At 44.3% G+C, this 72,089-nt stretch overlaps 2 long non-coding RNA genes across 2 annotated transcripts; both read right to left on the bottom strand.

The window, feature by feature from the left end:
* Window positions 1–50,342: 50,342 nt before the first annotated feature.
* On the bottom strand, window positions 50,343–53,237 carry LOC127301004 (uncharacterized). Its single transcript, XR_007851790.2, has 3 exons — window positions 52,930–53,237; window positions 52,621–52,843; window positions 50,343–51,713 (listed from the first exon to the last, which is right to left on the bottom strand). It is a non-coding gene; the product is annotated as an uncharacterized lncRNA (long non-coding RNA).
* Window positions 53,238–55,044: 1,807 nt separating this feature from the next.
* On the bottom strand, window positions 55,045–57,900 carry LOC139829965 (uncharacterized). Its single transcript, XR_007851789.2, has 4 exons — window positions 57,661–57,900; window positions 57,352–57,574; window positions 56,384–56,443; window positions 55,045–55,254 (listed from the first exon to the last, which is right to left on the bottom strand). It is a non-coding gene; the product is annotated as an uncharacterized lncRNA (long non-coding RNA).
* Between the last annotated feature and the right edge of the window lie 14,189 nt (window positions 57,901–72,089).

Below are 72,089 nucleotides of genomic sequence, written 5' to 3'. Positions count from 1 at the left end.
GGCAGGAGAGTGGGATCTTGCATCTCATATCCCGCCAGCGCTAGAGACTCCTGAAATACCTCTGCTATCGGTGGGATTACAAGCTATGGGTCTCTCAGATCAAGGACAGAATCAACAGAATAGAGAAGAAGAAAAGGAGGAGTTTACTCTGTTGCTGAAGGTTGCATGCTCAGGAGGAACACCGAAGATTCTATCTCTTGGTTCAGTTCAGCAAGCAATGATAAGGGCCTGGAGGAACAATTTCTACAAAGTTTCTCAGGTAAATCAGTTGATTTTCAGAGCGCACTTCTCTTCTTTCGAATCCATGATGTTCGTGTATACAAAGCAGCCATGGACAGTAGGATCTGATGTTATGCTGATAGAGTTTGAAAGTCCAGAAAAAGATATTGAGAAAGGAGACTACAAATTTGAATATGTGTATGCTACTATCAGAGCCTATGGGATTCCAAAAAAACACAGATCCTTCAAGATTCTCAAGGATATACTGAACCTTGTTGGTAACCAATCTGAGTTCCATGAACTGAGACAAGTAATGCTAGAATCAAGACCAGATTACATATGGGGAATTGCCAAGATCAAAGTAGGAATGTCTGTATATGATCGAGTGAAGCTTTTGTATTCAGTTAATGAAGCGGGAATCACTTATCTCAATTATGAGAAAATTGGAAGAATCTGTGTATTCTGTGGAGTAATGTTTCATACAGTGAGAAATTGCAATCTTAGACAAAGGATTGTTGCAGAGAAAATTCGGTCAGGCCAAGCAGACCAAGCACAACAGGTGCCGTTCCAGCGTTATGGTTCATGGATGGTGGAGCCTGCAGATATTCCAATAAATTTTGCTGTTCAAGGTGAAGGAAGCAATCCAATCTTCAGTACATATCAGAGCCCACACATTGGCAGATCCCAGAGAGCTATTGGAGAAGATCAGTTGAGGCAAAGAGCAGGTGAAGGGTCGAATGCAGGTATGACAAGAAGAAGACTGCAATTCGAAGAACATTCTTCAGCAAAGGAGCACGAACAGCAGTTGCAAGATAGTACTGTTCATACACCAAGAAGCATTGATGGCGGGAACCAAACTCAGAGCGGTGCTCGGAGGACAGCTATAGTGCATGAAAGACACGTTGGAGGGACAGTTGGTGCCGCCGCTAGTGCTGGAAAAAGTGTACTCGAGAATAACCCGGCTTCTCCTTTTCCTAATCCCCAACTCCCCTCGCTGGCCAAATCACCACCAAAGCGAGCGAGCACCTCGCTCGATCTCGTGTCCCAGCAGGCGGCGAAGCGAGCGGCGCCCGCGACGGGCCAAGATGGAGACGGAGGGGACGCCGATCTGCAGGCGATGCAGATGTGCCCGCCGGCTTTCGGAGCCGGCTCCCTTGGCGCACAGCTGGAGGAAGGAGGAGGTGCTCGAGCTCTCCCGAGTGCGGCTCAAGCCATCGCCGACTCGAGAGGCGGAGGAGGAATCCTTGGAGCAAGGCCAAGCTTCTCCAACAAACCAAGGTCAAATCCCAACCCCACTCTTTCCGCTGCAAGGAGCAGGAATCGACGTAGACCTTCAGGATGGGATGTTGAAGAGGTTGCCAATGCTGGAATTGGCCACAGAGTTGTTGGGATTACTCACCATAAACCTGGTGCTTCCACCTGGCGTCGTGTTCACCGGGCTCAAGAAGTGGCTGTGGGCAATGCTGGTGGCAGAGATGCTGGCCAGACTGTGGGGATATTTGGTATCCCCAATTCTGCTTCAAACTGTGCATCGCCGGCTCATAGCAGCTCGGCTCATCGAGCAGACCATGATCCCTGGCCGCTACACACGCCGTCGCCGTCTCACTCTATGGCTACGCAAGATTCTCAACAAGGAGGTTTCTCACCTCCTCCTTTGGCTCGCGAGCACTATGTGGGTATGGATGGCTGTTTTGGCAGTGATGCAACCGGAGGCCAGGCAAATGTTCAAGGCCAAATTCAACTGGGCACCTCTAGCAATGATGCTACACAAGCTGTGTGTGACAACTCTGGGAGAACAAGCATGGACATGGATCTCGAGGCAGCGGCGCCAGCCCTTAAGGCGCCACGGGCGCCATGAGAGCCTTAGGATGGAACTGCCAAGGTATGGGCAGGACCCTTGGCAGTAACAAGATGGTGTATCTTGCCCGGATGATAGCCTCTACTAAACCTCAGGTAACATTTGTCTCTGAGATCAAATCTTCTAAATTCACTTGTGATGATTTAAATGCTAGGTTTAATATGTCCAATAGCTTTGTAGTGCCCTCTCGAAGACGCTCGGGCGGGCTCTGGTTGATGTGGAATGACGAGCTTCAAGTGACTGTGAATAGTTCTAGTACCCATGTTATCCTAGCTACTGTAGTTTATAGCACTAGAAATCTTAAATTTGGCTTAGTGTGTATATATGGTGATCCGTATCATCGACAAACTACTGCTATCTGGGAAGAAGTTGCTGCTTTTGTGCATGATAACTCAACTCTTCCAATGCTATGTATGGGAGATATGAATGAGCTTTTGTATGATATGGACAAGATTTCCACTAATATAAATCGTAGTCGCTTGTATGCTTTCAGATCCTTGGTTAAAAATTGTGGTTTCTTTGATCTTGGTTTTAGTGGCCCGGCTTACACTTGGACTAATAAGCGATTTTCTTCCAAACCCACTTATGAGAGATTGGATAGATGTCTTGCTAATGCTGATTGGTGTGATGTTTTTCCCATTTCCAATGTTTATAATATGCCTATTATTCACACCCTTAGTGACCATGCTGCCATCTTGCTCTCTACGGAGGGCCAAGTTAGAAAGATAAAAAAGACCTTCAAATTTGAAAATTGGTGGCTTAAAGAAGATGATTTTAATGATTATGCAAAAAAGGCGTGGCATACTTCTAGAAACAAATCTTTTTCGCAGAGAACTAATCATCTTGCAGGACAATTAAAAGTATGGTGCAAAAAGAAGAAACCATTACAACAGGAGCTGTCTACTTTGGAGGATCAAATCAAAGAAATTCAAATGAAGCCAGAACAACAGCAAGATCATATGAAAGAGGCTTCCCTAAGCATAAGGTATGAGCAAACCTTGACAAAATTAACCGATTCCTATATGCAAAGAGCTAAGAAGCATTGGGTTAGAGATGGAGATAGAAATACAGCCTTTTTCCATAGAGCCATTGTTAAGCGTAGAAGAAAGAATACTATTGTTTCGGTTAAAGATGAAAATAACATTTTGCATTATATGCCGAACCAAATCAGTAATACTTTTGTAAACTACTTCCGATCTATATTTGCTTCCTCTCAAGCTAACAATGGCAGGCCATTCATACACACTCAGCTACCTCAGGGCCTAGATGATTACACTTACACTATCCCCGATGAAAAAGAAATTTTAGATACTCTAAAAGATATGAAGAGGAACGCTTCTCCCGGACCAGATGGATTCAATGTGGAGTTCTACATAGCTACATGGAGCTGGATTGGGCAAGATGTAATTCAACTTGTCAGGACTTTCTTCCAAACAGGTATCATGCCCAGCCACATAAATGACACTCACATTGCGCTTATTCCAAAAAAGCTTGTTCCTCTTGTTCCTGCGGATTACAGGCCGATTAGTCTTTGCAATGTAATTTACAAAATTATAGCCAAATGTATCGCCAATAGACTTAAGCCTCATTTGCCTGATTACATCCATCCATCTCAACAAGCTTTTATTGAAGGTAGAAGAATTAGCAACAATATTATCATTGCTCAAGAAATTTCTCATTCTTTTGTTGTTAGCTCCTGGAAACACAAAGCTTTCATGCTAAAAATAGATCTAGCCAAAGCTTTTGATAGATTAGAATGGAACTTCATTGTCGAAGCTCTCACACGTAAAGGGTTGCATGGTCATTTCATAAATCTCATTCACGCTTGTGTCTCGTCTCCTACCTTTTCGGTTGTCATTAATGGACAGGCTTTTGCTAAATTCAAAGGGGACAGAGGCATACGACAAGGATGTCCGTTATCGCCGTACTTATTTGTCCTTGCCATAAATGAACTATCTATTGCTCTGCAGGAAGCTATGGCTGCTAATAACTTTGCAGGTATTAAATTGGGGCCAAACTGTCCGCCTATCCATTCTCTACTTTTTGCGGATGATCTTCTGATGTGTGGACAAGCTACGGAACAAGAAGCGACAAAAATGAAACAGGTGCTCCAGGACTTTTGCAATAGATCAGGGCAAACTCCAAATTGGACGAAATCGGGAATTATCTTCAGTAAGCATGTAGACAGCCACATAGTTCAATTGATCTGCAACATTTTCCCTGTCCCAATTATAGATTCAAATTTTATACATCTTGGACATCCTCTTATTATTCCAGGGAAAAACAGAAATGATGCTTATAATTTTGTTGTAGATAAATTCAAAACCAAACTTTCAACTTATAAGGCAGACCAACTTTCTCATGCAGCTAGACTAGAACTTATAAAATCTGTCTTCTCATCCATCCCTGTCTACTACATGTCAAATATTCTTTTCTCGAAAAAATTCATTGCAAAGCTCACCTCTATTATTAGGAACTTTTGGTGGACAGGTATCAGGAAAGACTCAAACTCCAGAAGCTTATGCCTAAGGGCTTGGAAAGACATTTGTATGCCAAAAAAAGAAGGAGGCCTAGGTATTAGAAATTTGCAAGCTATCAATCAGGGTCTCATTCTCATGGCTGCATGGAGACTTGCAGAACAGCCAAACAATTTTCTCCACCAGGTTCTAAAATCAAAATATTTTCCCGATTCCTCTCTCTGGCGCCCAAATTCAAATGTTCCCAAATCGGCCTTTTGGGCCTCCATCCTTAAAGTGCTACCTATTCTCAAAACCCATACTTTCTACCAGCTTACTTTGGGCCAGATTTCTATTTGGAGCACGCCTTGGTGTGAAGGATGGGCTCAAATATATGATTCTCTGATAATTCAACCTGGAAACTACTCCTATCCAAGCCAAGTTAAAGACCTTTGGATACCCGGGCAAAAACTTTGGAATGAACAGCTAATTGACACCTTATTTCAGGGGCAGATGGCTGGAATAATCAAGAATACTCCGATTATCAATACACAGGATGAAGACTGCCTTTGTTGGAAACTTACACCTACAGGTAAATGCAATTCCAGAAGTGCATATAGAGTATGTCTTGACAATCTATTTGAGCAGGGAGAACCAAGACCAAGACAGGTTAGTGCAAATACCAAACTCCTTCTCCAATCCATATGGACAAATAAGAACATAATTCCCAGGATAAAAACTTTTGGTTGGAGGATCATAAGGAAGGCTATTTCTTCAGGAGCGAGAGCAGGTAAGTATAGTAAACACATTAGTAAATACTGCTGTAGATGTGATGTGGAAGAAACAGACCAACATCTCCTGTTCCTATGTCCTTTTGCTAGAGCAGCTTGGTACATGCATCCCTGGTTTTTGAAAATTGATCAAGTAGCTTCTCCCTCTGAATCTATAACCCAAATCATTAATAGACTCCTCACTATGAATCATCCTAACGGTAGTATTGAGAATATTCTTACTTTCATGTGGTGTTTATGGAAAACCAGGAATGATTCTCTGTTCAATAAAAAAGATAACACTCCTTTACAGGTTCATCATATGACTAATGCTATTAAACAAAATCTAGAATTATTTGATGTAGCACAGGTTGAAGTGAACAAGCCACAATCAAGAACAGAGGTACAAGAGGAGATGCTATGTTCAGGGAACACAATTAGCACAGATTTGAGAATACAAGGGAGCAAGATCTTCTCAGATGCGACATGGCGGAAAAACAACACAACAGGTGCTCAAGAATTACAGAAAACAGGGATAGGAATATTCTGCCAATTCCTAAGGCAAGGCAGAGAAGAAACTATCATGATTCAGGCATCAACAATCCAGCCTTCTTCTCCTATTCTTGCTGAAGCTGCTGCCCTTCTTCTTGCATCAAAAATTGCAGCGCAGGTCCAAGAACAAGGTGTCACTTTCCTCACTGACAACCTCGCTTTGGCGAAAGCTGCAGCAGCCCGCTCTGTCACAGATAAACAAGTGCCCTGGGAGCTTAGAGAACAAATTGCAGATTACAAGAAAGCATCGGAACCCCTTCTTCCGAAGATATATCATATAAAAAGAAATCTAAATAGAGTAGCTCACGACTGTGCAAAACAGGCACTTCGACGCTCTGAGTCGTTGCCTATCTTCTCCTGTCTTAATTCAGCTCACAGGAACATAGGAGTCTGTCCCATTGCTAGCTCTTTACAGAATTTTCATCTACAGGGATTTGTACTTCATGATGTACTTTGTTTATGAGCTGAATGCAATATAAGCGCCTCTGGCGCCTGCTTTGTTCAAAAAAAAAAAAAAAAAAGTTGAGGCTTTGAATGCTGGTGGCAGTAAGTGGGATCCCACTTCGCTGCACGCTGGCGGCCCACCGGCGCGTGGGGCCGACGTGACCTGGTTGGTATGGGGAGAGAGTATGGGGAGCAGCGGCTCTGGGTGCGGGCGTGCGGCTGGTCCATGAGTGAGCTGGCATGGGAGCGTGTGACTCTTGGCAGTTGCCACAATGTACTACGAATTTCACTAGAGGGCAACGGGTGTACGTTGTGTCCACACGGACGCGCTCTTCACCATTGTGATCCAGTCAGGGTAGATGTCATCAGCAAAATAATATGGCTTCTCATATTTATTTTTATTGACCTTGTAGCTCACCCGGGTAGGTTTGCCTTACATAAGCATGCTGAAAACCGGTGATCGGTGCAACACACTGATGTTATTGTTGGAACCGGTCATGCTAAAGAATGAATGCCAAATGAATAAAGGAACGTTGTTGGGCAGCGTCGCACTGGCAGGACAATGAATGCGAGATGGCATCCGAGCCTCTTAAAGGAACGTTGTCCCATTTCCCTGACCACACCATTGCCAGAGTCCACCTTATCCACCCGACCGACGCCGTGGGGAAGAAATGCTGGCCGTTCTGCAAGACCAAGAATGATCACGAGGCTAGCGGCTCACGGTTCGGCAAGAAGCCGCGGGTCGGGCGGTATGTCCGCATCGAGTTCGCGCACCGCCTCTCGGAGGAAAACCGGTCGGTGGCATGGCCGGACACAAACCTGCTCGGGGGAGGCTGGTACCTCAACTCTAGGCACGTGCCTGTCCCCCCCCCCACCCCCCGTGCCACGCGGGGGCCGAGAGGGCCGTGACGAGGTGCGCCGCCGCCAAGCGATCTTGCCGGCCGATCTCCGATAAGATCCGGCGTACGCGCTCAACTCCTACAACTGGATCTCCTTCAGGACGTGGGAGTTCGACGCGCGCCGCTGAGCTGCATACCTCGGCGACATCGACTACTTCGACCGTGAGATCACCGCGGAAGAAGAGGAGAACAACGACGAGGACGCGAACGAGGACGAGGACGAGGAGGCGGAGCGTGATGCGTGCAGTTGACACGTCCGTTGGGAACCCCAAGAGGAAGGTGTGATGCGCATAGCGGCAAGTTTCCCTCAGTAAGAAACCAAGGTTTAATCGAACCAGTAGGAGTCAAGAAGCACGTTGAAGGTTGATGGCGGCGGGATGTAGTGCGGCGCAACACCAGAGATTCCGGCGCCAACGTGGAACCTGCACAACACAACCAAAGTACTTTGCCCCAACGAAACAGTGAGGTTGTCAATCTCATCGGCTTGCTGTAACAAAGGATTAGATGTATAGTGTGGATGATGATTGTTTGCAGAAAACAGTAGAACAGTAGATTGTATTTCAGTATAGAGAATTGGACCGGGGTCCACAGTTCACTAGAGGTGTCTCTCCCATAAGATAAACAGCATGTTGGGTGAACAAATTACAGTTGGGCAATTGACAAATAAAGAGGGCATGACCATGCACATACATATTATGATGAGTATTGTGAGATTTAATTGGGCATTACGACAAAGTACATAGACCGCCATCCAGCATGCATCTATGCCTAAAAAGTCCACCTTCAGGTTATCATCCGAACCCCCTCCAGTATTAAGTTGCTAACAACAGACAATTGCATTAAGTATTGCGCGTAATGTAATCAGTAACTATATCCTTGAACATAGCACTAATGTTTTATCCCTAGTGGCAACAGCACATCCATAATCTTAGAGATTTCTGTCACTTCCCCAGATTCACGGAGACATGAACCCACTATCGAGCATAAATACTCCCTCTTGGAGTTACAAGCATCTACTTGGCCAGAGCATCTACTAGTAACGGAGAGCATGCAAGATCATAAACAACACATAGACATAACTTTGATAATCAACATAACAAGTATTCTCTATTCATCGGATCCCAACAAACGCAACATATGGAATTACAGATAGATGATCTTGATCATGTTATGCAGCTCACAAGATCCGACAATGAAGCACAATGGGGAGAAGACAACCATCTAGCTACTGCTATGGACCCATAGTCCAGGGGTAGACTACTCACACATCACTCCGGAGGCGACCATGGCGGCGTAGAGTCCTCCGGGAGATGAATCCCCTCTCCGGCAGGGTGCCGGAGGCGATCTCCTGAATCCCCCGAGATGGGATTGGCGGCGGCGGCGTCTCAGTAAGGTTTTCCGTATCGTGGCTCTCGGTACTGGGGGTTTCGCGACGGAGGCTTTAAGTAGACGGAAGGGCAGGTCAGGAGGCGGCACGAGGGGCCCACACCATAGGGCCGCGCGGCCAGGGGCCAGGCCGCGCCGCCCTAGGGTTTGGCTGCCTCGTGGCCCCACTTCGTCTCCTCTTCGATCTTCTGGAAGCTTCGTGGCAAAATAGGACCCTGGGCGTTGATTTCGTCCAATTCCGAGAATATTTCGTTACTAGGATTTCTGAAACCAAAAACAGCAGAAACAAAGAATCGGCACTTCGGCATCTTGTTAATCGGTTAGTTCCAGAAAATGCACGAATATGACATAAAGTGTGCATAAAACATGTAGATAACATCAATAATGTGGCATGGAACATAAGAAATTATCGATACGTTGGAGACGTATCAGCATCCCCAAGCTTAGTTCTGCTCGTCCCGAGCAGGTAAAACGATAACAAAGATAATTTCTGGAGTGACATGCCATCATAACCTTGATCATACTATTTGTAAAGCATATGTAGCGAATGGAGCGATCAAAACAATGTATATGACATGAGTAAACAAGTGAATCATAAAGCAAAGACTTTTCATGAATAGTACTTCAAGACAAGCATCAATAAGTCTTGCATAAGAGTTAACTCATAAAGCAATAATTCAAAGTAAAGGCATTGAAGCAACACAAAGGAAGATTAAGTTTCAGCGGTTGCTTTCAACTTATAACATGTATATCTCATGGATATTGTCAACATAGAGTAATATAATAAGTGCAATATGCAAGTATGTAGGAATCAATGCACAGTTCACACAAGTGTTTGCTTCTTGAGGTGGAGAGAAATAGGTGAACTGACTCAACAATGAAAGTAAAAGAATGGTCCTTCATAGAGGAAAAGCATCGATTGCTATATTTGTGCTAGAGCTTTTATTTTGAAAACATGAAACAATTTTGTCAACGGTAGTAATAAAGCATATGTATCATGTAAATTATATCTTACAAGTTGCAAGCCTCATGCATAGTATACTAATAGTGCCCGCACCTTGTCCTAATTAGCTTGGACTACCGGATCATCGCAATGCACATGTTTTAACCAAGTGTCACAAAGGGGTACCTCTATGCCGCCTGTACAAAGGTCTAAGGAGAAAGCTCGCATTGGATTTCTCGCTATTGATTATTCTCAACTTAGACATCCATACCGGGACAACATAGACAACAGATAATGGACTCCTCTTTTATGCATAAGCATGTAACAACAATTAATTTTCTCATTTGAGATTGAGGATTTTGTCCAAAACTGAAACTTCCACCATGGATCATGGCTTTAGTTAGCGGCCCAATGTTCTTCTCTAACAATATGCATGCTTAACCATAAGGTGGTAGATCTCTCTTACTTCAGACAAGACGGACATGCATAGCAACTCACATGATATTCAACAAAGAGTAGTTGATGGCGTCCCCAGAAACATGGTTATCGCACAACAAGCAACTTAATAAGAGATAAAGTGCATAAGTACATATTCAATACCACAATAGTTTTTAAGCTATTTGTCCCATGAGCTATATATTGCAAAGGTGAATGATGGAATTTTAAAGGTAGCACTCAAGCAATTTACTTTGGAATGGCGAAGAAATACCATGTAGTAGGTAGGTATGGTGGACACAAATGGCATAGTGGTTGGCTCAAGTATTTTGGATGCATGAGAAGTATTCCCTCTCGATACAAGGTTTAGGCTAGCAAGGCTATTTGAAACAAACACAAGGATGAAGCGGTGCAGCAAAACTCACATAAAAGACATATTGAAAACATTATAAGACTCCACACCGTCTTCCTTGTTGTTCAAACTCAATACTAGAAATTATCTAGACCTTAGAGAGACCAAATATGCAAACCAAATTTTAGCATGCTCTATGTATTTCTTCATTAATGGGTGCAAAGTATATGATGCAAGAGCTTAAACATGAGCACAACAATTGCCAAGTATCACATTATCCAAGACATTTATAGCAATTACTACATGTATCATTTTCCAATTCCAACCATATAACAATTTAACGAAGAAGAAACTTCGCCATGAATACTATAAGTAGAAACTAAGGACATACTTGTCCATATGCTACAGCGGAGCGTGTCTCTCTCCCATAAAGTGAATGCTAGGATCCATTTTATTCAAACAAAACAAAAATAAAAACAAACCGACGCTCCAAGAAAAGCACATAAGATGTGATGGAATAAAAATATAGTTTCAGGGGAGGAACCTGATAATGTTGTCGATGAAGAAGGGGATGCCTTGGGCATCCCCAAGCTTAGACGCTTGAGTCTTCTTGATATATGCAGGGGTGAACCACCGGGGCATCCCCAAGCTTAGAGCTTTCACTCTCCTTGATCATGTTGCATCATACTCCTCTCTTGATCCTTGAAAACTTCCTCCACACCAAACTTAGGACAACTCATTAGAGGGTTAGTGCACAATAAAAATTAACATGTTCAGAGGTGACATAATCATTCTTAACACTTCTGAACATTGCATAAAGCTACTGGGCATTAATGGATCAAAGAAATTTATCCAACATAGCAAAAGAGGCAATGCGAAATAAAAGGCAGAATCTGTCAAAACAGAACAGTTCGTATTGACGAATTATAAAATGGCACCAGACTTGCTCAAATGAAAATGCTCAAATTGAATGAAAGTTGCGTACATATCTGAGGATCACTCACGTAAATTGGCATAATTTTCTGAGTTACCTACAGAGAATTTTGCCCAGATTCGTGACAGCAAAGAAATCTGAAACTGCGCAGTAATCCAAATCTAGTATGAACTTTACTATCAACGACTTTACTTGGCACAACAAAACACTAAACTAAGATAAGGAGAGGTTGCTACAGTAGTAAACAACTTCCAAGACACAAAATAAAAACAAAGTACTGTAGTAAAAACATGGGTTGTCTCCCATAAGCGCTTTTCTTTAACGCCTTTCAGCTAGGTGCAGAAAGTGTGTATCAAGTATTATCAAGAGACGAAGTGTCAACATCATAATTTGTTCTAATAATAGAATCAAAAGGTAATTTCATTCTCTTTCTAGGGAAGTGTTCCATACCTTTCTTGAGAGGATGATATTTTATATTACCTTCCTTCATGTCAATGATAGCACCAACAGTTCGAAGAAAAGGTCTTCCCAATATAATGGGACAAGATGCATTGCATTCAATATCCAAGACAACAAAATCAACGGGGACAAGGTTATTGTTAACCATAATATGAACATTATCAACTCTCCCCAAAGGTTTTTTTTTAGCATTATCAGCGAGATTAACATCCAAATAACAATTTTTCAATGGTGGCAAGTCAAGCATATCATAGACTTTCTTAGGCATAACAGAAATACTTACACCAAGATCACATAAAGCATTACAATCAAAATCATTGACCCTCATTTTAATGATGGGTTCCCAACCATCCTCTAGCTTTCTAGGAATAGAAGTTTCAAGTTTTAGTTTCTCTTCTCTTGCTTTTATGAGAGCATTTGTAATATGTTTTGTGAAAGCCAAGTTTACAGCGCTAGCGTTGGGACTCTTAGCAAGTTTTTGTATGAACTTTATAACTTCAGAGATGTGGCAATCATCAAAATCTAAATCATTATGAGCTACAGCAATGGGATCATCATCCCCAAGGTTGGAAAAAATTTCAGCAGTTTTATCACAGGCAGTTTCAGCAGTTTTAGCAATTTCAGGCAGTTTCTCGCGCTTTGCATTAGAAGTGGAAACATTGCTAACACCAATTCTTTTATTATTAATGGTAGGAGGTGCAGCAACATGTGTAGCATTAGCATTACTAGTGGTGGTAATAGTCCAAACTTTAGCTACATTCTTCTCTTTAGCTAGTTTTTCGTTTTCTTCTCTATCCCACCTAGCACGCAGTTCAGCCATTAATCTTATATTCTCATTAATTCTAACTTGGATGGCATTTGCTGTAGTAACAATTTTATTATGATGATTCTCATTAGGCATAACTTTCGATTTCAAAAGATCAACATCAGCAGCAAGACTATCGACTTTAGAAACAAGTATATCAATTTTCCCAAGCTTTTCTTCAACAGATTTGTTAAAAGCAGTTTGTGTACTAATAAATTCTTTAAGCATGGCTTCAAGTCCAGGGGGTGTGTTCCTATTATTATTGTAAGAATTCCCATAAGAATTACCATAGTCGTTGCCATTATTATAAGGATATGGCCTATAGTTGTTACTAGAATTGTTCCGGTAAGCATTGTTGTTGAAATTATTATTTTTAATGAAGTTTACATCAACATGTTCTTCTTGGGCAACCAATGAAGCTAATGGAACATTATTAGGATCAATATTAGTCCTATCATTCACAAGCATAGACATAATAACATCAATCTTATCACTCAAGGAAGAGGTTTCTTTGACAGAATTTACCTTCTTACCTTGTGGAGCTCTTTCCGTGTGCCATTCAGAGTAGTTGATCATCATATTATCAAGAAGCTTTGTTGCTTCACCAAGAGTGATGGACATAAAGGTACCTCCAGCAGCTAAATCCAATAAGTTCCGCGAAGAAAAATTTAGTCCTGCATAGAAGGTTTGGATGATCATCCAAGTAGTCAGTCCATGGGTTGGGCAATTTTTAACCAGAGATTTCATTCTTTCCCATGCTTGTGCAACATGCTCAGTATCTAATTGTTTAAAATTCATTATGCTACTCCTCAAAGATATTATTTTAGCAGGGGGATAATATCTACCAATAAAAGCATCCTTGCATTTAGTCCAGGAATCAATACTATTCTTAGGCAGAGATAGCAACCAGTCTTTAGCTCTTCCTCTTAATGAGAAAGGGAACAATTTTAATTTTATAATATCACCATCTACATCTTTATATTTTTGCATTTCACACAATTCAACAAAATTATTGAGATGGGCAGCAGCATCATCAGAACTAACACCAGAAAATTGCTCTCGCATAACAAGATTCAGTAAAGCAGGTTTAATTTCAAAGAATTCTGCTGTAGTAGCAGGTGGAGCAATAGGTGTGCATAAGAAATCATTATTATTTGTGGTTGTGAAGTCACACAACTTAGTATTTTCAGGGGTGGCCATTTTAGCAGTAGTAAATAAAGCAAACTAGATAAAGTAAATGCGAGTAACTAATTTTTTTGTGTTTTTGATATAGCAAACAAGATAGCAAATAAAGTAAAACTAGCAACTAATTTTTTTGTGTTTTGATTTAGTGCAGCAAACAAAGTAGTAAATAAAATAAAGCAAGACAAAAACAAAGTAAAGAGATTGGAAAGTGGAGACTCCCCTTGCAGCGTGTCTTGATCTCCCCGGCAACGGCGCCAGAAATTTGCTTGATGCGTGCAGTTGACACGTCTGTTGGGAACCCCAAGAGGAAGGTGTGATGCGCACAGCGGCAAGTTTCCCTCAGTAAGAAACCAAGGTTTAATCGAACCAGTAGGAGTCAAGAAGCACGTTGAAGGTTGATGGCGGCGGGATGTAGTGCGGCGCAACACCAGAGATTCCGGCGCCAACGTGGAACCTGCACAACACAACCAAAGTACTTTGCCCCATCGAAACAGTGAGGTTGTCAATCTCACCGGCTTGCTGTAACAAAGGATTAGATGTATAGTGTGGATGATGATTGTTTGCAGAAAACAGTAGAACAGTATTGCAGTAGATTGTATTTCAGTATAGAGAATTGGACCGGGGTCCACAGTTCACTAGAGGTGTCTCTCCCATAAGATAAACAGCATGTTGGGTGAACAAATTACAGTTGGGCAATTGACAAATAAAGAGGGCATGACCATGCACATACATATTATGATGAGTATTGTGAGATTTAATTGGGCATTACGACAAAGTACATAGACCGCCATCCAGCATGCATCTATGCCTAAAAAGTCCACCTTCAGGTTATCATCCGAACCCCCTCCAGTATTAAGTTGCTAACAACAGACAATTGCATTAAGTATTACGCGTAATGTAATCAGTAACTATATCCTTGAACATAGCACTAATGTTTTATCCCTAGTGGCAACAGCACATCCATAATCTTAGAGATTTCTGTCACTTCCCCAGATTCACGGAGACATGAACCCACTATCGAGCATAAATACTCCCTCTTGGAGTTACAAGCATCTACTTGGCCAGAGCATCTACTAGTAACGGAGAGCATGCAAGATCATAAACAACACATAGACATAACTTTGATAATCAACATAACAAGTATTCTCTATTCATCGGATCCCAACAAACGCAACATATGGAATTACAGATAGATGATCTTGATCATGTTATGCAGCTCACAAGATCCGACAATGAAGCACAATGGGGAGAAGACAACCATCTAGCTACTGCTATAGACCCATAGTCCAGGGGTAGACTACTCACACATCACTCCGGAGGCGACCATGGCGGCGTAGAGTCCTCCGGGAGATGAATCCCCTCTTCGGCAGGGTGCCGGAGGCGATCTCCTGAATCCCCCGAGATGGGATTGGCGGCGGCGGCGTCTCAGTAAGGTTTTCCGTATCGTGGCTCTCGGTACTGGGGGTTTCGCGACGGAGGCTTTAAGTAGGCGGAAGGGCAGGTCAGGAGGCGGCACGAGGGGCCCACACCATAGGGCCGCGCGGCCAGGGGCCAGGCCGCGCCGCCCTAGGGTTTGGCTGCCTCGGGGCCCCACTTCGTCTCCTCTTCGGTCTTCTGGAAGCTTCGTGGCAAAATAGGACCCTGGGCGTTGATTTCGTCCAATTCCGAGAATATTTCATTACTAGGATTTCTGAAACCAAAAACAGCAGAAAACAGCAACTGGCACTTCGGCATCTTGTTAATAGGTTAGTTCCAGAAAATGCACGAATAGACATAAAGTGTGCATAAAACATGTAGATAACATCAATAATGTGGCATGGAATATAAGAAATTATCGATACGTTGGAGACGTATCAGAGCGCGCAGACAACGACCACGACGACGGCGGGCCGGAGTGGGATCAGGAGACCCAGCAGCCGGACATTAGCGAGGAGGAGTCCATTGCCATGGCACTGGCCAATAGCGAGCTCGCTATGTGGGACGGGCTCGCAATCCAGCTCCGCGAGTCTGCGCTCGCGCAGGGGAGGCCGACAACTCCTCCGGCCACGCCGACACATTCCAACGACCGCGCGCCGGCTAATGCTCCGGCCTGGGATCAGTGGCCACCTTCACCATAGCCTCGGCGACGACCTGGCCGCAGTTGCCGCAGCCTGCCCTTTGTATTCCACTGCCGGAGTACCAGCTTACATGGCCGACGCCGGAGTTCATCGACCTCGTCATCGACGATGAGCAGTAGCCATTAGCTAGGATTTAGCAGGCCTTTATGGCATTTTTAAAGTCTTTTTATGTTTTTCTATTAATGTAAAATATGGCTTTTATCAATGGGAAAAAGTATGCGTCGTGCCGCTGGAGCCACCCTCCGAAGCAAACAGACGTACGGTCGATTTCGACCATTTCGGCCGGCGCAAACTGATGTGACCATCCGAAATGCGTCGCCCGGCTGGAGATGCCCTTAGCCGATGTGTTCACCTTGAGTATGCAATTTCTTGTTTTATAAAATTTGTTCTAGGTTCAGTCAAAGTAACCTTTATAGGGCGTGTTTGGTAGCCTGCTGAGGGCTTTTTGCATGGGCTGGGACGTGGAACGGACCGTTTAGTTGCCTGCAGGCCGCGACGTTGTTGCATGAGCTGGGTTTTAAAGCACCCCTGGGACTTTCCCTAGAGGAACGCACGGAATGGCAGTTTCTCTGGAGCCAGGCCTGTTGTGGCCAGAAGGCTGCACACGTGGGGAAAGGAGACGGAAACGCGGCGTCCCTTCGGGAACACGCGTCATAATTAGCCTCATCGCTCCCCTCTCCTTCCTCTCAATCCCCCCAAACTGTCACATCACCAGGCGGTTCCCCTCCTGCCGACCAATCTGTCGCACCACCGCACCGCCGCAAGGAGGAGGAGACGTTGGCGAGCAGCATCGCGACATCGATCGCAACCTGCTCCGCAGTCTTCATCGGCATCTCGAGTTCGGCCGCGAACTTGACCTCGTCCTCGACCGGAACAATGGCGGTAACGACCTCTTCTTCTCACCTTCTTATTCGTTGTGTCATAACATGCCATGCTCGGGCATTTGCGACGACATGCACATTATATCTTCTAGGGTTTCCATTAGGATAGGGTTCGGATAGATGTTTCCAAGGTGTTTGTCGCCATTGCTTGCTGTTCTTGTCCAGTTCTTGTTGTTCACGGTCTCGATTTGCTTAGATCTGTTACTCTAATCTCCAATCGCGGTAGATCCTTCATAGATCGGACTGTGGATTACTGAAACTGTCAGATTTTACTGTGCATGCAAAGAACGGAAGAGATTTTTGTGCTGAGGTTTAGCATGTTCTGATTGCTGTGCGGAAGATTAAGATGAGTCGCGCTAGTTTGTTCAGATGCAAGAGGAGTGGGAGGACTTGAATGTGTTCTAGATTGTGTTGTTTCTGATTGAACTAGGCCGATGATTATAACCGGGTATCATAGTATGAGGAGATGATTGATCAGAACCTATGACATGACTGAACATGACCATGCCACTGGTTCTGATCAAACATCTCATCCATATGTCATCATAGTATGAGGCCTATGCTACCTTGCTTCGCATGTTTGTAATTCTTCAATTCTGCATTGGCCAATGATTCAACTATGGCACAACGGAAGGCAGAATGCTGCCCTCAAACTAAGTCGTGTGTGCCATATGGCACACACGACTTAGTTTGTGGACAGTCCCTCTGCCTGCCGTGTGATGAATATATGAGGCCTCATTTTGGTATGTCTAGTGCATTTGCCAATGATAAAACAATGGCACAAACTTAGTCATGTATGCCATATTACTTGCACACTAGACTTAGTTTGCAGACAGTTGATGTCTACGTGTGCTTCTATTATTGTAGACAGTGTTGGGCCTCCAAGAGCAGAGGTTTGTAGAACAGCAGCAAGTTTCCCTTAAGTGGATCACCCAAGGTTTATCAAACTCAGGGAGGTAGAGGTCAAAGATATTCCTCTCAAGAAACCCTGCAATTAAGATACAAGAAGTCTCTTGTGTCCCCAACACACCTAATACACTTGTCAGATGTATAGGTGCACTAGTTCGGCGAAGAGATAGTGAAATACAAGTAATATGGATGATTGTAAGTAGCAATTGCAATCTGAAATAAAAATAGCAGCAAGCGAACATGTAGCAGAACTTGTTGGAAACGGTGTTTCAATGCTTAGAAACAAGGCGTAAGGATCATACTTTCACTAGTGGACACTCTCAACAATGATCACATAACTGAATAAATAAATGCTACTTTCTCACACTCACTTGTTGGATAACAAACACCATTCATTGTGTAGGGCTACAAAAGCACACCTCAAGCCGGAGTAAACAAGCCCCACAACATCCGGAGTTCATATTAAAGTAACCTCTAGAGTGCATAATAGACCGTTGCAATTTAGACCGAGTACTAACATAGCATACACACTGTCACCAATAGCTATGAAAGGGGGAATAGATCACATCAATACTATCATAGTAATAGTTAACTTCATAATCTACAAGAGATTACAATCATAACCTACGCCAAGTACTACATGATGCACACACTGTCAACTTTACATCATGGAGGAGGAATAGACTACTTTAATAACATCACTAGAGTAGCACATAGATAAATAGTGATACAAAGCTCATGATCACATAAAGATCACACCATGGGAGAGAGAGATGAACCACATAGCTACCGGTAGAGCCCTCAGCCTCGGGGGAGAACTACTCCCTCCTCATCATAGGAGACAGCAATGGCGATGAAGATGGCGGTGGTGTCGATGGAGATGACTCTGGGGGGCAATTCCCCGTCCCGGCGGCATGCCGGAACAGAGACTTCTGTCCCCCGAAACTTCGTTTCGCGATGGCGGCGGCTACGGAACTCTTCGTGGAATATGGCTTGACGATTTAGGGTTTTCGCGACGGAGAGAATATATAGGTGGAAGGGTGGCCTCGGAGGAGCCAGGGGGTGCCCACACCACATGGCGACGCGGCCAGGGGTGGGCCCGCGCCCCCTATGGTGTGGGTCCCCTACTGGCCGCCTCCGACTCTCCTTCGATGTTCTGGAACCCTCCGAGGAAAATAGGAAGTTTGGCTTTTGTTTCGTCCAATTCCGAGAATATTTCCTGTGTAAGATTTCTGAAACCAAAAACAGCAGAAAACAGGAACTGGCGCTTCGGCATCTTGTTAATAGGTTAGTTCCAGAAAATGCATAAAAATGATGTAAAGTGTGAACAAAACATGTAGGTATTGTCATAAAACTAGCATGGAACATCAGAAATTATAGATACGTTGGAGACGTATCAAGCATCCCCAAGCTTAGTTCCTACTCGCCCTCGAGTAGGTAAACGATAAAAAGAATAATTTCTGAAGTGACATGCTACCAACATAATCTTGATCAACACTATTGTAAAGCATATGAGGTGAATGAAGTGATTCAAAGCAATGGTAAAGATGATGATTAAACAACTGAATCATATAGCAAAGACTTTTCATGAATAGTACTTTCAAGACAAGCATCAACAAGTCTTGCATAAGAGTTAACTCATAAAGCAATAGATTCAAAGTAAAAAGGCTTTGAAGCAACACAAAGGATGATTAAGTTTCAGCAGTTGCTTTCAACTTGTAACATGTATATCTCATGGATAGTTGTCAACATAAAGTAATATAACAAGTGCAATAAGTAAACATGTAAGAATCAGTGCACACAATTGACACAAGTGTTTGCTTCTAAGATAGAAAGAAGTAGGTAAACTGACTCAACATAAAGTAAAAGAAAGGCCCTTCGCAGAGGGAAGCAGGGATTACTCATGTGCTAGAGCTTTTTATTTTGAAAACACGGAAACAATTTTGTCAACGGTAGTAATAATTCATATGTGTTATGCATAAAACCTCTTATAAGTTGCAAGCCTCATGCATCGAATACCAATAGTGCCCGCACCTTGTCCTAATTAGCTCGGACTTCCATGGATTATCATTGCATCACATATGTTTCAACCAAGTGTCACAAAGAGGTACCTCTATGCCGCCTGTACAAAGGTCCAAGGAGATAGATCGCATTCGATTTCTCAATTTTGATAGATCTCAACTTGAGGACATCCATACTGGGACAACATAGAAAACAGATAATGGACTCCTCTTTTTTAATGCTTTAAGCATTCAACAACAATAATATTCTCATAAGAGATTCTGAGGATTAATGTCCAAGCTGAAACTTCCACCATTATACATGGCTTTGGTTGGCGGCCCAATGTTCTTCTCTAACAATATGCATACTCAAACCATTTAATCATGAGAAATCTCCCTTACTTCAGACAAGACGAACATGCATAGCAACTCACATGATATTCAACAAAGTAAAAAAGTTGATGGCGTCCCCAGAAACATGGTTACCGCTCAACAAGCAACTTATAAGAACTAAGATACATAGTGATACGTCTCAAACGTATCTATAATTTCTTATGTTCCATGCTATTTTTATGACAATACTCACATGTTTTATACACACTTTATGTCATTATTATGCATTTTCTGGCACTAACCTATTAACAAGATGCCGAAGAGCCAGTTCTTTGTTTCTATTTGTTTTTGGTTTCAGAAATCCTACAAAGGAAATATTCTCGGAATTGGAAGAAATCAACGCCCGGGGTCTTATTTTTCCACGAAGCTTCCAGAAGACCGAAAGGGATACGAAGTGGGGCCACGAGGCGCCGCCACCATAGGGCCGCGCGGCCTAAGGGGGGCCCGCGCCGCCCTATGGGGTGGGCCCCTCGTCAGCCCTCCAACGCTGCCCTTCCGCCTACTTAAAGCCTTCGTCGCGAAACCCTCTGTACCGAGAGCCACGATACGGAAAACCTTACTGTGACGCCGCCGCCGCCAATCCCATCTCGGGGGATTCAGGAGATCGCCTCCGGCACCCCGCCGGAGAGGGGAATCATCTCCCGGAGGACTCTTCATCGCCATGATCGCCTCCGGATTGATGTGTGAGTAGTTCACCCTTGGACTATGGGTCCATAGCAGTAGCTAGATGGTTGTCTTCTCCTCATTGTGCTATCATGTTAGATCTTGTGAGCTGCCTATCATGATCAAGATCGTCTATTTGTAATGCTACATGTTGTGTTTGTTGGGATCCGATGAATATTGAATACTATGTCAAGTTGATTATCAATCTATCATATATGTGTTGTTTATGTTCTTGCATGCTCTCCGTTGCTAGTAGAGGCTCTGTCCAAGTTGATACTTGTAACTCCAAGAGGGAGTATTTATGCTCGATAGTGGGTTCATGCCTCCATTGAACCTGGGACAGTGACAGAAAGTTCTAAGGTTGTGGATGTGCTGTTGCCACTAGGGATAAAACATCGATGCTTTTGTCTAAGGATATTTGTGTTGATTACATTACGCACCATACTTAATGCAATTGTCTGTTGTTTGCAACTTAATACTGTAGGGGGTGCGGATGCTAACCTGAAGGTGGACTATTTAGGCATAGATGCATGCTGGATAGCGGTCTATGTACTTTGTCGTAATGCCCTGATTAAATCTCATAGTAATTATCATGATATACGTATGTGCATCTCTATTTGTCAATTGCCCAACTGTAATTTGTTCACCCAACATGCTAGTTATCTTATCGGAGAGACACCACTAGTGAACTGTGGACCCCAGTCCATTCTTTTACATCTGAAATACAATTTACTGCAATACTTGTTCTTTACTGTTCTTCGCAAACAAACATCATCTTCCACACTATACAGTTAATCCTTTGTTTTACAGCAAGCCGGTGAGATTGACAACCTCACTATTACGTTGGGGCAAAGTACTTTGATTGTGTTGTGCAGGTTCCACGTTGGTGCCGGAATCCCTGGTGTTGCGCCGCACTACACTCCTTCACCAACAACCTTCACGTGCTCCTTGACTCCTACTGGTTCGATAACCTTGGTTTCTTACTGAGGGAAAACTTGCTTCTATACGCATCACACCTTCCTCTTGGGGTTCCCAACGGACGTGTGTTAACTGCACGCATCAAGCTCTTTTTCTGGCGCTGTTGCCGGGGAGATCAAGACACGCTGCGAGGGGAGTCTCTCACATCCAATCTCTTTACTTTGTTTATTGTCTTGCTTTACTTTCTGTTTTGTTAGTTCTCTTATATCAAAAACACACAAAAATTAGTTACTAGCTTTACTTTATTTAGTTCTGTTCTGCTTAGTTTATTTTTATTACTGTTAAAATGAATACTCCTGAGAACACTAAGTTGTATGACTTCACTAGTTAGGTTTAATGGAAAACAACAAAAAAATTAGAGATCTTTATGAACTTTATATTGAATTAGGACATGATGTGTTTGAAGAGAGAATTAAAAACCCATGGAACTTTGTTTACAAAATAGTTGTAGCAATGTTTTTAGCATGAATTCTTTGAACATTATTATTTTTAATGCTACGGAAAAGTCTAAGCTTGGGGAAGCTGGTTGTGATATTTTTAGTCCCCCAAGCGTGGAGAAGAAAATTTATTTTGATGATACTTTGCCTCCCATTTATGATGATTACAATGATGAATATGATATTTTCAGTCCACCTACTATTGAGGAGAAAATTAATTATGATTACAATATGCCTCCTATATGTGATGATTATGGTGATGAGAATAATAAGGGTTGCTATTTTATTGAATTTGCTCCCACTACAATTAATAGTAATGACTATGCTTATGTGGAGAGTAATAATTTTATGCATGTGGCTCATGATAAGAATGTTTCATGTGATAGTTATATTGTTGAATATTTTCATGATGCTACTGAAAGTTATTATGAGAGAGGGAAACATGGTTATATGCATCTTAATAATATTAAGTTTCCCCTCTTTATGTTGAGAATATTGAAGTTGCGCTTGTGTTGCCTTTCTATTCTTGTTGCATTATGCTTACATGACTTGTTTATTTATAAGATTCTTTTTCATAGGAAGTGGGTTAGGCTTAAATGTGTTTTGAATTTGCTTCTTGATGCTCTCTTTTGCTTCAACTCTTATTTCTTGCGAGAGCATCATTAAAATTACTGAGCCCATCTTAATGGCTATAAAGAGAGCACTTCTTGGGAGATAACCCATATATGTTTTTACTACTGTTTTGTTGTGTCTTGGAAGTTGTTACTACTGTAGCAACCTCTCCTTATCTTTACTTTATTGTATTGTTGTGCCAAGTAAAGTCTTTGATAGTAGGGTTGATACTAGATTTGGATTACTGCGCAGAAACAGATTTCTTACTGTCACGAAATTGAGCAGCCCCGTCTGTATGTAACTCAGAAAATTCTGCCAATTTACGTGCGTGATCCTCAGATATGTACGCAACTTTCATTAAATTTGAGCTTTTTCATCTGAGCAAGTTAAGTGACCCATAAAAATTCGTCTTTACGGACTGTTCTGTTTTGATAGATTCTGCCTTTTATTTCGCATTGCCTCTTTTGCTATGTTTGATGGATTTCTTTGTTTCATTAACTTTCAGTAGCTTTGTGCAATGTCCAAAAGTGTTAAGAATGATTATGTCACCTCTGAATGTGTGAGTTTTTGATTATGCACTAACCCTCTAATGAGTTTGTTTTGAGTTTGGTGTGGAGGAAGTTTTCAAGGATCAAGAGAGGAGGATGATACAATATGATCAAGAAGAGTGAAAAGTCTAAGCTTGGGGATGCCCCCATGGTTCATTCCTGCATATTTCAAGAAGACTCAACATCTAAGCTTGGGGATGCCCAAGGCATCCCCTTTTTCATCGACAACTTATCAGGTCACCTCTAGTGAAACTATATTTTTATTCAGTCACATCTTATGCACTTTACTTGGAGCGTTTGTTTGCTTTTGTTTTTGTTTTTGTTTGAATAAAATCGGATCCTAGCATTCTTTGTATGGGAGAAAGACACGCTCCGTTGTTGCATATGAACACATGTGTTCTTAGTGTTACTCTTAATGTTCATGACGAAGGTTAAAACTGCTTCGTTCATTGTTATATGGTTGGAAACGGAAAATGTTGCATGTGGTAATTGGTATATTGTCTTGAATAATTTGATACTAGGTAATTGTTGTGCTCATATAGATCATGCTTAAGCTCTTGCATCATGTACTTTGCACCTATTAATGAAGAACTACATAGAGCTTGTTAAAATTTGGTTTGCATGATTGGTCTCTCTAAGGTCTAGATATTTTCTGGTTAAGGTGTTTGAACAACAAGGAAGACAGTGTAGAGTCTTATAATGCTTGCAATATGTTCTTATGTAAGTTTTGCTGTACCGGTTCATACTTGTGTTTGCTTCAAACAACCTTGCTAGCCAAAGCCTTGTACTGAGAGGAAATACTTCTCGTGCATCCAAATCCTTGAGCCAAAACTACGCCATTTGTGTCCACCATACCTACCTACTACATGGTATTTTTCTGCCATTCCAAGTAAATACTTCATGTGCTACCTTTAAACAATTCAAAAGTTATTATCTCTTATTTGTGTCAATGTTTCATAGCTCATGAGGAAGTATGTGGTATTTTATCTTTCGATCTTGTCATTTACTTCTGACAGACTTTCACCAATGGACTAGTGGCTCATCCGCTTATCCAATAATTTTGCAAAAAGAGCTGGCAATGGGGTTCCCAGCCCCGATTAATTAACTTGCATTAATAATTCTCTTCACATGCTTTGCCCTGATCAATCAGTGAGCAACTTAATTTTGCAAGAAGAAGAAAAAAGACACTCCTCCATGGTATGAGATTGTTGAAAGGCACCCGAGGATTCGGTTAGCCATGGCTTGATAAAGAAAAGGTGGGGAGGAGTGTCATCCATAAATAATAAAATGCATGTGTAAACAAAAGAGAAGAGGGATGATCTACCTTGGTGGTAGAAATAACGTCCTTCATGGGAGCCGCTCTTGAAAGTCTGGTTGATAAGGTAGTTAGAGTACCCACTACCATTCATTGATAACAACAAACACCTCTCAAAACTTTACTTTTATGCTCTCTATATGATTTCAAAACTTGAAAAGCTCTAGCACATGATTTAATCCATGCTTCCCTCTGCGAAGGGCCTTTCTTTTACTTTATGTTGAGTCAGTTTACCTAATTCTTTCTATCTTAGAAGCAAACACTTGTGTCAACTGTGTGCATTGATTCCTACATACTTGCTTATTTGCATTCATCATATTACTTTGTGTTGACAATTATCCATGAGATATACATGTTGAAGTTGAAAGCAACTGCTGAAACTTATATCTTCCTTTGTGTTGCTTCAAAACTCTCTACTAAGAATTTATTGCCTTATGAGTTAACTCCTATGCAAGTCTTATCGATGCTTGTCTTGAAAGTACTATTCATGAAAAGTCTTTGCTATATGATTCAGTTGTTTAATCATTTTCTTTACCATTGCTTTGAATCACTTCATTCACTTCATATGCTTTACAATAGTATTGATCAAGATTATGATAGCATGTCACTTCAGAAATTATAATTGTTATCGTTTACCTACTCGAGGGCGAGTAGGAACTAAGCTTGGGGATGCTTGATACGTCTCAAACGTATCTATAATTTCTTATGTTCCATGCTACTTTTATGACAATACTCACATGTTTTATACACACTTTATGTCATTACTAGCTAAATATCCGTGCGTTGCTACGGAAAATAGCGAAAAAATCGAATCACAGCTACAAATCAAATGGTAGAATAAATTGCTTTGTTTTTTTGGCCCAATCAGGGCAGGATATGCCTTCTGTTTGGCCAAACTTTTAAGTGGACTCACAAATTTCCTTTCTTTTGCCCCAACAGAAGGGCCGAACAATAATCCAATAGTTCTGTTAGAGCATCTCCAACAGACACGACAAAAGACGCCCGCGCGGTAAAAACAGCAAGTTTGAAAAAAATCGTTCCAACAAACGCGCCAAAGTATCGCGCGCGCTACGCGCCCTCTCGCTTGCTACGGAGGCGCGCGACGCATCGTCACCCGCCGTTGAAACCTCCCTCCCGCCACGAGCCCTCTCGCCTGCCACACGCACCACCACCAACACTGCGCCGCCATGCCCCTAGCGCAACTCCTTCAGTTTCATGGGCGTGCGCTCCCGCCTGAGCGGCACATTCTATGCGGAGATCCGCGCCGACGGTGCTCGCCTCACCCTCGGCACCTTCGGCATCGTCGAGCAGCTCAACTTCAAGGACTATGGGTCGCTCGCGGAGGCGGAGTTCTTGGATGGCTACGACGGCCTCGTTATCGCCGAGCAGCACCGCCGCCGCAAGCAGCGTCAGCGCCGCATCGCCATTGCGCAGGCGGATGAATGCGCCATGAAGGCATGGGCTGCCTCCTTCTCGCAGGACTTCCTCGACGAGCACACCTTCTAGGCGCAGAAGAAGGCGGAGCGCAGGGCGGAGAAGGAGGGCATTCGTGGGCGCAAGCACTCCATCGAGGCGCAGGAAGCCGGCCCGTCGACCATCGACGACAACGACGAATGCTGGGCGGATTTGATCTTACCGAGCTGTCGTAGTTGTCTAGATCGGACTTCGACTTCTCCGATTTTTAGATGTTTGTATTGTATTGTCTCGTTCTTGTTGTCATTTTAAAATCTATTTTATGTTTGATCTTATTTTCAATCATATGTACGCAAAAATTTGTTTTTCGCGCTGTATTTTCCCGTGTCTGGTAAAGCGCTATTTCCGCGCGTTTCGAAAATCTGAAGACACGTCCGTTCCGAAAAAGACAAAAACAGGCGCTGTATAATTTTTTTAGGGCGTCAAGGTTGCGCGGATCATTCTCTTAAAGGCAACCTTTTTTTTAGCAAAGCTCTTAGTTTTGTTAAAGGCAACACAAGCTCCTGTATTGGTATGGCCTCCTCATGGCTCAGTCCAGAAGTGTCTGAGCACACAGCAGGCATCACACAACTATACACACAGCACGCGTTGGCATAACATTCTTGATCCCCTTTCTCTCTGTCCACTTCGTGTCAAAAGCCGCCGCTGCCTCAAATTTGGCTGTGGAAGCCGTGAATCGACCCAGGTGAGATGCGGTCGATCCCATCTCCCTCCTTAGATTGAAGCCCCGCCGCCCACTCCCTTCTCAACCGCAAGCATCCCAAGCCCCTACCTAACTTCTCCCTTGTCTCCGCCTCAGCCAATCTCGCGCAGCTGACCCCGCCATCGCGGCGGTCGGATAGAGCCCTGGAGGCCTGGAGTAGTGGGGAAGGATGGTGGTTGTCTTTGGCGGCGGCCGGAATCCGCCATGTCCTCCCTGCCTCACCTGCTTCACCACCATCCCGCTGCCCCGGCTCCACGAGGAGGATGAGGACTGAATCCGTGAGTAGGGATTTGGGAGGCGGCGCGCCGTCGAGGAGATAGTCGGGCTTGATTTCGTCCTACCGGAGATGGATACGTACGACGTACGGTCCGATTGCCGTTTAATAGCATCACAACTTGAATCACATCCCAACCAGTAGTCTTCTCCCAACTGCGACGGCGACAAGCTTGGCATTAGTCCATGAGTACGCAGGCCCACGCACGTCGCCATTCTCGCCGATCCATGACGCCGTCGAAAAGTACAGACGGCTCGCGTTGGAAGATCACTGAAGCCAACTGCTGCCGGGATGTGCGGTCTTAATCATGGGTGTCTCGCGTTGTGTTTCCGTGTTAGAAACTGTACCGGATCCTGGAATCGTGAGGGCATGATCAATGGTTCAGACGGATGCTATCTGTACGCTGCTTCCACATCACCAGGAAAAAATATTAAAGACGCGGCCTACAATGAGGTGTCTGTATGGCTGTCGATAAGCACCGCAAAAGCTGGAATCTATTGTTAACTAACTGAATAATGTACGATAGATTAGCAACAAGCTGACTGCACTCGCCAGGAAGAAGATGAACAGAGCCGAAACACAGCAAGGAATTGATCTGGCTCAGAAATAGGGCGACGTCGTGGTCCTCGTGAAGAAGAAAGCGGAGTGGGAACGAGGTCATCGTGGAGAAGAAGGCGCGCCTCGCTGATTTTGCTTGGCGGGAGAGAGCTGAATTTCGCGGGAAAGGGAAAAGCTAGACACGAGATTTTCTCGGCCACGATAGTAGACGACCTCCATACAAAGGGGGAATAGCTGTCGATAAGAAGCGCTTTCTGCGGGAATCGCCCGGCCGTAGTTCTACCGACGAAGGTCTTCTCTCTCCTCTCTCTCTCTCTTCCACGTAGTACAAATCGCTTACGTGTCTGGTCTTACAGACAGCTGAGGTGTACTATTGTACATGCCCTGAGGAGAGGAACGTCCCGCGCGTCGATAAGAAACAAAGAAAACATTTCGCCGGCTGACGGAGATATTGGGCCTAGAAGACGTCGGGTCTAGAGAAAAAAATTTCAGCCCATTTGTGACACCAGGCAGCCACCTATTGCAATTTAATAGTAAAGATTATGCATTTTCCGGCACTAACCTATTAACAAGATGCCGAAGAGCCAGTTGCTGTTTTCTGCTGGTTTTGGTTTCAGAAATCCTACAAAGAAAATATTCTCGGAATTGGACGAAATCAACGCCCAGGGTCTTATTTTTCCACGAAGCTTCCAGAAGACCGAAAGGGATACGAAGTGGGGCCACGAGGCACCGCCACCATAGGGCCGCACGGCCTAAGGGGGCCCGCGCCGCCCTATGGGGTGGGCCCCTCGTCAGCCCTCCAATGCTGCCCTTCCGCCTACTTAAAGCCTTCGTCGCGAAACCCTCTGTACCGAGAGCCACGATACGGAAAACCTTACTGTGACGCCGCCGCCGCCAATCCCATCTCGGGGGATGATACGTCTCCGACGTATCGATAATTTCTTATGTTCCATGCCACATTATTGATGATATCTACATGTTTTATGCATACTTTATGTCATATTTATGCGTTTTCCGGAACTAACCTATTGACGAGATGCCGAAGTGCCAGTTCCTGTTTTCTGCTGTTTTTGGTTTCAGAAATCCTAGTAAGGAAATATTCTCGGAATTGGACGAAATCAATGCCTAGGGTCCTATTTTCACACGAAGCTTCCAGAAGACCAAAGGAGATACGAAGTGGGGCCACGAGGTGGCGCCACACTAAGGCGGCGCGGCCAGGCTAGGGCCCGCGCCGCCCTGTTGTGTGGGTCCCTCGTGACTCCACCGACCTTGCCCTTCCGCCTACTTAAAGCCTCCGTCGGGAAAACCATACCACGTTCGACGAAACCAGAGAAAACCTTCCAGAGCCGCCGCCATCGCGAAGCCAAGATCTGGGGGACAGGAGTCTCTGTTCCGGCACGCCGCCGGGACGGGGAAGTGCCCCGGAAGGCTTCTCCATCGACACCACCGCCATCTTCATCAACGCTGCTGTCTCCCATGAGGAGGGAGTAGTTCTCCATCGAGGCTCGGGGCTGTACCGGTAGCTATGTGGTTCATCTCTCTCCTATGTGCTTCAATACAATAATCTCATGAGCTGCCTTACATGATTGAGATTCATATGACGATGCTTGTAATCTAGATATCATTATGCTAGTCAAGTGGGTTTTACTTATGTGATCTCCGGAGACTCCTTGTCCCACGTGTGTAAGGTGACAGTGTGTGCACCGTGTGGGTCTTTTAGGCTATATTTCACAGAATACTTATTCACTGTTATGAATGGCATAGTGAAGTGCTTATCTATATCTCTTTATGATTGCAATGTGTTTTGTATCACAATATATCTGTGTGCTACTCTAGTGATGTTATTAAAGTAGTTTATTCCTCCTGCACGGTGTAATGGTGACAGTGTGTGCATCGTGTAGTACTTGGCGTAGGCAATGATTGTGATCTCTTGTAGATTATGAAGTTAACTATTGCTATGATAGTATTGATGTGATCTATTCCTCCTTTCGTAGTGTGAAGGTGACAGTGTGCATGCCATGTTAGTACTTAGTTTGGTTATGTTGATCTGTCATGCACTCTAAGGTTATTTAAATATGAACATTGAATATTGTGGAGCTTGTTAACTCCGGCATTGAGGGTTCGTGTAATCCTACACAGTTAGTGGTGTTCATCATCCAACAAGAGGGTGTAGAGTCTAGCATCTATCTATTTATTCTGTTATGTGATCAATGTTGAAAGTGTCCACTAGTGAAAGTATGATCCCTAGGCCTTGTTCCTAAATACTGCTATCGCTGCTTGTTTACTGTTTTACTGCATCTTTACTTCCTGCAATATTACTACCATCAACTGCACGCCAGCAAACACTTTTCTGGCGCCGTTACTACTGCTCATATTCATTCATACCACTTGTATTTCACTATCTCTTCGCCGAACTAGTGCACCTATTAGGTGTGTTGGGGACACAAGAGACTTCTTGCTTTGTGGTTGCAGGGTTGCATGAGAGGGATATCTTTGACCTCTTCCTCCCTGAGTTCGATAAACCTTGGGTGATCCACTTAAGGGAAACTTGCTGCTGTTCTACAAACCTCTGCTCTTGGAGGCCCAACACTGTCTACAAGAATAGAAGCACCCGTAGACATCAAGCTATTTTCTGGCGCCGTTGCCGGGGAGGAAAGGTAAAAGGCACTCATACTCCGGTCCCAGGTAAAGTACTTTTCTGGCGCCGTTGTGTGTGTGCTCGAAGCTATTTCCTTTAGATCCTGCAATTGCATCTTTTTGTTTCTTGTTTACACTAGTTTGGCATAATGGACAACAATGAGCTTCTTATTCTATTTCCTGATTTAAGACATGGATGGTTTGATGCGAAAATTAAAAAACCCATGGAAGATATTAGTATGAACACTTTGAATACCATTGTTGCTAATGATATAGAAAGTTCTAAGCTTGGGGAAGCTGGTTCTAATGAGCATGATCTTTTTAGTCCCCCAAGCATTGAGGAGAAAATTACTTTGATGATACTTTGCCTCCTATTTATGATGATTATAATGATAGTAGTCTTTTAGTACCGCCTGTTATGGAGGATAAATTTGATTATGATTACAATATGCCTCCTATATTTGATGATAAGAATAATAATGATAGCTACTTTGTTGAATTTGCTCCCACTATTACCAATAAAATTGACTATGCTTATGTGGAGGGTAATGATACTTTTATGCATGTGAATAAGGATGTTTTATGTGATACTTATATTGTTGAGTTTGCTCATGATGCTACTGAAAGTTATTATGAGAGAGGGAAACATGGTTATATGCATCTTAATAATATTAAGTTTCCCCTCTTTATGTTGAGAATCTTGAAGTTACTCGTGTTTTATCCTCTTATGCTTGTCACTTTGTTCTTCATGAATTCATTTGTGTACAAGATTCCTTTTCATAGGAAGCATGTTAGGCTTAAATGTGTTTTGAATTTGCTTCTTGATGCTCTCTTTTGCTTCAACTCTTATTTCTTGCGAGAGCATCATTAAAATTGCTGAGCCCATCTTAATGGCTATAAAGAAAGAACTTCTTGGGAGATAACTCATGTGTTTATTTTACTACAGCACTTTTGTTTTATATTTGTGTCTTGGAAGTTGTTACTACTGTAGCAACCTCTCCTTATCATGTTTTTGTGCCAAGCAAAGTCTCTATGGTAAAGTTGATGCTAGATTTGGATTGCTGCGCAGAAACAGCATTGCTGTCTGTCACGAATTCGCGCAGAAGTCTCTGTAAAAAAACAAAAAAATCTGCAAATTTACGTGTGTGATCCTCAGATATGTATGCAACTTTCATTAGTTTTGAGTTTTTCCGTTTGAGCAAGTTAAGTGCCCCTTCCAGGTTCGTCTTTACGGACTGTTCTGTTTTTGACAGATTCTGCCTTTTATTTCGCATTGCCTCTTTTGCTATGTTGGATGAATTTATTTGATCCATTAATGTCCAGTAGCTTTGTGCAATGTCCAGAAGTGTTAAGAATTATTGTGTCACCTCTGAACATGTGAATTTTTGATTGTGCACTAACCCTCTAATGAGTTTGCTTGAAGTTTGGTGTGAAGGAAGTTTTCAAGGGTCAAGAGAGGAGTATGATATACTATGATCAAGAGGAGTGAAAGCTCTAAGCTTGGGGATGCCCCGGTGGTTCACCCCTGCAAATTTTAAGAAGACTCAAGCGTCTAAGCTTGGGGATGCCCAAGGCATCCCCTTCTTCATCGACAACATCATCAGGTTCCTCCCCTGAAACTATATTTTTATTCAGTCACATCTTATGTGCTTTGCTTGGAGCGTCGGTTTGTTCTTGTTTTTGTTTTTGTTTGAATAAAATGGATCCTAGCATTCATTGTGTGGGAGAGAGACACGCTCCGCTGTTGCATATGGACAAATATGTCCTTAGGCTTTACTCATAGTATTCATGGCGAAGGTTGAATCTTCTTCGTTAAATTGTTATATGGTTGGAATCGGGAAATGCTACATGTAGTAATTCTAAAATGTCTTGAATAATTTGATACTTGGCAATTGTTGTGCTCATGTTTTAGCTCTTGCATCATATACTTTGCACCCATTAATGAAGAAATACATAGAGCTTGCTAAAATTTGGTTTGCATATTTGGTCTCTCTAAAGTCTAGATAATTTCTAGTATTGAGTTTTGAACAACAAGGAAGACGGTGTAGAGTCTTATAATGTTTACAATATGTCTTTTATGTGAGTTTTGCTGCACCGGTTCATCCTTGTGTTTGTTTCAAATAACCTTGCTAGCCTAAACCTTGTATCGAGAGGGAATACTTCTCATGCATCCAAAATCCTTAAGCCAACCACTATGCCATTTGTGTCCACCATACCTACCTACTACATGGTATTTCTCCGCCATTCCAAAGTAAATTGCTTGAGTGCTACCTTTAAATTTCCATCATTCGCCTTTGCAATATATAGCTCATGGGACAAAATAGCCTTAAAAACTATTGTGGTATTGAATATGTACTTATGCACTTTATCTCTTACTAGGAAAAAAGCTCGTGCGTTGCTACGGGTTAATTTTAACTAAATAGTTATCGAGTTATAGGGATTTTTACTAATGAATTTTTTTAAATGAACGAAGAAGTTCCCAAAAATTAGGGTTGCTTACTTTTTTATTCGTCTTGTTTTCCTATATTGCAATGCATGTCAAATCTAATTTTTTGAAAGGTGTCAATGATGAAAATGTTAAAATGTATTGAGAAATAATGCAATGATGAATAAATTATGTCAATCTACAAAAGCAAACGATTTCATACGTGCTCCCAAAAATTTCTGAGATTGTCCCCATCTTCATGTTTAAAGATCGTAGAAGCTAAGCAAGCTAAGATTTTTTCTAGATCTTCCAATTGACGTCAAATATTAACAACTTCGAAACAATATTCGTCTGCTTTGTCCAAAACTCTTCGTTTCGACGATGTAACAATGTTTTTGTTTCTCCTGTCGATATAGGTTTTCTTCCTCTCACATTTAAGGTACATGTACCAACTTCCTCTTCAGTTGCGATATATGCCGGGTTCACCATCGCAACCGATTCTTCCCATGGTAAGAGGGGCTTCAATTCTGGATTAGATGTGACTTGTTCTATTCTAGCTATGTTTTTTTTTCGAGGACATATTTATATATCTCTGCCTGTCTTGTGCATATCTTTTTATCCTTTGCTCATGCTCTTTGATTTTCTTTTGATGATAGGCTTCACGTCGTTTTTCTAGCAAAATTTCCTGTTCTGTTGGGATATATGCCGGGTTCAACATGGCAATTGATTCTTTGCATGATGTGATGCGCTTCAATTCACGATTATCTTTGACTTGTTCTATTTTAACTTTCTTTTTGTCCGGGTGCATATTTGCATATCTCTGTCTATCTTGTGCACATCTTTTTGTCCTTTTATCTGGCTCTTTTGTTTTCTTTTGCTGATAGGCTTCACGGCGTTTTTCTAGCATTTTCTCTTTTTCTTCTTTTGTGCACCTTTTTGACCTTTGCTCTGACTCTTTTGTTTTCATTTGATGATAGGCTTCACGACGTTTTTTCAGTTTCTCCTACTTTTTTCATTCGTCATCCGTGCATACCGCTCTCTATATCTTTTCTTTCTCTCTTCTTTGGCATCCATGATTTGATATTGCGACCCAAAAGCCTTTCCTGCATAAGAGTTTGTATAATGTTAGTATTAAACATGTTAATATTAATTAATATCAATTAAGATGAAGCCAACACAACTTCTACCTTTTTTCTATTATATATTTGAAACACACGAGCACTGAGAAACGAGTGCATAAAAAAATTAATGAAGGAACAATACGTGGAATCATTTTTTATTTTCTCGGTTTGTGTTTTTTTACATCCGACCAGCCTTCTGCTTATATTGTTTTCTAACAGGCCAACCACAATGGCATACGTCACTAAGGAAAGGGTATATGGTCATCGATCCTATTCATCTATCATACTTAATTAAACATAGTCCTCTTAATAAACACCATAATACTGGTTAGTGTATGTGTACCTTTGGTGGAGCACGTGCGAACGGAGTCCAGACCAAATTGGCAGGCGAGATTAGATGATTTGGACGGTTCGAGCTAAATCGGCGAGCGAGACAAGTCGCAATGTCGAGCACAGGCGGCACACACGGGCAGGACGGCGAGGTTGCATGCCAATTGAGTTAGGAATCCTGGCCTTTTAGCACGGGCGGGACCGCGAGATTGGATGCCAATTGAGCTGGGTTTCGATTCGATTTCCATCTTGAAGAAGCTTGAGTCCTTTTCATATACGTGCACCCATGGGCTGCATCAGAGTCTGTATCGGAATCGAGAACAGCGGGTTGTGCCGGATCGTGGGAGATAGAGGGTTCCTTTAATCCATGGCTGCGAGCAGAGCCCACAATCCCATACGTTCAATTAGCACACTGCACATACCACGTACAGAGGTTACTTAGGCAACCATATCTTGTTCAAACAAATCAGTGCGGTGCGACTGTTTGTTGATTACATGCACATTGATTCCACGGTCGAAGCAACCAAACCTCGTTTCTCAATGCACCACACTCGGACGCACATGTAGTTGTGGCCGTTTACGCCCAGCATAGTCCATCGCCGCGCCGCCAAGCGGCAGTCCGCCTTGCCGCGCGCTCTTTCCTCCGCTCATCGCACGCATATATGCTTGTTGGCATGATGATGCCGAGCTCGCCGGACTGGTCGGATGCTTTCCACGGCACACAGCTCGCCGCCCTGATTCCTTTTTGGCTTTGGGCTCATAGTGCCGCGCTTTCCTTTCTTGTGGAGCTGGTTATACCCGACGAGTCCTCCCGGGTGTGCACCGCCCGGAGGCCAGAGCTGGCGCCCTTCGTCTCTTCGTTCCAGCCGGTCGCGTCCAACTTCGGTCGCCAACCTCACTTCTTCTTTTCGTTCCAGTTGGTTGCGCCCAACGTCGCTCGTCCACCTCGGCCTCCGCGGCATCCTCTACGCCGACCTGCTCCACCTCTGTCTCGTGTCCGCCTCCACACACCTTCTCCCGCGGCCAAGCTCGACGTCAGGCCCGTCGCCAAGCTCCGCGCCCTCCCCTGACGCGCGCGAGCTCGCGTGGGCCGTTCCCTGTCGTCGCCGCCCGGCCGCGGCCCAGTGCACGCGCCGCCTCAAGGCTCACCATGGTTGCGGCAAGGCCCGCCTCGGAGGCTCCGAGGTCGTCCACGATGCTGTCCAGATCGAGGAGGTAGACGTCCATGTTGGCCGGATATTTATGGGGAGACGGCGGGTACGATGTCGAGTAGCCGAACTTGCAATCGATCTGTGGTTTCGGTGTAGAGTCAAGAATATCAATTAAGATGAAGCCAACACAACTTCTACCTTTTTTCTATTATATATTTGAAACACACGAGCACTGAGAAACGAGTGCATAAAAAAATTAATGAAGGAACAATACGTGGAATCATTTTTTATTTTCTCGGTTTGTGTTTTTTTACATCCGACCATCCTTCTGCTTATATTGTTTTCTAACAGGCCAACCACAATGGCATACGTCACTAAGGAAAGGGTATATGGTCATCGATCCTATTCATCTATCATACTTAATTAAACATAGTCCTCTTAATAAACACCATAATACTGGTTAGTGTATGTGTACCTTTGGTGGAGCACGTGCGAACGGAGTCCAGACCAAATTGGCAGGCGAGATTAGATGATTTGGACGGTTCGAGCTAAATCGGCGAGCGAGACAAGTCGCAATGTCGAGCACAGGCGGCACACACGGGCAGGACGGCGAGGTTGCATGCCAATTGAGTTAGGAATCCTGGCCTTTTAGCACGGGCGGGACCGCGAGATTGGATGCCAATTGAGCTGGGTTTCGATTCGATTTCCATCTTGAAGAAGCTTGAGTCCTTTTCATATACGTGCACCCATGGGCTGCATCAGAGTCTGTATCGGAATCGAGAACAGCGGGTTGTGCCGGATCGTGGGAGATAGAGGGTTCCTTTAATCCATGGCTGCGAGCAGAGCCCACAATCCCATACGTTCAATTAGCACACTGCACATACCACGTACAGAGGTTACTTAGGCAACCATATCTTGTTCAAACAAATCAGTGCGGTGCGACTGTTTGTTGATTACATGCACATTGATTCCACGGTCGAAGCAACCAAACCTCGTTTCTCAATGCACCACACTCGGACGCACATGTAGTTGTGGCCGTTTACGCCCAGCATAGTCCATCGCCGCGCCCCCAAGCGGCAGTCCGCCTTGCCGCGCGCTCTTTCCTCCGCTCATCGCACGCATATATGCTTGTTGGCATGATGATGCCGAGCTCGCCGGACTGGTCGGATGCTTTCCACGGCACACAGCTCGCCGCCCTGATTCCTTTTTGGCTTTGGGCTCATAGTGCCGCGCTTTCCTTTCTTGTGGAGCTGGTTATACCCGACGAGTCCTCCCGGGTGTGCACCGCCCGGAGGCCGTAGCCGGCGCCCTTCGTCTCTTCGTTCCAGCCGGTCGCGCTCCAACTTCGGTCGCCAACCTCACTTCTTCTTTTCGTTCCAGCTTGGTTGCGCCCAACGTCGCTCGTCCACCTCGGCCTCCGCGGCATCCTCTACGCCGACCTGCTCCACCTCTGTCTCGTGTCCGCCTCCACACACCTTCTCCCGCGGCCAAGCTCGACGTCAGGCCCGTCGCCAAGCTCCGCGCCCTCCCCTGACGCGCGCGAGCTCGCGTGGGCCGTTCCCTGCCGTCGCCTGGCCGCGGCCCCAGGTACGCGCCGCCTCAAGGCTCACCATGGTTGCGGCAAGGCCCGCCTCGGAGGCTCCGAGGTCGTCCACGATGCTGTCCAGATCGAGGAGGTAGACGTCCATGTTGGCCGGATATTTATGGGGAGACGGCGGGTACGATGTCGAGTAGCCGAACTTGCAATCGATCTGTGGTTTCGGTGTAGAGTCAAGAATATCGATTAAGATGAAGCCAACACAACTTCTACCTTTTTTCTATTATATATTTGAAACACACGAGCACTGAGAAACGAGTGCATAAAAAAATTAATGAAGGAACAATACGTGGAATCATTTTTTATTTTCTCGGTTTGTGTTTTTTTACATCCGACCATCCTTCTGCTTATATTGTTTTCTAACAGGCCAACCACAATGGCATACGTCACTAAGGAAAGGGTATATGGTCATCGATCCTATTCATCTATCATACTTAATTAAACATAGTCCTCTTAATAAACACCATAATACTGGTTAGTGTATGTGTACCTTTGGTGGAGCACGTGCGAACGGAGTCCAGACCAAATTGGCAGGCGAGATTAGATGATTTGGACGGTTCGAGCTAAATCGGCGAGCGAGACAAGTCGCAATGTCGAGCACAGGCGGCACACACGGGCAGGACGGCGAGGTTGCATGCCAATTGAGTTAGGAATCCTGGCCTTTTAGCATGGGCGGGACCGCGAGATTGGATGCCAATTGAGCTGGGTTTCGATTCGATTTCCATCTTGAAGAAGCTTGAGTCCTTTTCATATACGTGCACCCATGGGCTGCATCAGAGTCTGTATCGGAATCGAGAACAGCGGGTTGTGCCGGATCGTGGGAGATAGAGGGTTCCTTTAATCCATGGCTGCGAGCAGAGCCCACAATCCCATACGTTCAATTAGCACACTGCACATACCACGTACAGAGGTTACTTAGGCAACCATATCTTGTTCAAACAAATCAGTGCGGTGCGACTGTTTGTTGATTACATGCACATTGATTCCACGGTCGAAGCAACCAAACCTCGTTTCTCAATGCACCACACTCGGACGCACATGTAGTTGTGGCCGTTTACGCCCAGCATAGTCCATCGCCGCGCCCCCAAGCGGCAGTCCGCCTTGCCGCGCGCTCTTTCCTCCGCTCATCGCACGCATATATGCTTGTTGGCATGATGATGCCGAGCTCGCCGGACTGGTCGGATGCTTTCCACGGCACACAGCTCGCCGCCACGATTCCTTTGGCTTTGGGCTCATAGTGCCGCGCTTTCCTTTCTTGTGGAGCTGGTTATACCCGACGAGTCCTCCCGGGTGTGCACCGCCCGGAGGCCAGAGCTGGCGCCCTTCGTCTCTTCGTTCCAGCCGGTCGCGTCCAACTTCGGTCGCCAACCTCACTTCTTCTTTTCGTTCCAGTTGGTTGCGCCCAACGTCGCTCGTCCACCTCGGCCTCCGCGGCATCCTCTACGCCGACCTGCTCCACCTCTCGTCTCGTGTCCGCCTCCACACACCTTCTCCCGCGGCCAAGCTCGACGTCAGGCCCGTCGCCAAGCTCCGCGCCCTCCCCTGACGCGCGCGAGCTCGCGTGGGCCGTTCCCTGCCGTCGCCTGGCCGCGGCCCCAGGTACGCGCCGCCTCAAGGCTCACCATGGTTGCGGCAAGGCCCGCCTCGGAGGCTCCGAGGTCGTCCACGATGCTGTCCAGATCGAGGAGGTAGACGTCCATGTTGGCCAGATATTTATGGGGAGACGGCGGGTACGATGTCGAGTAGCCGAACTTGCAATCGATCTGTGGTTTCGGTGTAGAGTCAAGAATATCAATTAAGATGAAGCCAACACAACTTCTACCTTTTTTCTATTATATATTTGAAACACACGAGCACTGAGAAACGAGTGCATAAAAAAATTAATGAAGGAACAATACGTGGAATCATTTTTTATTTTCTCGGTTTGTGTTTTTTTACATCCGACCAGCCTTCTGCTTATATTGTTTTCTAACAGGCCAACCACAATGGCATACGTCACTAAGGAAAGGGTATATGGTCATCGATCCTATTCATCTATCATACTTAATTAAACATAGTCCTCTTAATAAACACCATAATACTGGTTAGTGTATGTGTACCTTTGGTGGAGCACGTGCGAACGGAGTCCAGACCAAATTGGCAGGCGAGATTAGATGATTTGGACGGTTCGAGCTAAATCGGCGAGCGAGACAAGTCGCAATGTCGAGCACAGGCGGCACACACGGGCAGGACGGCGAGGTTGCATGCCAATTGAGTTAGGAATCCTGGCCTTTTAGCACGGGCGGGACCGCGAGATTGGATGCCAATTGAGCTGGGTTTCGATTCGATTTCCATCTTGAAGAAGCTTGAGTCCTTTTCATATACGTGCACCCATGGGCTGCATCAGAGTCTGTATCGGAATCGAGAACAGCGGGTTGTGCCGGATCGTGGGAGATAGAGGGTTCCTTTAATCCATGGCTGCGAGCAGAGCCCACAATCCCATACGTTCAATTAGCACACTGCACATACCACGTACAGAGGTTACTTAGGCAACCATATCTTGTTCAAACAAATCAGTGCGGTGCGACTGTTTGTTGATTACATGCACATTGATTCCACGGTCGAAGCAACCAAACCTCGTTTCTCAATGCACCACACTCGGACGCACATGTAGTTGTGGCCGTTTACGCCCAGCATAGTCCATCGCCGCGCCCCCAAGCGGCAGTCCGCCTTGCCGCGCGCTCTTTCCTCCGCTCATCGCACGCATATATGCTTGTTGGCATGATGATGCCGAGCTCGCCGGACTGGTCGGATGCTTTCCACGGCACACAGCTCGCCGCCCTGATTCCTTTTTGGCTTTGGGCTCATAGTGCCGCGCTTTCCTTTCTTGTGGAGCTGGTTATACCCGACGAGTCCTCCCGGGTGTGCACCGCCCGGAGGCCAGAGCTGGCGCCCTTCGTCTCTTCGTTCCAGCCGGTCGCGTCCAACTTCGGTCGCCAACCTCACTTCTTCTTTTCGTTCCAGTTGGTTGCGCCCAACGTCGCTCGTCCACCTCGGCCTCCGCGGCATCCTCTACGCCGACCTGCTCCACCTCTGTCTCGTGTCCGCCTCCACACACCTTCTCCCGCGGCCAAGCTCGACGTCAGGCCCGTCGCCAAGCTCCGCGCCCTCCCCTGACGCGCGCGAGCTCGCGTGGGCCGTTCCCTGCCGTCGCCTGGCCGCGGCCCCAGGTACGCGCCGCCTCAAGGCTCACCATGGTTGCGGCAAGGCCCGCCTCGGAGGCTCCGAGGTCGTCCACGATGCTGCCCAGATCGAGGAGGTAGACGTCCATGTTGGCCGGATATTTATGGGGAGACGGCGGGTACGATGTCGAGTAGCCGAACTTGCAATCGATCTGTGGTTTCGGTGTAGAGTCAAGTTCTTTTTTATTTCCTTCAATGAGCAAAGCTAAACGGTGGATTCTTGCCGAAACTATCGTGGATATTTCCTGTTGGATACGGGTAACGCCATCAGAGCTCGTCACGTGCACGCGATACAAACCAAAGTCGAGATAGATTTGCTATGCGAACCACGAAGCCGTATAGACGGTTGGACGAAGGCATAATCTGTTGGACGAAAACGGACTAAACCAAGGAAACGTTAGCTCCTTTATTATTAGGTAAAGATTAAGTTGCTTGTTGTGCGATAACCATGTTCCTGGGGACGCCATCAACTACTCTTTGTTGAATATCATGTGAGTTGCTATGCATGTTCGTCTTGTCTGAAGTAAGGGCGGTTTTCACAATCAAATGGTTTGAGTATGCATACTGTTAGAGAAGAACATTGGGCCGCTAACTAAAGCCATGATTCATGGTGGAAGTTTCAGTTTGGACATAAAACCTCAATCTCTTATGAGAATATTAACTGTTGTTGAATGCTTAAGCATTAAAAGAGGAGTCCATTATCTGTTGTCTATGTTGTCCCGGTATGGGTGTCTAAGTTGAGAATGATCAAAAGCGAGAAATCCAATACGAACCTTCTCCTTAGACCCTTGTACAGGCGGCATAGAGGTACCCCTTTATGACACTTGGTTGAAACATATGTTATGCAATGATAATCCATGTTAATCCAAGCTAATTAGGACAAGGTGTGGGCACTGTTAGTATACTATGCATGAGGCTTGCAACTTGTAAGATATATATTACATGATACATATGCTTTATTACTACCGTTGACAAAATTGTTTCATGTTTTCAAAATAAAAGCTCTAGCACAAATATAGCAATCGATGCTTTCCTCTTTGAAGGACCTTTCTTTTACTTTTATGTTGAGTCAGTTCACCTATTTCACTCCACCTCAAGAAGCAAACACTTGTGTGAACTGTGCATTGATTCCTACATACTTGCATATTGCATTTGTTATATTACTTTACATTGACAATATCCATGAGATATACATGTTATAAGTTGAAAGCAACCGCTGAAACTTAATCTTCCTTTATGTTGCTTCAATACCTTTTACTTTGAATTATTGCTTTATGAGTTAACTCCTATGCAAGACTTATTGATGCTTGTCTTGAAAGTACTATTCATGAAAAGTCTTTGCTTTATGATTCAGTTGTTTACTCATGTCATTACCATTGTTTTGATCGCTGCATTCATTACATATGCTTACAATAGTATGATCAAGGTTATGATGGCATGTCACTCCAGAAATTATCTTTGTTATCGTTTACCTGCTCGGGACGAGCAGGAACTAAGCTTGGGGATGCTGATACGTCTCCGACGTATCGATAATTTCTTATGTTCCATGCCACATTATTGATGATATCTACATGTTTTATGCATACTTTATGTCATATTTATGCGTTTTCCGGAACTAACCTATTGATGAGATGCCGAAGTGCCAGTTCCTGTTTTCTGCTGTTTTTGGTTTCAGAAATCCTAGTAAGGAAATATTCTCGGAATTGGACGAAATCAACGCCCAGGGTCCTATTTTCACACGAAGCTTCCAGAAGACCGAAGGAGATACGAAGTGGGGCCACGAGGTGGCGCCACACTAAGGCGGCGCGGCCAGGCTAGGGCCCGCGCCGCCCTGTTGTGTGGGTCCCTCGTGACTCCACCGACCTTGCCCTTCCGCCTACTTAAAGCCTCCGTCGCGAAAACCCTACCACGTTCGACGAAACCAGAGAAAACCTTCCAGAGCCGCCGCCATCGCGAACCCAAGATCTGGGGGACAGGAGTCTCTGTTCCGGCACGCCGCCGGGACGGGGAAGTGCCCCCGGAAGGCTTCTCCATCGACACCACCGCCATCTTCATCAACGCTGCTGTCTCCCATGAGGAGGGAGTAGTTCTCCATCGAGGCTCGGGGCTGTACCGGTAGCTATGTGGTTCATCTCTCTCCTATGTGCTTCAATACAATAATCTCATGAGCTGCCTTACATGATTGAGATTCATATGACGATGCTTGTAATCTAGATATCATTATGCTAGTCAAGTGGGTTTTACTTATGTGATCTCCGGAGACTCCTTGTCCCACGTGTGTAAAGGTGACAGTGTGTGCACCGTGTGGGTCTTTTAGGCTATATTTCACAGAATACTTATTCACTGTTATGAATGGCATAGTGAAGTGCTTATTTATATCTCTTTATGATTGCAATGTGTTTTGTATCACAATATATCTGTGTGCTACTCTAGTGATGTTATTAAAGTAGTTTATTCCTCCTGCACGGTGTAATGGTGACAGTGTGTGCATCGTGTAGTACTTGGCGTAGGCTATGATTGTGATCTCTTGTAGATTATGAAGTTAACTATTGCTATGATAGTATTGATGTGATCTATTCCTCCTTTCGTAGTGTGAAGGTGACAGTGTGCATGCTATGTTAGTACTTGGTTTGGTTATGTTGATCTGTCATGCACTCTAAGGTTATTTAAATATGAACATTGAATATTGTGGAGCTTGTTAACTCCGGCATTGAGGGTTCGTGTAATCCTACACAGTTAGTGGTGTTTATCATCCAACAAGAGGGTGTAGAGTCTAGTATCTATCTATTTATTCTATTATGTGATCAATGTTGAGAGTGTCCACTAGTGAAAGTATGATCCCTAGGCCTTGTTCCTAAATACTGCTATCGCTGCTTGTTTACTGTTTTACTGCATCTTTACTTCCTGCAATATTACTACCATCAACTGCACACCAGCAAGCACTTTTCTGTCGCCGTTACTACTGCTCATATTCATTCATACCACTTGTATTTCACTATCTCTTCGCCGAACTAGTGCACCTATTAGGTGTGTTGGGGACACAAGAGACTTCTTGCTTTGTGGTTGCAGGGTTGCATGAGAGGGATATCTTTGACCTCTTCCTCCCTGAGTTAAATAAACCTTGGGTGATCCACTTAAGGGAAACTTGCTGCTGTTCTACAAACCTCTGCTCTTGGAGGCCCAACACTGTCTACAAGAATAGAAGCACCCGTAGACATCAGGGGATTCAAGAGATCGCCTCCCGCACCCTGCCGGAGAGGGGAATCATCTCCCGGAGGACTCTTCATCGCCATGATCGCCTCCGGATTGATGTGTGAGTAGTTCATCCTTGGACTATGGGTCCATAGCAGTAGCTAGATGGTTGTCTTCTCCTCATTGTGCTATCATGTTAGATCTTGTGAGCTGGCTATCATGATCAAGATCGTCTATTTGTAATGCTACATGTTGTGTTTGTTGGGATCCGATGAATATTGAATACTATGTCAAGTTGATTATCAATCTATCATATATGTGTTGTTTATGTTCTTGCATGCTCTCCGTTGCTAGTAGAGGCTCTGGCCAAGTTGATACTTGTAACTCCAAGAGGGAGTATTTATGCTCGATAGTGGGTTCATGCCTCCATTGAACCTGGGACAGTGACAGAAAGTTCTAAGGTTGTGGATGTGCTGTTGCCACTAGGGATAAAACATCGATGCTTTTGTCTAAGGATATTTGTGTTGATTACATTACGCACCATACTTAATGCAATTGTCTGTTGTTTGCAACTTAATACTGGAGGGGGTGCGGATGCTAACCCGAAGGTGGACTATTTAGGCATAGATGCATGCTGGATAGCGGTCTATGTACTTTGTCGTAATGCCCTGATTAAATCTCATAGTAATTATCATGATATACGTATGTGCATCTCTATTTGTCAATTGCCCAACTGTAATTTGTTCACCCAACATGCTAGTTATCTTATCGGAGAGACACCACTAGTGAACTGTGGACCCCAGTCCATTCTTTTACATCTGAAATACAATCTACTGCAATACTTGTTCTTTACTGTTCTTCGCAAACAAACATCATCTTCCACACTATACGGTTAATCCTTTGTTTTACAGCAAGCCGGTGAGATTGACAACCTCACTGTTACGTTGGGGCAAAGTACTTTGATTGTGTTGTGCAGGTTTCACGTTGGCGCCGGAATCCCTGGTGTTGCGCCGCACTACACTCCTTCACCAACAACCTTCACGTGCTCCTTGACTCCTACTGGTTCGATAACCTTGGTTTCTTACTGAGGGAAAACTTGCTCTATACGCATCACACCTTCCTCTTGGGGTTCCCAACGGACGTGCGTTAACTGCACGCATCACATATCAACATATTCATTACCACAATAGTTTTTTAGGCTACATTCCCATGAGCTATGTATTGCAAAGAAAAGGAATGAATTTTTAAAGGTAGCACGCAAGCAATTTACTTTGGAATGGCAGAAAAATACCACATAGTAGGTAGTTATGGTGGACACAAATGGCATGGGTTTTGGCTCAAGGTTTTTGGATGCACGAGAAGCATTTCCTCTCAGTACAAGGCTTTGGCTAGCAAGGTTGTTTGAAGCAAACACAAGTATGAACCGGTACAGCAAAACTTACATAAGAACATATTGCAAGCATTATAAGACTCTACACTGTCTTCCTTGTTGTTCAAACACTTTTACCAGAAAATATCTAGAACTTAGAGAGACCAATCATGCAATCCAAATTTCAACAAGCTCTACGGTAGTTCTCCACTAATAGATTTAAACTACATGATGCAAGAGCTTAAACATGATCTACTTGAGAGCTCAAAACAATTGCCAAGTATCAAATTATTCAAGACAATATACCAACTACCACATGAAGCATTTTCTGTTTCCAACCAAATAGCAATAAGTGAAGCGATCAACTTTCGCCATTGAACATTAAAAGTAAAAGCGAAGAACACTAGTGTTCATATGAAAAAGCGGAGCGTGTCTCTCTCCCACACAAGGATGTTTAGGATCCGATTTTATTCAGAGAATGAAAATAACAAAACGAAAATAAAAGCACACAGACGCTCCAAGTAAAGTACATAAGATGTGACGGGATAAAAATATAGTTTCACTGGAGATGACCTGATAAGTTGTTGATGAAGAAGGGGATGCCTTGGGCATCCCCAAGCTTAGACGCTTGAGTCTTCTTGAAATATGAAGGGATGAACCACGGGGGCATCCCCAAGCTTAGGCTCTTCACTCTTCTTGATCACATTATATCACCCTTCTCTCTTGACCCTTGAAAACTTCCGTCACACCAAACTTCTCATAAACTTCATTAGAGGGTTAGTGCATAATCAAAAATTCACATGTTCAGCAAGGACACAATCATTACCAACACTTCTGGACATTACCCAAGGTTACTGAAAGTTAATGGAACAAAGAAATCCACTCAACACAGTAAAAGAGGCAATGCGAAATAAAAGGCAGAATCTGTCAAAACAGAACAGTTCGTAAAGACGAATTTTTTAGAGGCAGTTAACAGGCTCAGATGAAAAAGCTCAAAACTAATGAAAGTTGCGTACATATCCGAGGATCACGCATGAAAATTGGTAGATTTTTTTGATTCTTCTACAGAGAGATCTACTCAAATTCGTGACAGGTAGAAATCTGTTTCTGCGCAGCAATCCAAATCTAGTATCAAGTTTACTATTAGAGACTTTACTTGGCACAACAATGCGATAAAATAAAGATAAGGAGAGGTTGCTACAGTAGTAACAACTTCCAAGACACAACAAAATAGTAGCAAAATAAAAACATGGGTAATCTCCCAAGAAGTGATTTCTTTATAGCCATTAAGATGGGCTCAGTAATTTTAATGATGCTCGCGCAAGAAATAAGAGTTGAAGCAAAAAAAGAGCATCAAAAGAAAATAAGAAACACTTTTAAGCCTAAACCACTTCCTATGCATAGGAATCTTGTACACAAATAAATTCATGAAGAACAAAGTGACAAGCTTAGGAAGATAAAACACGAGTAACTTCAAAATTCTCAACATAAAGAGGGGAAACTTAATATTATTAAAATGCATATAACCATGTTTCCCTCTCTCATAATAACTTTCAGTAGCATCATGAACAAACTCAACTATATAACTATCACATGAAACATTCTTATCATGAGCTACATGCATAAAATTATTACTCTCCACATAAGCATAGTTCTTACTATTAATTGTAGTGGGAGCAAATTCAATAAAATAGCTATCATTATTCTCATCACCATAATCATCATATATAGGAGGCATATTGTAATCATAATTAATTTTCTCCTCAATAGTAGGTGGACTGAAAATATCATATTCATCATTGTAATCATCATAAATGGGAGGTAAAGTATCATCAAAGTAAATTTTCTCCTCAAAACTTGGGGAACTAAAAATATCATTTTCATCAAAACCGACCTCCCCAAGCTTAAATTCTTCCATGGCATTAGCAATAATAGTGTTCAAAGAGTTCATGCTAATAACATTGCTACAACTATTTTGCAAACAAAGTTCCATGGGTTTTTTAATTCTCTCTTCAAACACATCATGTCCTAATTCAATATAAAATTCATAAAGATCTCTAATTCTTTTGTTGTTTTCCATTATACCTAACTAGTGAAAAATAAAAACAAGAGACAAAAAGATAAAATTGCAGAATCTAAAGGAGATAGCTTCGAGCACTCACACACCGGCAACAGTGCTAGGAGATAGCTTAGTAGTCGGAGGATGTGAATACCTTTTACCTTACCTCCCCGGCAACGGCCCCAGAAAATAGCTTGATGTCTACGTGTGCTTCTATTCTTGTAGACAGTGTTGGGCCTCCAAGAGCAGAGGTTTGTAGAACAGCAGCAAGTTTCCCTTAAGTGGATCACCCAAGGTTTATCGAACTCAGGGAGGTAGAGGTCAAAGATATTCCTCTCAAGCAACCCTGCAATTAAGATACAAGAAGTCTCTTGTGTCCCCAACACACCTAATACACTTGTCAGATGTATAGGTGCACTAGTTCGGCGAAGAGATAGTGAAATACAAGTAATATGGATGATTGTAAGTAGCAATTGCAATCTGAAATAAAAATGGGAGCAAGCGAACATGTAGCAGAACTTGTTGGAAACGGTGTTTCAATGCTTAGAAACAAGGCCTAGGGATCATACTTTCACTAGTGGACACTCTCAACAATGATCACATAACTGAATAAATAAATGCTACTTTCTCACACTCTCTTGTTGGATAACAAACACCATTCATTGTGTAGGGCTACAAAAGCACACCTCAAGCCGGAGTAAACAAGCTCCACAACATCCGGAGTTCATATTAAAGTAACCTCTAGAGTGCATAATAGACCGTTGCAATTTAGACCGAGTACTAACATAGCATACACACTGTCACCAATTGTTGCCTGCCAAAACCCACCGGCGAGCAGCGACGAGCAACACGAAGAGCCGGGAGGCTCCCAGGACTGCTGGTGGGCCCTAGTCCCTTGGGCGACGGCCCGCAATGCTCTGGCACACGTCCTGACGGTCGCAAGGGCGTGCCACCTGACCTATACCTGGTCAGGAAGGTGTTTGATCGCTTCAATTAGTTTCCTGCATGGTAGACACGTAAACATTAAATGAGCCTCGATCGGCTCTCAGGTTACCCTGCTCATCGGCTCAAAGAGCCGATTGACCCATGGTTCAAATTAGATCTTGCAATAACATGGGTATCCTGCTTCATTAATATAAAGCTAAATCGATCTACGACAGTTTAGGGTTTTCACCGTATAACCGGAACATCCTACGCATAGTTGAGCCTAGCAGATACGAAAGATGATGGAAAACTAACCCTAAAAGAGGCCTAAAAACCAACACGGAGTCGATTCCCGGAACATCCCTTCTAGGATCGGCAAACCATACCTAACGCACTACCGGATCGTTCAACCCGTTTGCAAGGCCTAACCATACGGATATTAAACTAATCCTTGAAGAACAAGGAGCAACTATAACAGATCAAATCTACTAAATAAAGATGAAGCAAGATGCCGCCCTTACACCTAAGATAGGTGTAAGGGCAGCTAGATATCGAGGGGCAGCATAGCTAAGCAAGCATATCAGAAGAACAACGATGCAAGCCCCAAAACATCTACGATAAGTAGTGTTACTCGCCATCAACAAGGCTTCAGTACGAGCAACACCAGATAACGAATAAACCTATACTGCCTAGATCGCAAGATGCGATCTAGGCAGCATGATGCTTACCCGGAAGAAACCCTCGAAACAAGGGGTGGCGATGCGCCTAGATTGTGTTTGTTGTGAACGTGATCGTCCTCCTTTCTCAATAACCCTAGGTACATATTTATAGTCCGTGGACTTTCTAATTCGGGAATAAACCTAACCGTGTACGAGCTAAACTCTATCTCTTAATTCTAATCTACCATAATATACAGATACACGGGCAATCTAGCCCAAACTCTCGTACAAAGCCGCTTCAGAGACACTTTATATGCAAGTCCTCTAAGCCCATCTCAATCACGGCCCATCTCTTGATCCGGTTAAAACCTGGCGATAACACATGCCCCCCTGGTTTTGGTAATGATAATTTCAAAACCACTCTATTTTTTCTTCGTAGGGTCACGTCGTGGCAGAGCAGAACCGTCACAGTATCCTTCATCATGATGCCTTGCCTTCTCAACTTCTCTGCACGATTTGACAGTTTTGGCACCATGTCCTCGGAAACCGCCGTAGCATTAAATCTCCACTATATCCCCTTTATTTAACCGCGCCGAGCAGTTCGCTTCCTCATCCCCCCGCTCCGCATTAGCCATCGGAAAACCCTCCTTCGCACCATGGATTCCTCCTCCTCCTCCTCTGGGACATCGGGTCTTTCCTCCCTATCCTCTTCCTCTCGTGACCCGACGCCGGAGTGGGGCTCGCTAGCGGCGTACGATATCCTCGCCCCAACGACGTGGAACAAGGAGGATCACGATTCCTCCGTCTGGTCCGAGGATGACAAGTCCTTGACCGACGGAGAAGACGACTTCCAGTTCCTCGTCGATGGGGAGCTGGAGGCGGAGAGCGAGGATGACTCCTTCTCCTGGGACGACTTCACCTCCTCCGACGAGGAGGAGGAAGAGGAGAGTGACACCTCCTCCGACGAGCCGCCGGCGAAGCGCTTCCGCGCCGGGTCGGACGCCGCCACCGACGACGACGACGATGACGAGGAAGAGGCCCCTGCCGAGGGCTACGGCAGCAGCGACGAGGAGCTCGCCGGTAGCAGCGCCGACGGCAGCCACGACGGCGACGACGAGGGCAGCGACGGCCCTTAGACTAGGACTACTAGCATAGGACTAGTAGTAGCAATCAGCTCTTCTTTTGTTCTTCCTCTCCTGAGCAATCAGCTCTTCTCTGTAAAAATCCTCTTTATTAATGAAGAAAATGTTTCTATGTCGATTTTGCTTTCATGTTAATTTTGCCGATTGTCAAAGCAAGTCAACGCGCAAAGAGCCGATGGCAACGCATCGGCCTTCACCACAAAACGCGAGTAAGGCCAAATCAGTTGCCTATTCGAACGGTAACCTACAACCCTTATCTGAAAGAGCAAACTCAGATCCCCAAATCGCCGCTCGAACAGACCCAACTTACAGCCACGCGACTCCCAGATCTCGATCGCGCAGACTCAACTCCATAGCGAATCCAATGGCGGAATCATCCAACGCCAACACTGCGGTCTCTGGCCTGAAGGTAATCCTCAACCGCTCCTCGCTATCCGAGCATAGTATTAGAAGTAACAGCAAACATCTGAATTAATGTCTCGTTCCGTCGTTAATTTTTAGGTATCAGACATTCTACTGCCGCATCCCTCTCTTCCAAATTCTCTCTGTCTTGGCCCTCGTTCTACCGAGAGTCCTGCCCATTTGATTTCATGTGAGGCCAGTAGAATTCCCTTCGTGAACCAGAATTTAGATCTAACTTCCTGGACCGACTGGTTACGAGCCTGGCCTAATCCTCCCGAAGATTGGGTTTCATGGTACAATAGAATATCCAAAACTCACCAAGCCACCCGGGAAACCACAGGAATAGCCGATGCTCTAGCTTTATCACTGTCTCCCCTTGAGAAACATGAAAACCTTCTGAAAACCATCGGCTACTTTTGGTCTGATGCTTTGAATTGCTTCATGTTTGGCCATGGCTCCTGTAACGACCCCGGATCTGGTAGGATCCAAAGTCCCTGTGATTAAACATGCTAGTCCCTGGATCATTAGCTAGCACTCACAGTCGATGAATTATCATGTAAAACACAAGTCTTTATTACACGATTTGAATAATCCAGAGTACAAATAATTACAACTTGCATAGCCAAAGGCTAGCTCAATACAACGGAAAACGAAATAACATCTTGGAAGTCCCATCAATGCAACAGGCTGGTTGAGTGTAGACTCACGACCTACGCATTCTCACAAGTCGTCGAATAACCTGCAACATGAAAAGTTGCAGCCACGAGAGTGGTCAATACTTTGAATGTATGGCAAATTACACCAAGAAGGGGAAAATTGACTAAATCTACATGCAAGGCAGACAAAAGGAGGCTTGAGTTTTATTTGCGTAAAGCCAATTTTTACTTAGTAAAGAGAGAAAATCTTTTACCCTACTTTGCAAAATTTTGATAAAGTAATATTGGCCGAGTGGAGCACATGGATATTACACACCAGTGTCCAAATCAACCTAACACTTGGATATGACACACCAAGTCCCCGAGCACTTGGATATTACACACCAAGGCCCCAAAACCCACCTATGAACGATATTACACACGCCATAGGGTTTTGAAAATTCTTTTGAAAAGAGAGAGGAAATCATTCAGAGGCTCCATCCTTCAGATGCTCAAATTGTCCTGTTACCGTGGACACGGCTGATCGATCAGGTTAACACTCTCGAGAGGTTGCGCGCTTTACACACAATTCACAACCAAGCCTTTTTGCCAAAACTCTTCATCTTCATTAAGGCCAGGACGAGGTCACGACGAAGCTTTCCTTAGCAGCCCCTCTACCTTCCGGATCCGCCCGTGCCCAAAATTCCTCCCAATGGCGGTACCCAGGCGAGGTTTCCCACTAAGTACTTAGCCAAGACAGAGCCCATATTGTATTGTGGTTGCACTGGAAGCTTCTGACATCTGGAACATGGCAGACTTCTTTGATCCTGGGCGGCAGTCCTCCACCAATCTCCACTCGTTGTCCCGACAAAACCATTCCGCCCAGAAGAAAACTTAGTTTTATTTTGAAGGAGACTTTTGGGAGAAAAGTTACGCTCATAAACAGAGCTCAAGTACTTAGAAAATTTTCTTGTTTCGAACCCCTTTTGATATTTACGTAGCATAAGCATAGCACATAGAAAATTTTAGGGATTCCTATGGCCATCATATCAAGTGGAAATATTTCTAAGTAATATTTCTACTCATGGCAATCTACAAAATAGCACGCGAACTTGTAAAATATTTACCAAGAAATCTACCAAAACATCCTACACATGCATACTATTCATTTGAAGGAAAAAGACATGCATAGAAAACTTGGGACAAAAATTTGAACAAAGGTGTAACTTGCCTTAGTAAAATTTGATGATGATTTCTTCCTCGTGAACTTTCTCTCGCACTTCGAATAAATCTAACGCATAGAAAAATTACACGCAATAAATAAGCATTGCAAATAGAAATCCAAATAAGACCCATAATCATGTAAAACAAAGAAAAATGCAAAATAATATTAAATTACATATTTATTTCGTGTTACAGTAGTTATGTGTTCCAAATATTAGTTATGGTCATAAGGATCAATTTGCAAAAGAAATTAATTTAATAAGATTTATATAACTCTAAATATGTTCAAATTAAGGTTAAAACTTCCAAAATTCAACCATGCAGATTAATTTTTCATAAATTCGAAATTACAACGTCATGCTGTAGATATTAAAATTATAAAACTAACGCAAAAAGAATCGATCAAAACGGAGTTACGGTTATTTATTTATGATTTTTCAAAGATTTGTTGTTTTCGCGATTTAAAACTCGTCGCGACGAACGTGCTCCATAGGATCTAGATCTGATGACTCATGATACACCTGTCTCCGAACGCTTCATTGATCTTCACGCGGCTGCGACTTCGATGGTTGCGCGATGTGATTCAACCAAAACAATTTTTAAAAAGAAAACTACTGATGCCAGGAATTTAATTCATAGGAGACTCACGGATTTGAAGATACTAAAACTAAATTCAAATTCAAAATTTAAACTTACAGATTTGAAAATTCTATAATTAGAAAAACTAATACCAATAGATAGACTTTTAATTACCAGATCAACGCAAGAAAAATTATTCAAAACTAAGATACAGATTTGTAGTTATGAATTTTTGAAATCTGACATGAGCTACCAATCTACCAAGCTGATCGATGATCAGTACATGCCTGAGGGAAAAAAAAATAAAGCAATGTGGCCACGCATGATAGGCTGTACCGGTTCAGTGATCAGTGATGTACATTGTATTTTCTACGATGCTGGGGCCGTGGCGTTACCAGTGATGGTCGACGACGAGACGGACGCGGTGATTGGGCGTGGATGGCGACGTTGCTGAGCGGCTTCCGGCTCTAGGAAGGTGACGGCGAGGTGCAGATCGAAGAGACGATCCCGTACACGTCGTCTTCAGCGACCCTCCTTGTCCGGAACAGCGGTGGTTCCTGGCTAAACTTCTTCGTCTCCGGCGAGCTCCAGCGGCGTCTCTTCGCGTTCCTGGTGCTCCTATGGCGAGGGAAAAAGTCAGGAAAAAGGGAGGGCAAGTAATATAAAGCTTGGAGAGGAGAGGAGGCTCGAGAAGGTCCTGGAACCTCGAGTTCGAGCTTAGCCACAGCCGTAATCCCGCGAGATCGGTTCTGAGCTCGTGGAACGATTGGGCTGGGATTTTCGAAAGAAAACGAACAGGGTCGATGCGTGGGCATATATAGGGGAGATAGACGTGGAGTAGGGGCAAAGAAATCGACCGAAACGGGGCGATTTTTCTGGATTCTTGCATGTACGGGATGAACTCGTGTTCATGTCAAACTCTGGCGAGAGGAACATGATGACAGGTGGGGTTACAAGAGCAAAAAAACATAGAGGAAAGGTGGGCTGCAACGGGATGCTGCTAGCTGCGCTGGCCAGGGCCGGTCTGGCACAGCGGCCATGTGCGTGCGTGCGCGGAAGGGCGTGTGCTGGGTTGGCTCGAGCCTGTTTGGTCGTTCCTTTTTTTTTCTTCCTTTTGCTAAGCTTTAGATTTGTTTAATTACAAATTAACTATAGAAAAAGTTGTAAAATTTAAAATAGTTTTGTTAGACCTAATGAACATTGTTCCAGTCTAAAACATAATTTGCAAAAATCTTTTCAAGCCTTTTGGCCATTAAAGTTGTTTAGGCAATATTTTCAAAAATATATTTTAGGGTTTAATTAAATACATCGATCAATCAATCAAACAATTAAAACAAGATCCGTTAAAACACAAAAGTATTTTGTTCAATTATACAACATAAAGTAACACTTTTAACATCCAAATGAAAATGAAAGTCATATTATCTTCTCTCTTAAAATAGGCGGTAGAGACATTTAGAAGGTTCCACGAATTCAAATATAAAAGACATAAAAATCAATCGGGAAATTAGAATAATAATCCACCATAATTGGAAAAGTCATTTTATTCCCTCTCATTAATAATTCAAGTATGGTTGGATGAAGATTTTATATGTCACTCAACTTTAACAACTTGGATAGTCATGTTAATCCACTCATATAAACAAAAGAATAATAACGCAACGTTGGGAAAATTCAAACAACTCATCATAAATCAAAATTTCTTTTCATTCGTAATTTCAATCAAAGTCAAACAATTCAATCAACTTAATTTTTTAAATTTTAACATTCCAAAATTAGGAAAATTTTGGGATGTTACAGATTACCACCCTTAAAAGGAATCTCGTCCTCGAGATTCGAGAAGGCTAGAAAAAAAGGGTTTGGGAAGAGACTAGGGTGCTACCACCCTTAAAAAAAATCTTCCTATGGATTCACTCTAAAGCCTCGTCTTATGTTGGTAGCTCTATCTTTTGACTTCTTCAAAGATCCTATCTTCAGGATGTCTTAATGTCGTTGTCTTGTCACATATGGATGAAGAGGTGATGTTGTCTTGGTACCCCCTCAATGTGAAGATTGCTTCTTGTTGGACTCAAGGTCTTGCTTCTTAAAACAGAATGTCGAGTGCTCTTCTCCGAGTTTTAATTAAGATAGAAGATCATGTCCGTTGTTTCGTAGTACTTCATGTTTTCGATGTTCTTCTGGTCTCCAAGTCATATCCACATCGTGAATCCATTGCTTCGGGGTTTAAGATAGAGGAGAATAGACTCTAGGAGGAAGAGGAAAGATACCTTGATACCCCATACAAACAACTTTATTTTGAAACTTTTGTTGTTGTTGTCAACAAAATAAAAAAAATGACAACTCACATTTTATCGCTCCTAACTTTGTAGCGGAGTCTATCTAGGTTTGGTTCCTAATAGGGAACTTGAAATCTTCATAGTCTTGAGAAGTGTCTTTGTAGTCTTTAAGTCTTCTGAATCTTCATAGTACTTCAAATTCTTCGGAGTATTCAGTAGACTATCGTTGAAGCATCATTGGCGGGAACATTGTAGATCTGACTTGGTGTAAGATATCATCTTGAGAAGTCTGTTGAAGTGGGTATGGATCAACTATTACTTTTGAAAAGAGAAGAGATTAGAAAATGTTCATACTCTCAAGATAGAAGATGAGTAGTACTAGAGTATTTCATAAATTACTTAAAAATTATTAGTCCTAAGGTTTTTCATGGCTAAGGTCACGTCCTACAGTCAACATGTGCTCTGATACCATCTGTAATGACCTTGGATCGGGTAGGATCCAAAGTCCCTGTGATTAAACATGCTAGTCCCTGGATCATTAGCTAGCACTCACAGTCGATGAATTATCATGTAAAACACAAGTCTTTATTACACGATTTGAATAATCCAGAGTACAAATAATTACAACTTGCATAGCCAAAGGCTAGCTCAATACAACGGAAAACGAAATAACATCTTGGAAGTCCCATCAATGCCACAGGCTGGTTGAGTGTAGACTCGCGACCTACGCATTCTCACAAGTCGTCGAATAACCTGCAACATGAAAAGTTGCAGCCACGAGAGTGGTCAATACTTTGAATGTATGGCAAATTACACCAAGAAGGGGAAAATTGACTAAATCTACATGCAAGGCAGACAAAAGGAGGCTTGAGTTTTATTTGCGTAAAGCCAATTTTTTACTTAGTAAAGAGAGAAAATCTTTTACCCTATTTTGCAAAATTTTGATAAAGTAATATTGGCCGAGTGGAGCACATGGATATTACACACCAGTGTCCAAATCAACCTAACACTTGGATATGACACACCAAGTCCCCGAGCACTTGGATATTACACACCAAGGCCCCAAAACCCACCTATGAACGATATTACACACGCCATAGGGTTTTGAAAATTCTTTTGAAAAGAGAGAGGAAATCATTCAGAGGCTCCATCCTTCAGATGCTCAAATTGTCCTGTTACCGTGGACACGGCTGATCGATCAGGTTAACACTCTCGAGAGGTTGCGCTCTTTACCCATAATTCACAACCAAGCCTTTTTGCCAAAACTCTTTATCTTCATTAAGGCCAGGACGAGGTCACGACGAAGCTTTTCCTTAGCAGCCCCTCTACCTTCCGGATCCGCCCGTGCCCAAAATTCCACCCAATGGCGGTACCCAGGCGAGGTTTCCCACTAAGTACTTAGCCAAGACAGAGCCCATATTGTATTGTGGTTGCACTGGAAGCTTCTGACATCTGGAACATGGCAGACTTCTTTGATCCTGGGCGGCAGTCCTCCACCAATCTCCACTCGTTGTCCCGACAAAACCATTCCGCCCAGAAGAAAACTTAGTTTTATTTTGAAGGAGACTTTTGGGAGAAAAGTTGCGCTCATAAACAGAGCTCAAGTACTTAGAAAATTTTCTTGTTTCGAACCCCTTTTGATATTTACGTAGCATAAGCATAGCACATAGAAAATTTTAGGGATTCCTATGGCCATCATATCAAGTGGAAATATTTCTAAGTAATATTTCTACTCATGGCAATCTACAAAATAGCACGCGAACTTGTAAAATATTTACCAAGAAATCTACCAAAACATCCTACACATGCATACTATTCATTTGAAGGAAAAAGACATGCATAGAAAACTTGGGACAAAAATTTGAACAAAGGTGTAACTTGCCTTAGTAAAATTTGATGATGATTTCTTCCTCGTGAACTTTCTCTCGCACTTCGAATAAATCTAACGCATAGAAAAATTACACGCAATAAATAAGCATTGCAAATAGAAATCCAAATAAGACCCATAATCATGTAAAACAAAGAAAAATGCAAAATAATATTAAATTACATATTTATTTCGTGTTACAGTAGTTATGTGTTCCAAATATTAGTTATGGTCATAAGGATCAATTTGCAAAAGAAATTAATTTAATAAGATTTATATAACTCTAAATATGTTCAAATTAAGGTTAAAACTTCCAAAATTCAACCATGCAGATTAATTTTTCATAAATTCGAAATTACAACGTCATGCTGTAGATATTAAAATTATAAAACTAACGCAAAAAGAATCGATCAAAACGGAGTTACGGTTATTTATTTATGATTTTTCAAAGATTTGTTGTTTTCGCGATTTAAAACTCGTCGCGACGAACGTGCTCCATAGGATCTAGATCTGATGACTCATGATACACCTGTCTCCGAACGCTTCATTGATCTTCACGCGGCTGCGACTTCGATGGTTGCGCGATGTGATTCAACCAAAACAATTTTTAAAAAGAAAACTACTGATGCCAGGAATTTAATTCATAGGAGACTCACGGATTTGAAGATACTAAAACTAAATTCAAATTCAAAATTTAAACTTACAGATTTGAAAATTCTATAATTAGAAAAACTAATACCAATAGATAGACTTTTAATTACCAGATCAACGCAAGAAAAATTATTCAAAACTAAGATACAGATTTGTAGTTATGAATTTTTGAAATCTGACATGAGCTACCAATCTACCAAGCTGATCGATGATCAGTACATGCCTGAGGGAAAAAAAAAATAAAGCAATGTGGCCACGCATGATAGGCTGTACCGGTTCAGTGATCAGTGATGTACATTGTATTTTCTACGATGCTGGGGCCGTGGCGTTACCAGTGATGGTCGACGACGAGACGGACGCGGTGATTGGGCGTGGATGGCGACGTTGCTGAGCGGCTTCCGGCTCTAGGAAGGTGACGGCGAGGTGCAGATCGAAGAGACGATCCCGTACACGTCGTCTTCAGCGACCCTCCTTGTCCGGAACAGCGGTGGTTCCTGGCTAAACTTCTTCGTCTCCGGCGAGCTCCAGCGGCGTCTCTTCGCGTTCCTGGTGCTCCTATGACGAGGGAAAAAGTCAGGAAAAAGGGAGGGCAAGTAATATAAAGCTTGGAGAGGAGAGGAGGCTCGAGAAGGTCCTGGAACCTCGAGTTCGAGCTTAGCCACAGCCGTAATCCCGCGAGATCGGTTCTGAGCTCGTGGAACGATTGGGCTGGGATTTTCGAAAGAAAACGAACAGGGTCGATGCGTGGGCATATATAGGGGAGATAGACGTGGAGTAGGGGCAAAGAAATCGACCGAAACGGGGCGATTTTTCTGGATTCTTGCATGTACGGGATGAACTCGTGTTCATGTCAAACTCTGGCGAGAGGAACATGATGACAGGTGGGGTTACAGGAACAAAAAAACATAGAGGAAAGGTGGGCTGCAACGGGATGCTGCTAGCTGCGCTGGCCAGGGCCGGTCTGGCACAGCGGCCATGTGCGTGCGTGCGCGGAAGGGCGTGTGCTGGGTTGGCTCGAGACTGTTTGGTCGTTCCTTTTTTTTTCTTCCTTTTGCTAAGCTTTAGATTTGTTTAATTACAAATTAACTATAGAAAAAGTTGTAAAATTTAAAATAGTTTTGTTAGACCTAATGAACATTGTTCCAGTCTAAAACATAATTTGCAAAAATCTTTTCAAGCCTTTTGGCCATTAAAGTTGTTTAGGCAATATTTTCAAAAATATATTTTAGGGTTTAATTAAATACATCGATCAATCAATCAAACAATTAAAACAAGATCCGTTAAAACACAAAAGTATTTTGTTCAATTATACAACATAAAGTAACACTTTTAACATCCAAATGAAAATGAAAGTCATATTATCTTCTCTCTTAAAATAGGCGGTAGAGACATTTAGAAGGTTCCACGAATTCAAATATAAAAGACGTAAAAATCAATCGGAAAATTAGAATAATAATCCACCATAATTGGGAAAGTCATTTTATTCCCTCTCATTAATAATTCAAGTATGGTTGGATGAAGATTTTATATGTCACTCAACTTTAACAACTTGGATAGTCATGTTAATCCACTCATATAAACAAAAGAATAATAACGCAACGTTGGGAAAATTCAAACAACTCATCATAAATCAAAATTTCTTTTCATTCGTAATTTCAATCAAAGTCAAACAATTCAATCAACTTAATTTTTTAAATTTTAACATTCCAAAATTAGGAAAATTTTGGGATGTTACAGCTCCATGACACCAACTCTACTAGAAGTGGCCATGATCACTGGTCTAGACATTGCATCCCCGAGCCCCTCTGCTTTTATGCTGCCAAAGGTCCCTTTCACACTCTCTTCTAAGACAGAGTGCACAAACTGGGGTGCTTATCTTCGACGCCACATGAAAAACAAAGGCCCTGTAACAGAGAAGGAACACACGGCTTTCCTGAATTTCTGGTTGGAACACTTCATATTCTGTGGCCCTTCACTTGCTCCAACCAAGAATTACCTTTCCTTGGCCTATGAACTTGCCAGAGGCACCCAGCTCGGTATTGGCAAACTGTTCCTTGGAGAGGTCTATCGATACCTCCAACTAATGTCTGTCAAACTGTTTTCCCAAAAGACAGTCAAAACAGGAGGTCCCTGGTGGTTTATTCAGTTATGGGCTCAGCTATACTTCCAGAACCACATCCCAAACTTCCCACTTCTGGCCACTCGCACCTTTCCAGATGCCAACGGGAAGCAAATCCGATGCACTAGCTACGGTCAAGCTTTGTACAGCCTTCCAGGCAGTAAACTGATTCCCCAGGAAGCATCAAAATGGTAAGCATTTTCTTCCAAGGCCTGGACAATCCTCTCTTCTTCCCTTACACGGAATCTGAGCATTTTGAGAATCCGGTCTCCTTCAGGCTAGACAGCTTTGCCGATGACACCAGCACCCGGCAATTGTATTCTACCATGATCCGTCCCTGCTTTCTTCCAGTGGGCATGAGCACCTCAAACAGGATCATCAAACCTGGTTATGAGTCCTATCAGCCGGTCGTAGCGGCCCGGCAGTTTGGTCTTGGGCAGGTGTCTCCCCATTTCTTCCTCCATCACTTAACAGAGAGTAGAGCTGACTTGCCCGATATCCTCACTAGTCAGAGGTGTTACTCTTTCTTTGATGCTCTAGCCATCCCAATCCCTCACAACCTCTCTTTCACCTCATCAACCGATGGTTTTGAGACCTGGTGGTCAATGTGGAAGACTCATGCCTTCAGGAGAGCTCTAGGACCATTGCTGAAAAAACTTGATGTTGAATATGATATCCCTGCAGAACAGGTACCACTACTCACAAATTATCTTGAAGTGGCTTACAATGATTCCTTTCCTTTTATAATCCTGCTCTGTATTCTTGTAGCAACAAGACGGTCCAGCACCTGTATATGATGATGGCTCCCCTTTCAAATTCCTCCCACCAGCTCCGGTGGTCCTCTTCTGCAAAAACTCACCACCTTTGAAAAAGGTCGTGATGCAGAGCCAGCCGATTTCACCAAAATCGGCTTCCAAGAGCAGAGTATCTTCTAGGCCAGCTGCCCCCCGAGCCTCAGCTAAGGCGAGAACAGCAGTGAGGAAAGTAGCTGCCAGGAAGACCTTGAAGCGCCAAAACCCAACCCCAGCCCAAGAAAGTTTGCACGTAAGCTGATCCATGCCTTGGCTGGTTTCATTTATCCTTCTAGGCTTCTGCATCATGCTTGTATTTCTTTTACAGACCTCTACTGAAGAAAACTCCAGCGAGGAGACACAGTCCAGTCGAAGGGACTCGAGCTCGGGCAACTCTGGGAAAACCACCACGCAGAGTCAGCCAGACTTGCCACCGTCGGCTTCCAAGAAAAGGTCAGCTCCTGAACCTGCTGCTTCCCAAGCTCCAGTCGCAGCGGGACAGGGCGGATTACGCACAAAGAGCCGATGCATCAAGAGAGCTCGCAAGGAACCGCAAACCTCTTCATTAAACTAGGAGATTTCGAATGTAATTACCCTCCATACTCTCCTTGGTTCATATTTCATGCTAACCTATTGCTGTTCTCATCGGCTAACCACTTCCTTTGCAGACTGATGACACCTCTAGTGGGGAAGTCGAGGAAGTACTGATGCCATCCGCCACCCTGGACCTAGCACCTTCTAAAAGTGTAGCCGATAAGGTTGCCAACTTGGCCAAGCCCACAGCAGAAACACAAGAGCCGATCACCTCTTCATCGGTTGTTCCTCTGGTCTTAGGAGAGGTACACTCCCTTTCCTTAGCTCTACATTCCTCTTTCGCTGTATTCTGACGTTGTTCTTGCTGTTTGTCAGGGTTATGACCTCTCAAGCTTGCTAACGTTCGACCCTGAATCCATCGAACCAGCTCTGTCTAAAGCAAGTGAAGAGTCAGGACCCAGCACTACACACGGTCAACTCCAGCATCTCAAGGCCCTGCTCTCCTCCTCAATTGAGACATTAGTTGAAGACTCAGAAGAAGTGAAGAGCATCCTTGAGGACATCCAACCACATCTCCCGGTGACGTTGCAGGTGAAACTCTGGCCGGTTGTGACTTTGTCTGCCTATAGGTCAAGGGTGAAATTGGCTCGTCAGAGAATTGGCCTACGCCACGCCCAACTTCCGTTGAAAGCCGATATCGCAGACAAATGTCAGCGGCTTAATGAGAAAAAGGCAGCTTTGGACGCCAAAATTGACACCTCCGTCAGCACTGCTGAACTTGAGACCTTGCGAAAGGAGTTGGAGGACCTTGAAGAGAGGGTCCGGGCCACCAAACAGCTCATCCAAGATAAGGAAGCTCTTATTGCCCACTCCCACGAGGAAGCAGAAGGCCTCAAAGCTGAACTGAAGACTGATCTGGCCGAAATACGTGCCCTGAACAAGCAGCTGGTGACAGGCCAGGACGAAGATGATGAGGCCGAGATCACCGAGGTGGATCGTGTTCGTGCTAACGCCCTCCATGCCCTTGAGGCATTCCTTCAGTAGAGCCTCTCTATGTAACCTGATAACTGCTCAATTGAGCTTGTACCTCTGCTTGTAACAGTTTGTACCTCTTGAGTCGATGGCTGCGCATCGGCTTTTTATTCTAAAGTCGATGTCTGTGCATCGGCTGTACTTAAAAAAATTTATTTTTTATGGCTGATTGATTTATGCATCGGCCCCCATATTTCGATGTCCATCATCCCACATATTTGGGAAGTATTTCTTGAGATGCTGGCCATTGACAGCCACTGGGCACCTACTTCGTAGCCTCGTACCTTATCTGTTTAAGTGCCCCCCGAGCCGAATCTTTCAAGTAATTGAAGATATCGGCTCTCCAGTCATCTTACTATGACTACGTGACGTGCTTGTGGTGAGATCATTGCTTTTTATTTTTTGGGGCCGATCGCAGGGATCGGCCTTGCCACGTACGTCTACTGACTTTGGTCTTGCTACTCTGTCAGGCCGGTGGATAAGACTAGCCTCACCCCGTTTTTTGAAGCTTCGATGCGCTCACAACCGTCCAAACTGATTCCAGAGATCGGCTCTTGGTCGTCTGCATCCCAAATATTCATGCCAGCTAATGAGATCTCGATCGAGTCATCTGCATGAACGACCTCCACTTCATCTCCATCCCACTGTATCAGGCATTGGTGCATCGTGGATGGAATGCAGCAGTTGGCGTGAATCCAATCCCTCCCTAGCAGGACAGCGTAGGTGCTTTTGTTGTCGACGATGAAGAACGACGTAGGGATGGTTTTCCGGCCTACGGTTAGATCCACGTTCAGAACGCCTTGCGCTTCTGATGCTTGGCCGTTGAAATCGCTTAGTGTGACGTTGGTCTTGATCAGATCTTCGTTAGAGCGTCCCAAACGCCGTAGCATGGAGTATGGCATTATATTGACTGCCGCTCCCGTGTCAACCAACATCTTGTTGACAGGCTGCCCATTGATATAACCTCTTAGGTACAGGGCCTTCAAGTGCCTGTAGCTCCTCTCTCGTGGTTTTTCAAAGATAACCGGCCATGGGCCGCAGTCAAACTGTGCTACTGGCACTTCTTCAGTTCTTGGAGCATAAAACTCCGATGGCAGTATGAACACCATGTTTGTATCAGCCGATGCCTTTGCATCGGCTTTTGTCTGCTTGGGGCGCCATTCTTTCTTTTGCGGGCGCGTCTCCGTCTCCAATGTTTGCTGAATTTTCAAGGCCAGATCGGGCCGTGCTTTCCTCAACGTGTACAGGTACTGCGTTTCGGCTTCCTCCAAGTTACGTAGCCGCTGAACCCTACGCTTCTGGGAATGACTGAGTCCATCAGGGCACCACCTTGGCCGGTGGTACCTATCTTCTTCTTCCTCTTCTGACTCCTCGAAGTCTTCATCTTGAGATGACTCAGCTCGTTTATTCTGAGGTGGGAGAGGCCCTAGACGCTTGAACACTGAAAACTCACTTGTGCCCTTCCTCTGCTATCTACATTCTGGGCAGTTGTCGATTGTAGGCAATCGGCTCATTCCTGAGTCCCAGTAGTGCTTAAAGAAAAGACAATCCCAGTGCCTGTCCATGTCTTCCTACTCTCTTGACCTCCCTTTAGCGCGGCGTTCATATCCTTCGTCGTCTCTATCATATCGACGATGTTTTCTATTGTCTGCATCAGACCGACGATATCTGTCGTCATCTACGTTGTACCGCTGGCGTCGGTCGTACTGATGCTCATATTTGTTAAGGAGATGCGCGGAGAGTGGTCGTTGGTACCGCACGCTTCTCACTTGTTCCTCGGTGACGTACCGTTTATCATCATATCGGGGCCGGTCGCGTGGATCGGCCTCCTTCTTATCCTTGCCACGGGAGTGACTGCTCTCCTCTTTATCTTTGCCATGGCGGTCTACAGGCCCTGCCATGTTGATATCGAAAGAGAAACCCGGCTGACGCCTCGTGGAATGATTGAGCTCCACCATGTTGACGCCAGGAAACGGTTGCATGTCCACTTTCATGGCAAACTGACCGAAGATCAATCGGCCTTGTTCTATCGCCATTTGAATCTGTCGACGCAACTCTTTGCAGTCGTTGGTGACGTGGGTGAACGTGTGATGCCATTTGCAGTATGGTCTCCCGTTCAACTCTTGCACCGTAGGGATTTTATGGCCTTCGGGTAACTTCAGCAGCAAATCAAAAATCTGCTCAGTTTTGCTTATATCAAAGTCAAACCCTTTTGCAGGCCCTGGTTGTTTCACCCATTTGCAGGACACGGGTACTGCCCCCCGAGCCCATTTAGCCACGGCGACTTCCTGATCTTCTACAGAGTCTTCAACTTCTTCTGCCTCGACCAGGCCTATCGGGCGCTTGAACTTGTCTTGGTACAATTCCGGGTGGCGCTGCTCATACAATGTCAGTTTCTGGACCATGTGGGCCAATGAATTGTAGTCCACTTGGAAAGCCAGATCTTTGATCGGTGCTGCGAGACCCACCACTGCCAGATCGACTGCTTCTTTCTCGGTTAAACGAACCGAATAACATCGGTTCTTGACAGTCTTGAAACGCTGAATGTAATCAGACACCGTCTCTCCCCGCCTTTGCCGCACCTGCGTCAGATCGGCAATGCCAGCTTCGGTAGCTTCTGAGTGATATTGTATATGAAACTGCTCTTCCAGTTGCTTCCATGTCCGGATTGAATCTGGTGGCAACGAGGTGTACCACCCAAAAGCTGGTCCTGTGAGAGACTGCACGAAAAACCTTACTCGTAGCGGGTCTGATACTGAAATCATGCTCAATTGTGCCAAGTATCGGCCCACGTGCTCAATTGAGCTAGACCCTTCTGATCCACTGAACTTTGTGAACTCAGTGAGCCGATACTTGGGCGGCAGCGGGATCAGGTCATATTCGTTGGGATACGGCTTGGAATAGCCGATTGTTCTCCTCTTTGGCAGGATACCGAACTGGTCTCTCAAGATTGTACTGATTTGATCCACGGTATGAGCTGCAGGGGTTGAGCTTTCATGACTCGTTCCGGTGGCATACTTAGCTAGCCACGCTTGTTTATCGGCGTCTGCTCCAGAACTCCCTCCTGCTCCAGCAATCCCTCCTGTTGTAATCTGGTTCGTGCGCGCCCAGTTATTGCAGTCCGGCACGTATATGCACACGTATCCATGTGGGATCTCTTTGGGCGGCTCATACAGGAATTGGTAATCGCCAGGATCACCTCCAACCTTGTAGACGATGTATGCCGGTGAACCCTGTGGCTCTGGAGCTGCAAGCATGAATGGCAGTTGCGGTCTGGTGTGGAACGGTATTTCTCCCTGGTGAGTCCCTAGGGTAGGTCCTGACGGAGAATACTGATGCTTCATGATTTCCTGAACCACGCGAAGCGCAACACGCTCGAAAGCGTTCACCAGGCTCTCAGAATGACGATGTAGAGAATGAGCCACCATATAATTGGTTTCCTGGCGCAGGGCTCTGGTGCGTTCCTCCGAAGGAAGAGACAGATCTACTCCATCGAGCACGCCTTCGGGTGTGAATCCTTTGAACCTAATGCCATGTGAACGGGTTTTTTCGAAAGAGCCGATGAGATCGGCTTCGAAGAGAGCCTTAAGCTCATCATACTTCTTCTTGTGCTCTTCAGGCAGATCTTCGTACTTGACTGGTTCGTCCGACATCTCAGCTGCAGATGTTGACGTGGTTGCTGCAGATTGTCCCACCGAGCGTGCCAGAAAGTGTTGCCTGCCAAAACCCACCGGCGAGCAGCGACGAGCAACACGAAGAGCCAGGAGGCTCCCAGGACTGCTGGTGGGCCCTAGTCCCTTGGGCGACGGCCCGCAATGCTCTGGCACACGTCCTGACGGTCGCAAGGGCGTGCCACCTGACCTATACCTGGTCAGGAAGGTGTTTGATCGCTTCGATTAGTTTCCTGCATGGTAGACACGTAAACATTAAATGAGCCTCGATCGGCTCTCAGGTTACCCTGCTCATTGGCTCAAAGAGCCGATTGACCCATGGTTCAAATTAGATCTTGCAATAACATGGGTATCCTGCTTCATTAAGATAAAGCTAAATCGATCTACGACAGTTTAGGGTTTTCACCGTATAACCGGAACAACCTACGCATAGTTGAGCCTAGCAGATACGAAAGATGATGGAAAACTAACCCTAAAAGAGGCCTAAAAACCAACACGGAGTCGATTCCCGGAACATCCCTTCTAGGATCGGCAAACCATACCTAACGCACTACCGGATCATTCAACCCGTTTGCAAGGCCTAACCATACGGATATTAAACTAATCCTTGAAGAACAAGGAGCAACTATAACAGATCAAATCTACTAAATAAAGACGAAGCAAGATGCCGCCCTTACACCTAAGATAGGTGTAAGGGCAGCTAGATATCGAGGGGCAGCATAGCTAAGCAAGCATATCAGAAGAACAACGATGCAAGCCCCAAAACATCTACGATAAGTAGTGTTACTCGCCATCAACAAGGCTTCAGTACGAGCAACACCAGATAACGAATAAACCTATACTGCCTAGATCGCAAGATGCGATCTAGGCAGCATGATGCTTACCCGGAAGAAACCCTCGAAACAAGGGGTGGCGATGCACCTAGATTGTGTTTGTTGTGAACGTGATCGTCCTCCTTTCTCAATAACCCTAGGTACATATTTATAGTCCGTGGACTTTCTAATTCGGGAATAAACCTAACCGTGTACGAGCTAAACTCTATCTCTTAATTCTAATCTACCATAATATACAGATACACGGGCAATCTAGCCCAAACTCTCATACAAAGCCGCTTCAGAGACACTTTATACGCAAGTCCTCTAAGCCCATCTCAATCACGGCCCATCTCTTGATCCGGTTAAAACCTGGCGATAACACCAATAGCTATGAAAGGGGGAATAGATCACATCAATACTATCATAGTAATAGTTAACTTCATAATCTACAAGAGATTACAATCATAACCTACGCCAAGTACTACATGATGCACACACTGTCAACTTTACATCATGGAGGAGGAATAGACTACTTTAATAACATTACTAGAGTAGCACATAGATAAATAGTGATACAAAGCTCATGATCACATAAAGATCACACCATGGGAGAGAGAGATGAACCACATAGCTACCGGTAGAGCCCTCAGCCTCGGGGGAGAACTACTCCCTCCTCATCATAGGAGACAGCAACGGCGATGAAGATGGCGGTGCTGTCGATGGAGATGACTCCGGGGGCAATTCCCCGTCCCGGCGGCGTGCCGGAACAGAGATTTCTGTCCCCCGAAACTTTGTTTCGCAATGGCGGCGGCTACGGAACTCTTCGTGGAATATGACTTGACGATTTAGGGTTTTCGCGGCGGAGAGAATATATAGGCGGAAGGGCGGCCTCGGAGGAGCCAGGGGGTGCCCACACCACATGGCGGCGCGGCCCCCTATGGTGTGGGTCCCCTGCTGGCCGCCTCCGACTCTCCTTCGATGTTCTGGAACCCTCCGAGGAAAATAGGAAGTTTGGATTTTGTTTCGTCCAATTCCGAGAATATTTCCTGTGTAAGATTTCTGAAACCAAAAACAGCAGAAAACAGGAACTGGCGCTTCGACATCTTGTTAATAGGTTAGTTCCTGAAAATGCATAAAAATGATGTAAAGTGTGAACAAAACATGTAGGTATTGTCATAAAACTAGCATGGAACATCAGAAATTATAGATACGTTGGAGACGTATCAACAGTCCATTTGTCTGCCGTGTGATCCTATATATGAGGCCTCTTTTTGTTTGTCTACTGCATTGGCCAATGACTGAACAATGGCACAATAGAAGGCAAGGTGTTGCCCTCAAACTTAGTCGTGTGTGTCATTACTTGCACACTAGACTTAGTTTGAGGGCAGTCCCTTGAGCTGCCGTGTGTGCCAATGTATGATGCCTCATTAATGTTTTCAATGTTCGTTTTCATCTATACTTGTGAGCAGACACACCTATAATGCCATGTGTTCTTGTGTCAGACTGAGAAGCTCAAGCTTGGGTCACCTACTAAGACCTCTGACGAGGGACCGTCGAAGAAGCAAAGAGCAACTAACGTCAGCCACTTCCAGGAGAACGTAGGCAGGGCCGGCCCTGGCATGCCAGGGCCCCGGTGCAAGACAAAAAAAAAAGGGCCCTATACAGAAGCAATAGAGATGGTTTTTATATTTAATTTAGTAGAAACATAATTATTTAACATAATTCTTCTTAAGTTCTCAAAGAAATACTCATGATCTTATCGGTGATAATGTTCAACTCACAAAATATCTACTCATGATCTTATTACATTTCAGCTTAAATTTGTGCTTGCACTCCACATGTATGGTAAATAAAATTTTATAATCAATAGATAAGCTCAACATGCAATGACTTCAGATTTGATGAGCCAAGCAAAAAACCATATATTTCTTTGAAAACTCCAAATTCCTTGAATCTAATTTCTTTAATGAAGTATTTGCACACAGACACAAATACAAGCACAAGATGAATTAGAACATGCAAGTAAAAGTTGAAACAAATGCACCTCGAGCCAGGATGCTGCTCCGATCGCTGCCCCCCGGCTTGCCGGCGGGCCCGCCGCCGGTCCCCTCTGTGTGCGGCTGCCGATTCCTCTAATCCTCTTGTCCCTCTCAAGCATATAAGGATTGAGGAATGATGAATGGGGAAGAAGTGGAGAAACCGAATCGAATTAGATGAACAAGAACAAACTAATCTAGAAAAATATATAGAAATGGATGTACGTTAATCTGGGAGGGATTTCCGTTGAATTAATGAATCATGATCTCCTCCATTATTCCCTCTAGAACGGCTAGAAATCTCAAGATGAGAGAGCCCCATCATCGTTGCCTCGGCGGTGATTGGGCGGGGAACAGAAAAATGAGAGGGAGAGGAGAAGACGATTTACTACTACGATGCTAGACTGAGTTAATGCGGCCGACTGTATTTTCTTTATCGATGCACATGAATACAGTTAAGACTCCAAACGTGGGCTGATTTTGACTTCATAACTTTTTTTCCAACCGAGCCAAGCAGCTAGCTGGACCGTGCCATGTATCAGTATACGTAACATTCCTGGGCGAGGGCCCCTAGCGAGCGGAGGCCCCGTGCGGTTGCACTGGTTGCACAGGCTCAGGGCCGGGCCTGAACGTAGGGCCGGACCAGTTCCTGCGCATTGTCTTCAGGCCCACCTTCAGCTGGCTCCTGATCCCTCAAGATTTCGTCAAGTGGTTCGGAGAAATCCTTTCGAACATCATCATGAAGACCAACACTGACTGCAACTGGAGGATGACTACGATGAGACAGGGGCTGACGCATACATTGACTAGGGGTGGGCGGGCTTCGCCTTCACCCATCAACTCAAGGTAGGCTAGTTCCTCAATCTTCAATTAGGTCTCCTACTTCGAGTACAATGTGGTCATCTTTGACCACACCTGCACTGAGGTGATGAGCAGGTGCATGTACCATGGCGATGCCACTAGGTGTGTCGTCTTCGAAAATCATGTCTGAAGCTTACCTGGTTTTGTGTCGCTGCTACCATGTCGTGTCTAGTTGTTGTTCATGTCATGTGCTGAACTATGATCGTCTCTGCTGTGTCCTGAACTATGACCGTGTCTGAACAATGGTGTGTCATCAACTTGTGTCGTCTATGATCAGTGCTAAGTCTGTCTGAACTGTGATTATGTTCTTGCTTGTGCTGTTGATCGCTGCTAGCTCACCACTGAAAGAAAGAGGTAAGCAGAAGCGAATTTTGGATTGCAACCAAACAACAGGGGCGCCGTTCTGTTCTGCTACTAGGCCTGAAAAACAACCTACCAAATAGGCGGAGCCTAAATCTCCACGGGGCCAAAAAAAATCTGTGCAAACCACCAAACAACGTGACTTTTTCTAGCCCATGTCTTATCACGCATGGGTCTTCTTCCCACTGCGCAGTGATGCAGGAAACTGCTGCGGACTACTAAACGCGCCCATAAATACCGTCAGGCATATGGATATGGCTTTGCATTCTACGAGTTCGCTCTTGTGTTCTCCACCCTCGCCCCCGAACCAACCAGCACGACCAGAGCATGACACATCCACAACGGTTGCACTTGCAGGTGTCCATGTCTTCCCCGCTGCCAATATCCCTCTCTTCTCCGTCACCAAGAGGGCCTCATTCGTTTCGTGTCATCGCTACGGGATTGGGGATTCATAAGTAGAATTGAGTGGTATGATTATCCCCCAATTTATGTGATCCATTCAAACTTCAAGGTTTTTTTTTTCTTTTTTCAAAACTTTCACGACGCGTGCAATGTAGCCACGTTGTCATGCCCATGGCAATAGCACTTACATCCTAACACGTCAGTTCATTGCATTGTACAACTCGGTGGACTAAAATGTTTCTGTCAGACAACGTGTTTGTTACCCGTATAATCTATTATATACTATTTTTTTTAGGTAAAATGAATTAATCTATTATATACTAAAAGCAAAATAAGAATGCTTAAAGGAGACACCACGTTAATCCACATGTACTTAAATTATTTAATCTGTTGACCTTAATTATAATGGTTGAGATTTAAAGTTAGAAAAGTTACGTACACTAGTATGTACAACCTGTCACGTAGGTTGATTTATCCCGTCCGAAAGTCACGTTTAGGATGTGGTCTCCCGGAACCAAGCAATCAGGACGTGATATGGATGTGGTCTGATAGAAAGGAAAAAAACTGTTTGTTGATGATTTGTTCCTATACGACACCAGGTGCAGCATGCATGTATGTTGGTCCGTTTAACATATAAGAAAAAAACAATAGCAGCTGATTCATTTCCATCTAACGTGTTCCCGTTCAACATAAGGAGAAATATATAGGATATTTTCAAAGTACGTAGATTGTAGCTGCCTCCGTTCAACAAAAAGATAACTAAGCATCTATAGCTAGCTTAGTTAGACTATGGTTACAATGTTACATGGCAAATCTATACCCCTAATAATAAAGGGAGAAGCGTTTCCGCGGTTTGCTCCGTCGGTTTCGTCCGTTCTATGCTTTGTTCGTGCTGAGTCCGATTTCGTCCATCGTAGGCGTTGTTGATTTCTTCTTTTGTATCGTACACATCTTTCGTCCTGCCGTGCGTCTGTCTGTCTCGAATCGTACGCCGCGTGGTCACCTTTTAGAATTCACTGTATTTGGTAAGAAGAGGCCAGGCAAGAGACAAGTCCATCCCCACGTATGCTGCAGCCGCCCACGTTAGCAAATACTCCCCTTCTCCATATCCGTGTAGTACTCAATTTCTAATATTAATGACAGAGACCCATCCAAACTCCGATATCCCGAACCGAGCCTTCAAATATCGGAGCTATCGCTCGGCCGAGCCTCTAGGAATCGATCAACCTTGACGATGGGCGGGGGCGTGGCTCGCATGGACATCGCATGGACAGAAGGCGGGGATCGGGAAAACAGCGACACGCTAGAATCGTGGGGCGGCGCTGTTCGTCGATCGGTGCCGGAGCGCCAGTACGGACAGGTGAGATGGAGCGCAAGGACGCCGGTTCATGATTAATATAGGGTCGGCGGCTAGCTCGTCAGCATGTTTCCCACCTTTCTCATGGTGTTCCCGTCGCCTCGAGGTGTCGGAGCGTTCCACCTGAGGCGCTAGATTGAATTAGCCCTCCGTCGCTTCCTTGATGTCGACAAGTCGACAGTCTCAACAGTTGTCCGGACGCGTGTGCTGGGTGACGTACGACTAGAACGAGGCGTACCTCATGGTTATCGACATGCGAAGGAGTTCTCTAGCAACGTCAGGCTGCTCGCCATCATACTTGGTACGCAATGATCATGATGAGCAAGGACGGGGAGCTCCAGATCATGGCCATGGACCATGGTGCGAGAGTGGGCGCTCCATGTTCGGCGTGCCGACAGAAGCAGATTGCTTGCCGCGTGGCCGGCCAGCTTGCTGCACTCGCGATTATTTAGGTTTAGATGTCTGTTTCGGAGGTCGATGATCCCGTCAATTACTGAGCGGAAGCGCACCATTCTAGAGGCCTTCATAACCTCTGAACAAACTAGATCAACGAACTTGGGTTCATCTAATTTTGATTTACTTTGGCTGAGTGTACATGCAATCCTAAAATCGTGGATCAGCTCCTTCGTGCTCGGTTCTGGAAGAGCAGTATGAGTGAGTGTATATCATTGCCTGGTCAGTTGATAAAGCCCTTTCCTGAAGTTACAGGCGTAACCAGTTTTTGCGTTAAGTATGGGAAGAAGAAGCACACGACATTTGACTAGAAGGTTAGTATAATTGTACACTGATTTTTTTTTGAGGAAAGTATAATTGGACATTGATACACGAAGAAGAAAAGTATGTACACACAGGTCTGATACCCTGGCAATCAGACCGTGGTGTGCTTGGGCCGAGACAGGCCAGAAAAACCCAGCCTAAGTCCTAGCATGAGAACCGAGGCGCCAGCGCCGGGAGAAAGACAAGAAGGAGCGAGACACCTCGTGGATATGTTTAGTGGCTAGAATTAGGCAATCTGAATCCTAATTCATCTCTTAATGACTTATGTGTCTGCGTGTGTCTCCTCTGCTCGTCAACTCGGAATGAGGAAAAGGA

This window comes from Lolium perenne, chromosome 7, assembly GCF_019359855.2.
Source record: "Lolium perenne isolate Kyuss_39 chromosome 7, Kyuss_2.0, whole genome shotgun sequence".
Taxonomy (NCBI): domain Eukaryota; kingdom Viridiplantae; phylum Streptophyta; class Magnoliopsida; order Poales; family Poaceae; genus Lolium; species Lolium perenne.
Note: the sequence above shows the minus strand (reverse complement) of the source record. Positions and strands in the feature narration are given on the sequence as shown.